Genomic DNA, 72089 nt, shown 5'->3' on the forward strand with positions numbered 1-72089 from the left:
ATCATCTGGCAGACCCTCAGCCCCGGTCTTGTGAGAAGGAGGACCCTGATTTCAGCTGTCAGTATCTGACCAATAAGAGGGCAAGAAGGAGGGCCGCTCTGTCATGGATAGCAAAATTGACCAATCAGATGTTAAAACTCCACATAGCAACCCCAATCACAGCTGCGGGAGGACTTGGTCGTGAAGATAGTAGTGGTTACCCGCACCCCCAGCCCCTACGCTATCTTGTAGACACATTTTTGTCTTGCTTGGCAAGCTAAACAGATGTTTTCCCTCAAAGCTCACTGGTCAACACCACATTGCAATCAGAAATAGCTAGCTACATGTGATTCTGTCATTTCAAACTATCTTAACTATGTTGATGGTTTGATAGCCAGCAACTTTATATTTTGGGCACATGTGGAATACAATGCCATCTTCGATGGAAGGATCTTCTAGAGAAGGTGACCTGTTTACTGTGAAACATGAGCTGAAAAATGGTAAGTTGGCTAGCTAGCTGATAGTGATTAGCTAAAGAACCGGTTAGCTAACTTTAGCTAATTCATTGTTAACGGTTAGCTAACTTACCCTGCCGCTGGGGTTTGCAAGTGCAGCCGGTCAAGTCCAAAAAAGGCAGGGAAAAGTGCTCGCTAACCTAGCTAACTAGCTAAGCTAACTTGACCGTCGTCATGCATGCTTTTGGCGGCTATTTAAAATGGCTCAGGTTTTTAAACGGTGATATTAGCAATCATTCAAACAAATCGACAAAAATGTCGATTAAGTTAGAAAACATAAAACACTACTGTAACGTTAGCTAACGTTAAAATTAGAACACTGAAGAGCGCTTGACAGGGGAGGGTTGGCTAATGGCTAGCTGTTTGTCAGGCGTTGTAAAAGCCTGTTTTCCATTTGTGGTGGCTTGTTTAACTTATGTCTTATTATGTTATGGGGGAGTTACAACAGTAGGTAATATTCCCATCCGCATCGTGTGTGTTCAATCATGGTGGTTATATTGTGCTGCAGTCAGACATTAGCTATGCCATGGCTGTCATGCGCGAGAACCTTGAGTGATAGCTGTCACCTGTCAGCGTTCGGTTTCAGTTGAACACTGTACTGTCTGTATTTAAAGTTTGTATTGTCCCACCCGGTCAATCATTTTTGGAGGATGTTGCAATGTACCCTAATCATTCATTGCAAGTGGAATGTAAAAAAAAATTCTGTACTAAGAATTTGTGACATTTGTTTACTTCATATGTTGTCATTTTGCTGACATTTCACTTTTTCCTCTAGAAGTGAGGGTGGCCCCATAGAGTACCACAGTATGAGTCATAATACCCATAAAACCTTGCGGTTAAACACGGAAATGGTTCCAATCGTTTTCCCACCATTCATTCAAAGATTTGTATAACTAACTCAAGATAGACCAGAGCCTGTCGTTTCCAATGGGAGCAAATTAATCATAGTTGGCAGAACAAGCAACTAGGTGGGCAGAGCCAAGCGCGATCCTATTGGCGCATTCTAGCATGTACAGTGCATTTGGAAAGTATTCAGACCCCCTTTTTCCACATTTTGTTACATTGCAGCCTTATTCTAAAATTGATTAAATAAATGTTTCCTCATCAATCTACACACAATACCCCATAATGACAAAGCAAAAACAGGTTTTTAGAAATGTTTGCAAATGTATAAAAAAAACTATAAAAAAAACAGATACTTTATTCACGTACGTATTCAGACCCTTTGCTATGAGACTCGAAATTGAGCTCAGGTGCATCCTGTTTTCATTGATCATCCTTGATGTTTCTACAACTTGATTGGAGTCCACCTGTGATAAATTCAATTGATTGGACATTATTTGGAAAGGCACACACCTGTCTATATAAGGTTCCACAGTTGACAGTGCATGTCAGAGCAAAAACCAAGCCATGAGGTCGAAGGAATTGTCCGTAGAGCTCCGAGGCAGGATTGTGTCAAGACACAGATCTGGGGAAGGGTACCAAAAAATGTCTGCAGCATTGAAGGTCCCCAAGAACATACTGGCCTCCATCTTTCTTAAATTGAAGAAGTTTGGAACCACCAAGACTCTTCCTAGAGCTGGCCGCCCGGCCAAACTGAGCAATCTGGGGAGAAGGGCCTTGGTCAGGGAGTTGACCAAGAACCCGATGGTCACTCTGACAGAACTCCAGAGTTCCTCTGTGGAGATGGGAGAACCTTCCAGAAGGACAACCATCACTGCAGCACTCCACCAATCAGGCCTTTATGGTAGATTGGCCAGACGGAAGCCACTCCTCAGTAAAAGGCACATGACAGCCCGCTTGGAGTTTGCCAAAAGGCACCTACAGGAGTCTCAGACCATGAGAAACAAGATTCTCTGGTCTGATGAAATCAATATTGAACTCTTTGGCCTGAATGCCAAGCGTCACGTCTGGAGGAAATATGGCACCATCCCTACGGCGAAGCATGGTGGTGGCAGCATCATGCTGTGGGGATGTTTTTCAGCGGCAGGGACTGGGAGACTAGTCAGGATTGGTGGAAAGATGAACGGAGCAAAGTACAGAGAGATCCTTGATGAAAACTTTCTCCAGAGCACTCAGGACCTTAGATTGGGGCGATGGTTCACCTTCCAACAGGACAACGACCCTAAGCACACAGCCAAGACAACGCAGGAGTGGCATTGGGACAAGTCTCTGAATGTCCTTGAGTGGCCCAGCCAGAGCCCGGACTTGAACCTGATCGAACATCTGGAGAGACCTGAAAATAGCTGTGCACCGACGCTCCCCATCCAACCTGACCAGAGCTTGAGAGGATCTGCAGAGAAGAATGGGAGAAACTCCCCAAATGCAGGTGTGCCAAGCTTGTAGCGTCATACCAAAAAAGACTTGAGGCTGTAATCGCTGCCAAAGGTGCTTCAAAAAAGTACTGCGTAAAGGGTCTGAATGCTTATGTAAATGTGGTATTTCAATTTTATATTTTTTATAAATTTGCTAAAATCTAAACACCTGTTTTTGCTTTGTGTGTAGATTGATGAGGGGGAAAAAACTATTTAATCCATTTTAGATTAAGGCTGTAATCTACCAAATTGTAGAAAAAGTCAAGGGGTCTGAATACTTTCCTAATAATCTGAGCAGTTCCTTAGCAGAGCAGCAGTCCATACTGTGTGAGAGTGAGGACATGGGCGTGTTCGGCCTCCCTCTCTTTCTCCTCTCTCTTTCTATCGTTTATCTTTTCTGTCGGTGTCTCTCTCTCTTTCTCTCTCTCTCTCTCTCCTCGGTCCATCCACACTATACAAGGCATTCGTAGCCATATTTCTTTTATATCTGTATATAAAGTGAAGTGATAGATTCCAAGCTGTGCCTTAATATAATATGCCCCTGTTCTTGATGAGAGGTCAGTTTGGTTGGTACTGATGCCATAGCCAGCAGTAAAACACAGAAACAAGTTGTCAAGCAGAAAGACAAGAATCATAAATAAAGCAGGTCTTTAAAAACAGGGGTCATGAAGACAGAGAAATAAATTGGATGGCTGAAAATAGTCTGGTTTTCGCTCAAGGCTCTGTATGTTCTGCTTTAGATAGGAAGGACTGCTGTAGGGCAGGCTATTTATTAGCCTATTTTGTTACAATGTGACCTGTCCTCGTATGTTGTTTTTAGACATGATGTTTTAATGGGTGAAGTTGCATCATGTTTGCTCTCTTCTCATACGGGGCTTTTCCATGTAAAAAGCCCCATGAGCACTAACAAGTTCATAGGAGCACATCAAATTTGGTGTAAAAGGAAAGCTAAGAGTCTATATTCTTGAACATTTAAGGCATATATGGGTGATTCCACGCCAGTGAGAGCAGAATATATTTTTTGGGTATCTCCGATTATTCTGGCAATTCTCACATGAAATTACATTGAGAGGAAGGATGGACATGCATTTTTACATTTGTATCACAAACCATATCTTTTTTTTATCATGATGAAAGTGGCCATTTTAGGCCCTTTGTGGACCTATACATGCCTCCTCTAAGACCTTGCACCTCTTTGATTGCACCTTTATGATTTTGCTTATTTTTAGACATTGTTTGGAACAATATACTCTTTGAACAAATCACATTTCCAGAGTGGGCTCTCTGGTACTTTTAATGATAAGACCAACCCATTTGAAATTGACTTAAGTCAACTCATTATTAACCAATCACATTCCTCCTTTTAGCAGAGGGAGATCCCTTTGAATCCATTTACCATTCACTGTGCTGGTGCTCATAACATTTATTAGAACTGCATAATTAGTAGAGAGCCCACTGGAAATATTATGTACCAAACAATGTCTTAAACTGAACAAAGTTCAGAACCCTTTAAGTTTTCAGGCCTTGTGGGTGGGTTTTGAGTGGTCATTGGGCTAGAAGTTTTAGCTAGACCTGGCCACCCTGACAAGCACTGTTGCTGTGCAAGGTGGCATATGGGATTCGTTTTTATTTGTGTGATTACCAGAGTATGTAACAAAATGGCAGAAATACTTTGAAAATAGCTAAGGCAGCAATGTATTTTTCTACTGGCCTTTTGAATGTAACGTAATTTATTTGAAATGTGACTGTAATTTTGTAGTTAGAATGCTTGAATTGTTGCTCACATTGCTTGAACTGTTGTTCTCAGGGCACCATTGAAAATTAGACCCTAGTCTCAATGGGTTCCCCTGGTTAAATGAAGGTTAATAAGAAAATGGGTTGAATGAGGTGTTTGCGGCAACAATGAAAATGTGTACTGTTGGGGGTACTTGAGGACTGAAGTTGGGAAACACTGTGTTAGAGCACACTATAAGGAGTATAATGAAACCAATATGTTGTCTGTATCATGTACGGATCATAAGGTCTTACAGGAGGGCACCTGTTCTGAAAGGCCTCAGAGTCTGCAACACCACTAAGCAAGGGGCACAACCAAGCAAGCGGCACCATGAAGACCAAGGAGCTCTCCAAACAGGTCAGGGACAAAGTTGTGGAGAAGTACAGATCAGGGTTGGGTTATAAAAATATATCCGAAACTTTGAACATCCCACGGAGCACCATTTTAAATCCATTATTAAAAAATGGAAACAATATGGCACCACAACAAACCTGCCAAGAGGGCTGCCCACCAAAACTCACAGCCCAGGCAAGGAAGGCATTAATCAGAGAGGCAACAAAGAGATCAAAGATAACCCTGAAGGAGCTGCAAAGCTCCACAGCGGAGATTGGTGTATCTGTCCATAGGACCACTTTAAGCCGTACACTCCACAGAGCTGGGCTTTACGGAAGAGTGGGCAGAAAAAAGCCATTGCTTAAAGAAAGAAAAAAAACGTGTCTTTGTGAGATGCAGAGTAGGTGAACCGATGATCTCCGCATGTGTGGTTCCCACCGTGAAGCATGGAGGAGGAGGTATGATGGTGTGGGGGTGCTTTGCTGATGACACTGTCTGTATTTATTTAGAATTCAAGGCACACTTAACCATCATGGCTACTACAGCATTCTGCAGCGATACGCCATCCCATCTGGTTTGCGCTTAGTGGGACTATCATTTGTTTTTCAACAGGACAATGACCCAACACACCTCCAGGCTGTGTAAGGGCTATTTGACCAAGAAGGAGAGTGATGGAGTGCTGCATCAGTAGACCTGGCCTCCACAATCACCCGACCTCAACCCAATTGAGATGGTTTGGGATGAGTTGGACCGCGGTGTGAAGGAAAAGCACCCAACAAGTGCTCAGCATATGTGGGAACTCCTTCAAGACTGTTGGGAAAGCATTCCTCATGAAGCTGGTTGAGAGAATGCCAAGAGTGTGCAAAGCTGTTATCAAGGCAAAGGGTGGCTATTTGAAGAATCTCAAATATAAAATATATTTTGATTTGTTTAACACTTTTTTTGGTTACTACATGTTTCCATATGTGTTATTTCATAGTTTTGATGTCTTCACTATTATTCTACAATGGAGAAAATAGTAAAAATAAAGAAAAACCCTTGAATGAGTAGGTGTGTCCAAACTTGATTCACACCCCTGAGTCAATACTTTGTAGAAGCACCTTTGGCGGTAGTTACAGCTTTGAGTCGTCTTGGGTATCTCTATCAGCTTTTCTCAAGCTCTTTAAAATTTAGATGGGGAGCAGTGAACAGCAATAGTCAAGTCTTTCCACAGATTTTCAATGGGATTCAAGTCTGGACTTTGGCTGGGCCACTCAAGGACTTTCACATTTTTGTTCTGAAGCCATTCCAGCGTTGCATTGGCTGTATGCTTGGGTCCTGTTGCAATGTAAATCTACTCCCCGTCTAAGGTCGTTTTCACTCTGAAGCAGGTTCTCATCATGGATTTGCATGGATTTGGCTCCATTCATTGTTCCCTCTATCCTTACTAGTCTCCTAGTCCCTGCTGCTAAAAAGCATCCCCATAGCATGTTTCATGGTAGGGATTGTGTTAGACAGGTGATGAGCTGTGCCTGGTTTTCTACAGACATAGCATTCAGGCCAGAGAGTTCAATTTTGGTCTCGTTAGACCACAGAACCATTTGCCTTTATGTTCTCTTCCACTTACTTTTTTGCAAACTCCAGGCGTGCTGTTGTGCCTTTTTGTAGGAGTGGCTTCCTTCTGGCCACTCTCTCATAAAGCCCAGACTGGCGAAGTGCTGTAGTCCTTCTGGCAATTCTCCTATTTCAGCCAGGGAACTCTGTAGTTCTGTCAGAGTGGTCATTGGGTTCTTGGTCATCTCCCTGACCAAGGTCCTTCTTGCCCGGTTGCAGAGTCTGGTAGTTCCATATGTTTTCAATTTCCCAGTGATGGAGACCACTGTGCTCTTGGAAACTTTCAACACTCTAGAAATAGTTTTATACCCTTCCCCAGATATATGCCTCATCACAATTCTATATCGGAGATCTACGGACAGTTCCTTGGACTTCATGTTATAGTTTCTGCTCTGACATGCACTGTCAAACTGTGGGACCTTTTATATAGGCAGGTGTGTTTCTTTCTAAATCATGTCCAAACAATTGAATTGGCCACAGCCTAGGTAGACTCCAATCAAGTTGGAGTGACATCTCAAGGATGATCAAAGGAAATTGGATTCACCTGAGCTCAATTTGGAATGTCATAGCAAAGGGGTGGGAATACTCATCTAGATTAAATATTTGTGTATTTCATTTTCAAAAAATGTGCTATAAATGATAAAAACATGTTTTCACTTTGTCATTATGGGGTATTGCGTGTAGATAGGTGAGAACATATCAATTTAATCAATTTTGTATTCGGGCTGTAACACAACAAAATGTGGAATAAGTCAAGGGGTATGAATACTTTCTGAATTCACTGTAGCTAGCTAGTGCTGTTAGTTCGTTGTTCTCACATCACTTGTCATGATGTGTGCGCGTGCTGGTGCAGCTCTCCACTGACTCACTCACTCACTCAGCTGCCTGCAGCGGTCTCTCAAAACACTCACACCCTCCCGCCCTCTACCTCCCTCCCCACCACTCACTCAGCAACAGCCTGGTAGTCAGCAGCAGCAGGTAACAGTGCATTGGTGGTTCAGTGGTAGAATTCTCGCCTGCTACGCGGGAGGCCCGGGATTGATTACAGGCCAATGTATAGATCTTTTGGCATCAGGTAGCCTCGAGGTTAGAGCGTTGGGCCATTAACCGAAAGGTTGCTGGTTGGAATACTGGAGCCAACAAGGTAAAAAAAAATCGGTCGCTGTGCCCTTGAGCAAGGCACTTAACCCTAATCGCTCCAAGGGCGCTGTACAGTGGTGGCCTTGCAGGTGTCTCAGGGGGCATTGGGATATACAAGAAACACATGTCCACCCCCCTAAAAAAATATTATTATTATAAAAAAAAGTATTATTATTATATATATATATTATTTTTTTATGCCATGGCGGCTGCTGTGCAATGTAAAAGTAGCCCAAAAACATGCCACACGCGACCAATACATTTTTTCCCACTGTATTGTTTTCCAGGTAGCCCAATTTGGACGGAAAACCGCGGACATGGCAACCCTGATGCCTGGGGGGCTGTGCACACTGTAACATGAAGTGCTGAATTATTCGTTTTTAGAAGCCCACAGCACAGGCATAGAAGTCGGTCGAATTTACCCAAAAATGTTTCTAAATCCCCTATGGGAAAAATCTATGCTGGAAAAACGATTGGAACCATTTCCCTGTTTGACCGCTAGGTTTTATGGGTATTATGACACCTCCACCGTGGGGCTCTATGCCGTTTTACTTTCTGCATCTACGTCATCCGCTGAGTCTACCTTTAATGTAAATCCCTGATATGATATGATCTGACCTCTGAGGCGGCCACTTTGATGTGGACAAAACTCTCCCAGTTCATAATAATATGAAGAAAGGTTGGCATAAGTGATCAGATGGCATATACCAGATACTGTACATGATGAGCCTCCAGGCCTACTTATTAAGCAGCTCGATAACCTTTAGCAATGAGGCGAGGGTCTGACTGGAAAGAACACCCAGTCAAATCTATGAATAAACAGTGAAATGAGACTGGGCCCTTGGAGTCGTTGCCCGGCTGGGCTGTCAGGCATTGGTGTTATGCAATCTGAACCTCTTACCTCAATGTTGTCAGAGTGGCAGACAGCCTGACATGCATTGCTCTGGTGCTGTCAGTCAGTCAGTCAATCAATCAGTGAGTATTGTCTTCTGAGGTGGTGACTGAGAAAGAGCGATGATGGAATTGATCTACACATTGTGTGCAATAGTAAACTGGTACTTTTTTGCAGGCTTCTCTTTTTAGGTTATCTTGTGTTGCACTTACGCAGTGAGAGAGCGAAGTGGAGGGAAGGAAAGAGGAAATCTGCCACCTCGTGGCTGAGGCAGTGCGCTCTCTCACTGTCTCTGTCTGTCTGTCTGTCTGTGAGACAGCAGGAATGTGTTCGCTACAATAGACACTCAGATCTTAGAGGAGCATGCTTGAACTGCTCTACTCTGTGTGCTTAGAGACGTGTACACAGACGTGCGTGCACGCCAGCGTAACACACACAGTGTTCCCATGCTACCCAACATCGAACGTCGTTTACAAGGCTACTGGCACACCCTCAAACTCCCAGATTACCTTCACTCTTGCTTGCGTACTTGCTATGCACTCTTCTCCTTCTCACGCATGCCATGCACGCACACACGTGTTAGCCTAGGCCTAGACTACATACTGTAGCCTTAACAGCTGCTCACTCTGCTTTCAGAGTTGTGTTCACTCCAGTGACACACATTAGCCCAACATGTGATTTGGATAACAACATTGAATAATGCAGAAGTCATCAGTTTCGGCATTGAGATGAATTTTTTGTTTCGTTTTTTTAGATCCAGGCCAATATTCTAGGCCTTGTGTGTATTGTTAAGGATTTGTGATACTTTCTTGTTTGTAAGCCATCTTTGTCTGCCATATTTGTCTTTCCGCAGCCAACCTGACCGGCCACGTCGAGAGGGTGGGCATCGAGAACTTTGAGCTGCTAAAGGTGCTGGGAACTGGAGGTGAGTGACAGTTCTAAAAGCCAATCCAATGCTGGAAAGTTGTCACTGATTTTGAGGAGGTGCATTCATTTTATCTCGCCTGGGGGGTGTGGGTGGGTGGGTGGTTTTGAAAACTCTGCCCATCCAGTGCTCCAGGTGAGCTACAAAGGCACTGAATGCTTTTGGCTGCTGACTTTTTAATGTTTTTCTTTCCTCTCTCTCTCAGCCTATGGCAAGGTGTTCCTGGTGCGCAAAGTGAGCGGTCACGATGCAGGGCAACTATACGCCATGAAGGTGTTGAAGAAGGCCACGATAATACAGAAGGCCAAGACGGCAGAACACACACGCACAGAGAGACAGGTTCTGGAACACATCAGACAATCACCGTTCCTCGTTACCCTCCACTACGCCTTCCAGACGGACACCAAGCTGCACCTCATACTAGGTCTGGATCTCTGTCTCTCTCCTCTCTCTCCTCTTCTCTTTTTGTCTCTCTCGCTCTGTCTTTACAGAGAGTTGTTATTTTACAATGAAGACATGAATATGAAGTATGTGAAGTACGAATGTCAAGTAGCAGAATGCAAGATTGTTACGAAAGAAATTCAGCATTTTCAGTGAGACTTTTCACCTGCCTTACAGTGAACTGAACTGACCCATTTGAATTCTAGAATTATACCGGCAATGTTGTAATATCACGGGAGTTAAGACAACCTGGCTTGTTCATACCGGTTTCATTATTATTATTATGATTGTTATTATGACAGATTATGTGAACGGTGGGGAGCTGTTCACACACCTGGTGCAGAGGGTTCGGTTCAAAGAGCAGGAGGTAGCTTTGTACAGTGGAGAGATAGTCCTGGCACTGGAGCATCTACACCAGGTGAGTGTGGGTACTTGTAGACCAGTGTGGGTACTTGTAGACCAACACTTCATTCAGTTTTGACAATCCTCAACTTCATTAAGGTACAATCGTTTTGGAGTTGTAGCCTAAATGCAGCTGCAAATGGTGCAGTTTCCTAGAAATCCTTCATCATACTGTGTTATCACAACTGTCATATTTTAAGGGCCGGTTTCCTGGACACAGATTAAGCATAGTCCTGGCCTAAAAAGCTATTTCACTGGAGATTCTCCATGCTTTTTAGTCCAGGACTATGCTTCATTTATGTCTGCGAAACCGTCCCTCAAATACATTCTGGAATAATCGCTGATTCTACATTGTTGTCGTAGTCGAGCCTTGTAATCGCCTGACTGTTTTCTAGCTGGGGATAGTCTACAGAGACCTGAAGCTGGAGAACATCCTCATGGACTCCAGCGGGCACATAGTGCTCACAGACTTTGGCCTCAGCAAAGAGTTTGATGAGGTATGTATTACAGATTATGTATGGAGCAACAGGCCTACCCATACATCCATATGAACATTATGACACATGGAAGACTTGTGCTTGTAGTGTTGTACTTTAAAATGGTTAGACTACTTATAGTATTAGGGTGCATTCACACCCGCGACGCATCCCTCGCAGAGTTAATGGATTAGTAGGGCTGGGCGATGTACCTTATTTGACTATATGCCGGTATTGTTGCATGGACCGGTTTGGGTTTTTACTAGGGCTGGGAATTGCCAGTGACCTCCACAATACGATATTATCATGATACTTAGGCGCCGATACGATATGTATTGCGATTCTCACGATTCTATATGTATTGCAATTCGATACTGTGATTTTATTGCGATTCGATGTTCTAAACATATTGCTCACCATATGTCCGTTGCAGAGGGACAAGAGAGAGCCATGAGAAAACGAGTTTTGGAATCAAAACGGAAAAATTTTCAAAATGGAAAGAAGTGCTAGGGGCGGAGTTAGAAAGTTGGCTGTCAGAAGTATTACAATGTAAATTTACTTTTAATCCGTCTGTCTGCATATTTCAAGACATGGCATATGAGCATGCAGTGAGCTACCCGATGGGTTGGATGATACTTTTCTCATCAATCACCTTGAAAAAAGATGGGCTTAAACTGGAAATCAACCAATCCTCCATCGTTAACACAATGGAAAGGTCAAATGCTTTATTATCTAAATGTTGAAAGTGCGTGGGCGACAAAGAGAAACAAAATGGGAGCAGTTTGAGGCCATGTGGCGGAGAGTGATGTGGGTGCTGGAGATGGGGGTGTGAGCAGGTGGGTCTTGGCAGGTGTGATGTCGTTGATGTTTGTGTACGTTTGTATGCTGTCGGTTGTATGTGTATGTTTTGTATTGTAAATAAATAAAAATTACTAAAATTAAAATAAAATAAAACATGCTGAAAGCAAATTGGCTCCCTATTTAAAAAGAAGATGGAGAACAAGCTATGAAGGAAAAATAAAGACGTTTTGGTGCAGGTACAGCCAACTAGAGAGAAAATAATATTGCGACATTGTCAAAACGATACATTGTCAAAAATAATATCCTGATATGTAACTGTATCAAATTTTTTCTCCAATGACTAGTTTTTACTTTACCTTCTATAACGGTATTTCAATGTTTGGTATGTTAAGTGTTATATGCAACTATGGCGCGTGTAATGTCACAGTTGTTGTTGCTCGACCATGGAGTCACGAGCACTTCACTTCCCGTTCACTCTGCAGTCTGCATGGTCAGACGCAACAAGATGTTGGTGACAACAATGCTGCTTTCAAAGCCTGCTATAAATACACTATTAGTTTGTGTATCTTTACAGTCAGAAAACATTAGTTAGCCACTAATGCTAATCACTAGTTAGCTAGCTAGCTAAAAGTAATCAGAGTCAGACCAAACGTAGCTACACTGTAGCTAATATACAGCCTGATACCAGTTCTGGCGTAGGCATAGATCACTGTTGTTTGTGCAATGGTATCTTCTAAATCAGAGAGGAATAGGCAAAGCATGAATATGTTAGCTAGCTAGCTACATCAAGTAAGAGAATACACATGTAATGTAACATCGTATATGGCTCCCTAGGAAACACTGACAACAGTTTTTATTTTTTTTATTTTGATTTATTTCACCTTATAATATGGGGATGAGGTAGTTGGGTGGGCAAATTTCAGAAAGGCTGTGTACAGGTGCAGTGATCGGTAAGCTGCTCTGACAACTGACGCTTAAAGTTAGTGAGGGAGATAAGTGTCTTCAGCTTCAGAGATTTTTGCAGTTCGTTCCAGTCATTGGCAGCAGAGAACTGGAAGGAATGGCGGCCAAAGGAGGTGTTGGCTTTGGGGATGACCAATGAGATTTACCTGCTGGAGCGCAGACTATGGGTGGGTGTTGCTATGGTGACCAGTGAGCTAAGATAAGGCGGGGATTTGCCTAGCAGTGATTTATAGATGACCTGGAGCCAGTGGGTTTGGCTACGAATATGTAGTGAGGGCCAGCCAACAAGAGCGTACAGGTCACAATGGTGGGTAGTATATGGGGCTTTGGAGACAAAACGGATGGCACTGTGATAGACTACATCCAATTTGCTGAGTAGAGTGTTGGAGGCTATTTTGTAAATGACATCGCAGAAGTCAAGGATCGGTAGGATAGTCAGTTTTATGAGGGCATGTTTGGCAGCATGAGTGAAGGAGGCTTTGTTGTGAAATAGGAAGCCAATTCTAGATCTAACTTTTGATTGGAGATGCTTAATGTGAGTCTGGAAGGAGAGTTTACAGTCTAACCAGACAACTTTGGTTCCTACGCTGTCACAATAATTCCTCTCTGGCTTATTTATTTGTTGTCATGTCAAACAACAATGTATTCAACGTGCTGCCCATTGTTGGAGACTATCTGACTTGAGCCCGTTTTAATTACATAATGAGCCCGTTTATAACTGCGTAATCAGCTTATTAGTCGTAATAACTTGGACCTTGTGTGTCGTTATTGCAGTGACAAGGGGAAGGAAGTACAGAACGTTTCTGTCTCTCCAGACATGTTCTTGCTTTTCTGTATATTAATATTTCTAAGGAAGTAGTTTAAAGGCAACTGTCGAGTGTCAGTTCCTGACAAGCTAGGCTAGTCTCTGTGGAACTAGGGTAAGGAGAGATGTGGAACTCAACATCAAGGTCAAGGTGAGGACAACAGTTAAAGAGAGACTGAACCTCTGGGAGGGGGGCAATAGGGGCCCACCTAACAACACTCTTAACTGAAGTCTTATCTCTCTCACTCACTCACACACACACACACACACACACATCCCCACCCATGAAGGTTTTGGGCTCAGGCTGGGCCACGACAATACCAATGAGAGGAACCGACTAGGTTCCTGCCCAGCAACAGAGAATGACTGTTTATTTTAGACATACAAGGAGATGACTCCACCTAGTCGGATGACATAAATATGTGCTTGTGTGTCTTGTATGTTGTGTTATGCAGCTGCGACATCCTGTTGGGTGTAATACATTTAGTTTGAGCTTCCTTTGGGGTCCGTCTGGATTTGTACCAGAATTTAGAACCAAACACAACTATATTCCAACTATTGAATTACAATAATCACTCTATTTCCATGATTTCAATAGTTCACCAATAAACTACTGTAGACCTAGCTTTGTTGACCATATCTATCATGTAGCCCTACGTGACACAGTGTGGAAATGATAACAAAAGTGCAGGAAATTCAGAAGTTGATAGATTATTTTGGGTTGGATTGAACATTATAAAACAATCAGAATGGAGAATGCTCCATTAAAATCACTTATATTTTGTACGTTGCCACCCTAGGGTTCTTAATATTTAGAACTTTTATTATTCAAAAACACGGTCAAATACTGTCATACCGTCCAAAATCAAAAGATATATTGTGATATGATACTTTGGCCATATCGCCCAGCCCTACAGAGGAGTATGTGCTATATTGTTATTTATTTATTTTTTTAGCCCTTTTTCGTGGTATCCAATTAGTAGTTACAGTCTTGTCCCATCGCTGCAACTCCCGAACGGACTCGGGAGAGGCGAAGGTCGAGAGCTGTACGTCCTCCGAAACACAACCCTGCCAAGCCGCACTGCTTCTTGACACAATGCCCGTTTTAACCCGGAAGCGAGCCGCACCAATGTGTCGGAGGAAACACCGTACACCTGGCGACTGAGTCAGCGTGCACTGCGCCCGGCCCGCCACAGGAGTCGCTAGTGCACGATGGGACAAGACTATTTTGTCAAAAGTTACGCAATGCCAAGCCCCTTGACAGACATTTCTTCTCTCTTCTACTTATGGATGAGTGTTTATGCTAGCACAGACACCAGACCACCCAGTATCTGCATGTTTATGTCTGTCTGGATGTTTGATTCAGTGGTTCTGATATATGTCCAGCCCACTTGAAAATATGTTTTGCAGCCAGTGCTTATGCAGTGTATGTGTCCCAAATGGCACCCTGTTCCCCATATAGTGCACTGCTTTTGACCAGGGCCCATTGGGAATATGGTACCATTTGAGACGCAACAATTCTTTATGATCGTTTTTGGCAGTCTATATACACATTCTGTACGATGGTTATGTAGTGTATACAGCCTCTGTATGACCATCATTATAAGATCACGGTTAGATGTCCCTGTTCTGTGGTGCTTGCTAGGTTTTTCTTCACAACAATTACTTATTTTCTACCTGAACTGATCAAATGTGTCCTAGTTTCAAGCTTCCTTCCTGTCCAATCCTAGTGTGTCTGAAAATGTCAGTGATTAGTAAACAAGAAATAAAGAGCGGGAAAAATCTCATCTTGCTATGGTATTTCAATGTTTTGACTGCGTGTGTTGTTCCCCAGTTGGAGAGGGCTTACTCTGTCTGTGGCACCATTGAGTACATGGCCCCAGAGATCGTAGAGGGAGGAGAGGCTGGCCATGACATGGTAATTCATCATTTAGAACCCCCAGTGGTGTTATACTACCTGTTCTACTGTTCCTGTCCCAAATGCACATGGTACACCGGTAATCATAGGTCTAGCTCACTAATAACTGGGTGTAGTATGCTGCACACCTGTAAGAGCTGCCTCCGGTGTCTTTGGTGCTGTTCCAAGCTGCCTATGTTGAATCATTTGCACAACGCATCTGCAATGTAGGCAGCCTGGAACGCCACCTTTGTCACATGGCATGTATAGCATGAGCTGTATATAATATTAATAATACAAACTTTATTCATCCATGGAATATCTACCCGTGTTCCAGGCAGTAGACTGGTGGAGCCTTGGGGTATTGATGTATGAACTTATGACAGGCGGATCACCATTCACCGTCGATGGAGACGAGAACTCTCACACAGATATCGCCAAGTAAGCATTCTCCTAGATCTATCTCCTAACACAGTGGTCACCAACCGGTCGATCGCGAGGCATTTCTAGTCGATCACCAAACATTTCTGTTTGTGTTAGGTGCACTTGATTCAGCAGCCCTAGCGCAGGGGAAGGCAAAGTGTTCCCATTTTGAACCATTTCATGTGTCTGAAGGTAGAACTCTACCCTACCCAGCAGGCCCAGAGAGCAAATAAAGTGCACCTATAGGCCTGCCGCTGGCCAATCAGATAGCTCAGATCACCATGTCTGCTTAGTTTCCTCGAGCAATAGACTGTAAAAAGAAGCCTCGAGCGCACAGCAAAGTTGATACTGTGATATTTAAAAACTTCTAAAACAATGACTAGAGAGACTCAATGAATACAGCAAAGAACTGATGTTTTTATGACTAAATTAATGTTTAAGTTGTTATACAGCACTGTCAACACTTTGTTCAACACTTTTATAAGCCATACAATTTGCGTTCTCCCTACTTTCACTCACACTACAACCACCACTGCAGCAGCAATGAATGACTATAGCAAAGTGTTTCGATAAGCTTGCGTTTTCATTATTATTGGGTTCTCTTTTTTAATATTGGGGAATATTTAACTTTCTCTGGTCATAGGAGAAACAATATTAATTGGTGCATGAGGCAGAAATAATGCAGTGTGACTTAAGTTTCGCTATCAGTTGGAAGACTGTGTCCCCTTTTCTCAGCAGAGGGAGGGAGAGTGGAGGGACGGTGAGTCAGGTGAGAGGTAGCCAAAATGCCGTAATAATATATTGGACCTATAGCCTACTGCATAAACCTCATATCTACAGAACTGTTTTTAATAGGTTCATGTTGCATAGGCTTATGTTTTTTAAGTCATGTTTTAAAAAAATTATCTGAGTGGTAGATCTCAGCTTGCATTTTGACTCAACGTAATCTTAACTCAGAAAAGGTTGGTGACCACTGTCCTAATATCTCCTAACATGTGAACCCCAGGAAGAGTAGTGCTGCATGAGCATTAGCTAATGGGGATCCTAATACACTAAACTAAACAGCCATTTGATTGCCTGGTTCTATGGAAAATAAAAATATATTTCACTTGTCCTTTTTACTAAGTAGTTGGTGCCCAGCCAGTGTGTGTGTGTCTACTCAAGTTGGGCTAATCAAGGAAAAAATATGAATTTCCAAGAAAACGGAAAATAAAGTATTCTTCTATATCTGGCCTCTCATATAAAGCTTTATCTGGATTGTTGTTCTCCATCTCTCTCTCTCTGGACTGTCTGTCAACCACTTTGGAAATGTGTTTTCATTCATGCTTTCATGTGTTATTCTCTGGGATCAAATACACTTCTTGTTAATGTATGTCAGTCAGGGGTATTCCAATCTGATCCTGGAGGCCCAGAGTACTGCTGGTTTTCTGTTCTACCTGGTGCCTCCGGTCTAAATCAGTCCCTGATTAGAGGGGGAGAATGAACATCAGCTGTGGAACTGGCTTCAAGGTTCAGAGTAGAATTTGTCTGATGTACAGTATGTTTTATCGTTTTTTACTAATAAAAACAAAATCCTATCCAACCCTGACCTCTGTCACCTGTCAGGAGGATCTTGAAGAAGGACCCTCCATTCCCCAAAGACATGGGCCCTCTGGCCAAAGACCTCATCCGGGGCCTCCTCATCAAAGACCCAAAGAAGAGACTGGGCTCAGGGCCTGACCGAGCTGACAACGTTAAGAAACATCCATTCTACCAGGTAGGAGAGCGAGGCAGCTCCTTAACTTCGTACCAGAGCTACAGTTGAAGTCGGAAGTTTACATACACCTTAGCCAAATACATTTAAACTCAGATTTTCACAATTCCTGACATTTAATCCTAGTAAAAATTCCCTTTCTTAGGTCATTTAGGATCACCACTATATTTTAAGAATTTGAAATGTCAGAATAATAGTAGAGAGAATTATTTATTTCAGCTTTTTATTTCTTTCATCACATTCCCTTCCCAGTGGGTCAGAAGTTTACATACACTCAATTAGTATTTGGTAGCATTGCCTTTAAATTGTTTAACTTGGGTAAAACGTTTCAGGTAGCCTTCCACAAGCTTCCCACAATAGGTTGGGTGAATTTTGGCCCATTCCTCCTGGCAGAGCTGGTGTAACTGAGTCAGGTTTGTAGGCCTCCTTGCTCGCACACGCTTTTTCAGTTCTGCCCACAAATTTTCTATAGGATTGAGGTCAGGGCTTTGTGATGGCCACTCCAATACCTTGACTTTGTTGTCCTTAAGCCATTTTGCCACGACTTTGGAAGCATGCTTGGGGTCATTGTCCATTTGGAAGACCCATTTGCCACCAAGCTTTAACTTCCTGACTGATGTCTTGAGATGTTGCTTCAATATATCCACGTAATTTTCCTTCCTCATGATGCCATCTATTTTGTGACGTGCACCAGTCCCTCCTGCAGCAAAGCAACCCCACAGCATGATGCTGCCACCCCCGTGCTTCACGGTTGGGATGGTGTTCTTCGGCTTGCAAGCAACCCCCTTTTTCCTCCAAACATAACGATGGTCATTATGGCCAAACAGTTCTATTTTTGTTTCATCAGACCAGAGAACATTTCTCCAAAAAGTACGATCTTTGTCCCCATGTGCAGTTGCAAACCGTAGTCTGGCTTTTTTATGGCGGTTTTGGAGCAGTGGCTTCTTCCTTGCTGAGCGGCCTTTCAGGTTATGTCGATATAGGACTCGTTTTACTGTGGATATAGATACTTTTGTACCTGTTTCCTCCAGCATCTTCACAAGGTCCTTTGCTGTTCTGGGATTGATTTGTACTTTTCGCACCAAATTACGTTCATCTCTAGGAGACAGAACGCGTCTCCTTCCTGAGCGGTATGACGGCTGCGTGGTCCCATGGTGTTTATACTTGCGTACTATTGTTTGTTTGGAAATTGCTCCCAAGGATGAACAAGACTTGTGGAGGTCTATAAAAAAAATTCCTGAGGTCTTGGCTGATTTTATTTTGATTTTCCCATGATGTCAAGCAAAGAGGCACTGAGTTTGAAGGTAGGCCTTGAAATACATCCACAGGTACACCTCCAATTTACTCAAATTATGTCAATTAGCCTATCAGAAGCTTCTAAAGCCATGACATAATTTTCTGGAATTTTCCAAGCTGTTTAAAGGCACAGTCAACTTAGTGTATGTAAACTTCTGACCCACTGGAATTGTGATACAGTGAATTATAAGTGAAATAATCTGTCTGTAAACAATTGTTGGAAAAATTACTTGTGTCATGCACAAAGTAGATGTCCTAACTGACTTGCCAAAGCTATAGTTTGTTAACAAGAAATGTGTGGAGGGGTTGAAAAACGAGTTTTAATGACCTTAACCTAAGTGTATGTAAACTTCTGACTTCAACTGTATTTCCATAGGCTGGTCGGAGATCTGTTTGTGCTGTATAGCCAACTCCTATGGTCATTGTCATGACTAATAACCTTAGTAGTTAGCTATACAGCACAAACAGATCTGGGACCAGGTTAGCATCTCCTTTCTAACACATCTTAGAAGGCCTTTTGGTTTTTTTCTGTTGCATTTAGACAAATTGATACGTCGTAGGTTCATTTGTAGGTTGTGTATTGGTAGGACTACATACCATACAGTGTATACAGTACCTTTGTAAAGTATTCCACATTTTGTTGTTACAAAGTGGGATTAAAATGGATTTGTCATTTTTTTGTCAACGATCTAAACATTATCTAATATATATATATATATATATATATATATATACATACACACACACACACACACACAGTGCCTTCGGAAAGTATTCAGACCCCTTGACTTTTTCCACATTTTGTTACGTTACAGCATTATTCTAAAATGGATGATGATACCCCATAATGACAAAGCGAAAACAGGTTGGTAATTATTTTTCAAATTTATTAAAATTAAAAAACAGATACCTTATTTACATAAGAATTCATACCCTTTGCTATGAGACACGTAATTGAGCGCAGGTGCATCCTGTTTCAATTGATCATCCTTGATGTTTCTAACCCAATCTAACATCTCTGGAGAGACCTGAAAATAGCTGTGCAGCAACGCTCCCCATCCAACCTGACAGAGCTTGAGGGGATCTGCAGAGAAGAATGGGAGAAACTCCCCAAATACAGGTGTGCCAAGCTTGTGGCGTAATACCCAAGAAGACTCGAGGCTGTAATAGCTGCCAAAGGTGCTTCAACAAAGTACTGATTAAAGGGTCTGAATACTTATGTGAATGTGATATTTCAGTAAAAAAAAAAAATTATATAAATTTGCACAAATATTTTTTTTACCTGTTTTTGCTTCATCATTATGGGGTATTTGGTGTAGATTGATTAGGGGAAAAAAACGATTTAATCAATTTTAGAATAAAGCTGTAACCTAACAAAATGTGGAAAAAGTCAAGGGGTCTGAATACTTTGAGGCACAGTTTATAACACTAATATACAAAACATTAGGAACACCTGCTCTTTCCATGACATAGACTGACCAGGTGAATCCAGGTGAAAGCTATGGTCCCTTATTGATATCATCTGTTAAATCCACTTCAATCAGTGTAGATGAAGGGCAGGAGACAGGTTAAATAATTATTTTTAAGCCTTGAGACAATTGAGACATGGATTGTGTATGTGTGCCATTCAGAGGGTGAATGAACGGGGTATGGTAGTAGGTGCCAGTCGCACTGGTTTGAGTGTGTCAAGAACTGCAACGCTGCTGGGTTTTTCACACTCAGCAGTTTCCCATGTGTATCAAAGATGGTCCACCACCCAAAGGACATCCAGCCAATGGCGGGCCAGTGGTTGAAAACAGGTCATTGATGAAAGAGGACAAAGGAGGCCAGCACGAATTGTGCAGAGCAACAGATGGACTACAGTTAGTCAACTGACAGTCCAGTACAACATTGATACCCAAAAACCCATAAAAGAATGCACAACTCGTCGTACATTGACACAAATGGGGTATGGCAGCCGACGACCTTAGAGTTCCACTTCTTTCAGCAAAAAACAAGAAACTGCGATTGCAGTGGGCTAAGGAACGAAAACACTGGAGAATTGGAAAAACGTTGCCTGGTCTGATGAATCCCGGTTCCTGCTGTTTTACGCTGAAGGGATGAGTACATGCATCCACCATGGCGCGTGTCTGATGGTGTGGGGTGTATTTCTATGGCACACATTGGGCCTCTTGATAAAAGTGGAGCAGTGTTTGAATGCCACAGGATATCGGAACATCATTGCCAATCAGGTGCGTCCTTTCATGGCAGCATTGTATCCATCTGCAAATTGTTTTTTTCAGCAGGATAATAGAGACCCACAGTGGAGGTGTCATAATACCCATAAAACCTAGCGGTCAAACAGGGAAACGATTCCAATAGTTTTTCCACCATTCATTTTTCCCATATGGGATTTTAGAAACACTCCAAATAAGTGCTGTGTTTTGTGTAGGCTTACCCTGGCGTGACGTTTTGATAACTATGTAAATCTCTCTTGGACATGGTGAGTTTTATTAATATATTCGGCTCGATTTACTCTCAGATTCTAAAATGCTAATTACCATCAAAGTAGACATTCATGCAAAACTACAAATCCCTGAAAGCTCCAGGGTGTCATATCTAGCAGACCCCTTTGCTAACAGGTGTTGTGTCAATTTAAAACTTGCACAAGACCGTTCACAGAATTCTCCATTTAAAGAAATGTGGCCAATTTATTCATTTCTACATTTACCTTTGCCTTGATTTGACAGTCTCGTCCAGATCATCATGGCATTTGTAGTTCTTTAGTTCACATTAGCAGCTAATTAGCATATCATTTATGGGGGGTAAATACAGGCGAATATATATTGATAAAGTCACCTTGTCCTAGAGATTTATACGGTTATCAAAATGTCAAGCCAGGGTAAGCTTACACGAAACACAGCCCTTATTTTAGGTGTTTCTAAAATCCCCTATGGGAAGATTGAAAATGAACAACAATTGGAACCATTTCACTGTTTAACTGCTAGGTTTTATGGGTATTATGACTCATACTGTCATACTCTATGCCCCATGCCACAAGGCTAGGGTTGTCCAGGAATGGTTACGCGAACATGACAGTGAATTCAGCTAACTGCAGTGGCCTGCCCAGTTACCAGATCTCAATCGAATTTAGCATCTGTGGGATGAGATGGAACGAGCTATTCGGAGTAGAGATCCACTACCAGCCGACTTGACACAACTGTGAGAAGCGTTGGAGTCGACATGGGCCAGCATCCCTGTGGAATGCTTTCGACACCTTGTTGAGTCCATGCCCCATGTAATAGAGACTGTTCTGAGGGCAAAGGGGGGTGCAACTCAATATTAGGAAGGTGTTCCTAATGTTTTGTACACTCAGAGTATCTTTGGTTAGATAAGTATTCAACCCCCTGAGACAATACATGTTAGAATCACCTTTGGCAGTGATTACAGCTGTGAGTCTTTCTGGCTAAGTCTAAGAGCTTTCCACACCTGGATTGTGCAACATTTGCCCATTATTCTTTTCAGAATTCTTCAAGCTCTGTCAAATTGGTTGTTGATCATTGCTAGACAAACATTTTCAGGTCTTGCCATAGATTTTCAAGCATATTTAAGTCAAAACTCTAACTCGACCACTCAGGAACATTCACTGTCTTCTGGTAATCAACTCCAGTGTAGATTTGGCCTTGTGTTTTAGGTTATTGTCCTGCTGAAGGGTGAATATATATATATATATATATATCTCCCAGTGTCTAGTGGAAAGCAGACTGAACCAGGTTTTCCTCTAGGATTTTGCCTGTGCTTAGCTCCATTCCGTTTCTTTTTTATCCTAAAAAAACTCCCTGTCCTTAACGATTACAAGCATACCCATAACACCACTATGCTTGAAAATATGGAGAGTGTTACTGTGTTATGTTTGGGGCAAATCCAATACAACACTTTTTGTATTCAGGACAAAATGTTAATTGCTTTGCCACATTTTTTACACTTACTTTAGTGTCTTGTTGCAAACAGGATGCATGTTTTGGAATATGGCTTACTTATTTTCACTCTGTGAATTAGGTTAGTATTGTGGAGTAACGACAATGTTGTTAATCCATCCTCAGTTTTCTCCTATCACAGCCATTAAACTCTGAAACTGTTTTAAAGTCACCATTGGCCTAATGGTCGAAATCCCTGACAGGTTTCCTTCCTCTCCGGCAACTGAGTTAGGAAGGACGCCTGTATCTTTGTAGTGACTGGGTGGATTGATACATCTTCCAAAGTGTAATTAATAACTTCACCATGCTCAAAGGGATATTCAATGTCTGCTTTTTTCTTTTGTTTTTACACCCATCTACAAATGGGTGCCCTTCTTTGCGAGGCATTGGAAAACCTCCCTGGTCTTTGTGGTTAAATCGGTGTTTGAAATTCACTGCTCGACTGAGGGACCTTACAGATAATTGTATGAGTGGGGTACAGAGATAAGGTAGTCATTCAAAAATCATGTTGAACACTATTATTCCATGCAAGTTATGTGACTTGTTAAGCAAATGTTTTACTCCTGAATGTATTTAGGCTTGCCATAACAAAGGGGTTGAATACTTATTGACTCAAGACATTTGATTTTCAATTAATTTTTAAAGAAAATGGAAAAACTGGAATATTTTTTTTTCTCAATTTCAATTTCTCTGCTGGAATAAAAGGTAATGGTTCCAGAGAATCACCATGTCTTGAAAAACATAATTCCACTTTGACATTATGGGGTATTGTGTGTAGGCCAGTGACCAAAAAACTCAATTTAATCCGTTTTAAATTCAGGCTGTAACACAACAAAACGTGGAAAACGTCAAGGTGTGTGAATACTTTCTGAAGACACTTTATATTTGCCTTTGTTGATAAAATGATCGTGAAGTAGAAATGGTTGCTGACTAAATCTTTTTGTTGTGCTTCATCTCCTTAATATTTTAGAAGATTAACTGGGAGGACTTAGCAGCTAAGAGGGTGCCCGCCCCGTTCAAGCCGGTGATCAGGGATGAGCTGGATGTCAGCAACTTTGCGGAGGAGTTCACAGAAATGGACCCCACCTACTCCCCTGCAGCTCTGCCTCAGAACTGTGACCGCATCTTTCAGGTGTGTGTGTGTTAGATGGACCCCACCTGCTCCCCTGCAGCTCTGCCTCAGAACTGTGACCACCTCTTTCTGTTTTTTGACAATGCATCTTTCAGATGGGGTGGGAAGTGTTTGATTATGCTTTTTAATACAGACCAAATTGTCAAATGATGTTTAATTTAGTTAAACTTCAACATTATTTTCTTTACATTCAATGTAAACTCTTTGAAGTGTGGTAGATGGTGTCACAGATGACGCAGTTTCTATGTATGTCTTTGACTCCTCAGCTATTGACATTGTTTAGAAAATCCTCAATACGAGCACGTCTGTGTGTACATTGGTATTCAAATTGACTAAAGGGCTTTTCATTCAAGGCGTATAATTATAGCCATATACAGTTCTGATGGACCTAACAGATGTGAATGACTATTTATGCTATAGCTTTGAACCATAATGTGTCCCAGAGCCCCTATTCACAAAGCATCTCGGAGCATGAGTGCAGATCGAGGATCAATTTTGGTCTTTTAGATCCTAATTATATGGACGGAGGGACCTGATCCTAGATCTGCACTGAGACGCTTTATGAATACAGCTGTATGCCAGCTTTTGGTTGAGTGTTTGATTGATGTAGGCTATTGCGCAAAATCTCAGCTGTGATTGCCATGCCTTCTGGCTCCTCGAGTCTGGCTGATCAATAGGCCCATTATAAGGCCTTCTCTCTTTTTCTCTGCTGGAATAAAAGGTTATGGTTCCAGAGAATCACCATGTCTGCCTCAATTACGCCTTAAACCTATGATTGCCAACTTCATCTTGGCTTGTTTTATTTCATGCCCGCAGCCCGACTTTCACATATACTAGAATTTGTAGGCTAGTCTTTATAATTTGAAGCCAGGCCTTAGCAATTGCGTTAGATAGAGATAACGTCTGCTATCACAACTTTTAACTCTGGGGTCTGCTCTCCCGCCTCACAAAACAAAATGAAATTGCATTAGAGCCCCGACGAGATGTAATTTCACAGCAGCGCAATCAGATGCCTGGCAATTAGGGTGTTCTCATGCATCCATCCCCATTCATCCATCCATCCTTCCGTCCATCCATGGCTCTTACTCTGCATGCATGCCACGCAGCTGTGTGTGTGTGTGTGTGTGTGTCTGTTAGCGAGCTCTGGGCCCTTCACAGCTGGAACCAGGCAGCACATCCCAATCCCATCATAGATGACAGTTCTAACAATAAGCACAGATGGACCACCAATGAATGGCAGCCATTGTCACGCTCACTCCAGTTGTTACAGGATTGACAGGTTATAATGTAATTATTGAGTGAAATAAACATTGCATGCCTTTTCAGTAAAATTAAGAAAACAACTTCATAAGTATTGCAATTCAGAGTTGAGCACAACCTAATCTACTTTGGTGTGGATGGCCTGTTTGTACATCCACCATAGTTGCTGAAAAGGACGTCCCAGGTAAGCTCTATAATGTGAAGGGTATACCAATCTCTTTCCTGTGCTTCATATGACCAGGTATATTATATTAAACCCCCTCTTGTTATGTATGTGTCCTTTGTGCAGGGCTACTCGTTCATGGCCCCCTCCATCCTGTTCAAGTGGAATGCTGTGATGGACGACACACTACAGCTGTGTGGAGGATCAGGGTCAGAGAGGCCGGGGTCTGCTGCTGTGGCCCGCAGCGCCATGATGAAGGTACACCCCTGTGTGTGTGTGTGTGTGTGTGTGTAGTACAGTTAGATGGGTAGGGTTGTATTTATTCTCTCCACCTAAACACACTTTGCCTAATAGCTTAGCTGGAGCCACTAAGAAATAGGAGTTTTCTCCCTAGAGCAGCGCTTACTTTCAGTTGTTTATGAGGTTTTTGCATCAGTATTTTCAGGTTTCAGTCCTTCCAGGAGAGAATAGTTTAGCTACTATATTTTTAGATTATATTTTCAGTTTCAGGTGTGATGAAGACTAGTTAGCGAGTGATAATGGTGTTATGAAAACAGCGTTCTTTGTAAATTTGATAAGAAAATCTTCTCTTTAGGACTCTCTGTTCTATATGAACTATGAGATGAACCTGAAGGACAATGCTCTGGGCGAAGGCAGTTTCTCTATCTGTAGGCAGTGCACCCACAAGAAGACTGGACAGAATTACGCTGTGAAAATCGTCAGCAAGAGGTATTGTACCATAGGCTAGCCTGGTCCCAGATCTGTTTGCGCTGTATGGCCAGCTCATACGCTATGGTGATTGTCATGCCAAACTGTACCAGCTGGAGCTCACTGATGTGTGTTTATTGGGAGTTGGCTAGCTAACTAGATAAGGCCATACACATTGTATTCTTTTTTTTTTTAAAGAAGAAGAAAAAAGTAGACCCCTTGTTAAAATACTACAGCAACCTAATCAAGATATTTTAGCATCTTGGGAAGGCTAAAATAGGCATAGTTCAGCCATAATCCAAGAGGAAGTTGTATGTCACTTCACTGGAAACTTGAGGACATTATATCCCATCGATGCCCCCTCGACTGAACATGCATGACACAGCCTTTCCAGCCCAAACTGCCACAATTTCATCCCAAGCTGACTTTCAATCGGCATCATTTCAATTTTTTGTTTGTTGTTTTACTTTTTATACTATTTGAGATTCTTTGAAAAGCGCTATACAAGTTCAAAAATGGATGTATAATTGCAATTTTTCAGTACAATTTTTCAATTTTTCTAATTTAAATAAAACAATCATTTTGGAGAAAGATGTAGCGAGACATCCGTTAAACATTACATTTTCATTTGTATGCTCTCACTCTGTGACATCAATTCCAGGCCAGCAGACCTCGCAGGACACTGCTCTGTGATTACAACACTTGTTGGCTGCTGGAGGATGAAGTGTGCTAACACTTCCCTTTAGTGGTGACACTGAACTTACGGCGATGACACTGTGTGACAGGTGCATATATGACAGGTGACACCTTCTGATGACACTTTGCGTCTCTCCCATGTCCCCTCTAGGATGGAGGCCCAGACACAGAAAGAGATTGCAGCTCTGAAGCTCTGCGATGGCCACCCCAACATCGTCAAGACTCATGAGATATACCATGACCAGGTACGTTTTTTTTATTTAACCTTATCTATACAGGTTAGTCTCATTTAGATCAAATCTATTTTGTAAGAAACGCCTGTTATGTTTGCTATCAGATGGTGTGTTCTGGTTAGAAATATTACATTTTAGTCATTTAGCAGACACTCACTGGATTTAATAATAATAATAATAATATGCCATTTAGCAGACACTTTTATCCAAAGCGACTTAGTCATGTGTGCATTTTTACGTATGGGTGGTCCCGGGGATCGAACCCACTACCCTGGCGTTACAAGCGCCATGCTCTACCAATTGAGCTACAGAGGACCACAATTTAACTGAAGTAGGCAAAACAACCACATATTTTCATTGAACTCTTATTTATACAGGTTATTTTCATTGGGATAAAATCTATTTTACAAGAGAGACCTGATATAACAAGCATTGGAAACAAAAGCCCATCTTCAGAAATAGCCACTTTCTGACAGAACCAGTGATTGTAAGACGAGACCAACGGCAGACAGGCAGCCTTATTAAGTCAGAAGTGGAACAGAGCAGATGAATGTGGAAGCTAGATTCCTCCTGGGACATTCTCCATCTCCCTCTGTTCTCGCCTTCATATCGTCCTATAATAAACACTACACCCCCATATTTCAGATTGTATATACTGTATTTTATTGCAGCACAACAGCTGAACCACATACGGGCACATCCACTATAGGTATAGATTAATTAAACCTACATGGAACATATTTCATGTCTGTATGTGGGCCTTTAGATCTCATGAAGGATTTGCGCTTAGTGAGAGAAAATACAAATTGCTCCAAATCGGGTCAAACAAGTCTGTGTGTGTATGTTTCTGTGGATGGCTGATATTGGCCATGTTCATTATCTGGGGCCCTTCAGGCCTTGGAGCAGCACTGTAGCACTGAGCTCTGCTGGGTTGTTACTGTACTGTACCTCAGAGAGGGCTCAATCCCAAATGGTACCATATTTCCTTTTAAAGTACATTACTTTTGACTAGAGCCCTGGTTAAAAGTATTGCACTATAAAATGAATAGGGTGTCATTTAGGATTCAGCCAGACAGAGGGCTGTTAACTAGATCAAAGCAGAGCCGCCTCGCTGCTGCTCTCCTCTCCCCTCCCCTCCCAATCTGCGTTCCAATTCTACACCTTTCTCCCAAAGTGTGCACTTGCACACTCCCCGTCAATTGGGACACAGACTACCTTGCATGGAGAATTGGGACATAGCCAATGGTGTCCAAGTGCATACTTTGGGAGAAGGGTGGAGAATTGGGATGCAGCCCTCCTCCCAGCTCCTTCCATCTCGCTTGTCTTTGTTCCCCAGTTCCAGCACTAATGAGAAAGCCTATTCTACTCTACCCGGCTGCAGTGCCAGACAGACTCGGCCACATTATTCTCTACCCACTTTATCAGGGTCCTTTCACTTCAGCCACTCTGTTCTGGTTTCATCTCGCCATCACTGTGAGAGCTGTATTGTTATTAGGATATGTATCATACAATATAGAAATGTGGATTCGGGGTTTCTACCGTTTCAATTTCCCAAACAATTTCATCTATTGTATAACAACAACCTTGGATCAGAGCAATCGATCACATTAACTCAATGAAGCATGACGTTTCCTACTTCATATGACCTCAATATTTTTTGAAGTTACGAAATACAGTATACAGGTAAAAGTCAGTAAATTAGAATATTTTGAAAAACTTGATTTATTTCAGTAATTGCATTCAAAAGGTGTAACTTGTACATTATATTTATTCATTGCACACAGACTGATGCATTCAAATGTTTATTTCATTTAATTTTGATGATTTGAAGTGGCAACAAATGAAAATCCAAAATTCCGTGTGTCACAAAATTAGAATATTACTTAAGGCTAATACAAAAAAGGGATTTTTTAGAAATGTTGGCCAACTGAAAAGTATGAAAATGAAAAATATGAGCATGTACAATACTCAATACTTGGTTGGAGCTCCTTTTGCCTCAATTACTGCATTAATGCGGCGTGGCATGGAGTCGATGAGTTTCTGGCACTGCTCAGGTGTTATGAGAGCCCAGGTTGCTCTGATAGTGGCCTTCAACTCTTCTGCGTTGTTGGGTCTGGCATTCTGCATCTTCCTTTTTCACAATACCCCACAGATTTTCTATGGGGCTAAGGTCAGGGAGTTGGCTGGCCAATTTAGAACAGAAATACCATGGTCCGTAAACCAGGCACGGGTAGATTTTGCGCTGTGTGCAGGCGCCAAGTCCTGTTGGAACCTGAAATCTCCATCTCCATAGAGCAGGTCAGCAGCAGGAAGCATGAAGTGCTCTAAAACTTGCTGGTAGACGGCTGCGTTGACCCTGGATCTCAGGAAACAGAGTGGACCGACACCAGCAGATGACATGGCACCCCAAACCATCACTGATGGTGGAAACTTTACACTAGACTTCAGGCAACGTGGATCCTGTGCCTCTCCTGTCTTCCTCCAGACTCTGGGACCTCGATTTCCAAAGATTTCCAAAGCTTTCGTCAGAAAACATGACTTTAGACCACTCAGCAGCAGTCCAGCTCTTTTTTTCCTTAGCCCAGGTGAGACGCTTTTCGCGCTGTTTCTTGGTCAACAGTGGCTTGACACGAGGTATGCGGCAGTTGAAACCCATGTCTTTCAAGCGTCTCTTGGTGGTGGATCTTGAAGCCCTGACTCCAGCAGCTGTCCACTCCTTGTGAATCTCCCCCACATTTTTGAATGGGTTTTTTTCACAATCTTGACTAGGGCGCGGTGATCCCTATCGCTTGTACACTTTTTCTGACCACAGTTTTTCCTTCCCTTTGCCTCTCTATTAATGTGTTTGGACACAGAGCTCTGAGAACAGCCAGCCTCTTCTGCAATAACCTTTTGTGTCTTTCCCTCCTTGTGCAATGTGTCGATGGTCGCCTTTTGGACAGCTGTCAAATCTGAAGTCTTCCCCATGTTTGTGTAGGCTTCAGAACTGGACTGAGAGACCATTTAAAGCCCTTTGCAGGTGTTTTGAGTTAATCAGCTGATTAGTTTGTGGCACCAGGTGTCTTCAAAATGTAACCCTTACACAATATTCTAATTTTGTGACACACGGAATTTTGGATTTTCATTTGTTGCCACTTCAAATCATCAAAATTAAATGAAATAAACATGTGAATGCATCAGTCTGTGTGCAATGAATAAATATAATGTACAAGTTACACCTTTTGAATGCAATTACTGAAATAAATCAAGTTTTTCAAAATATTCTAATTTACTGACTTTTACCTGTATATATGGATATTTACATTCGTATAGGATCTATGAATAGTTGGTAAACATGACTGTAAGGCTCTCTCTGGAGACCCTATGGATTGAATGTGTGGTGTGTGTCTAACTTTCTGTGTGTGTCTGTGTTTCTCCCCACCCCCTCTCCCCTCCAGCTGCATACGTACCTGGTGTTGGAGCTGCTGCGTGGTGGGGAGCTGCTGGAGAGGATCCGGAGGAAGCAGCACTTCAGTGAGACAGAGGCCAGTCGCATCATGAGGAGACTGGTGTCAGCCGTCAGCCACATGCACGATGTAGGAGTGGTGCACAGGGACCTCAAGCCAGAGGTACTACTCAGGAGAGAATGGCTGCCCTTTGTCATTGAAGCCACAGAAGTTCAAGGCCGACAGCGGTACTGCCTGCATTGTTAGCAGAAAACAGGATCCCCCATTATAGGGAATGGAAAAATGGCGATCTTCGTGTTCAATCTTTGTGTAAATAAAATAAAAAATCGAAGACAATTATGGTACCAATAATTGCTTCTAATACACCAAATGTATGTCCTTGAACCAGTTACTTGAAAATCGCACACTGAAGAAGTTATAAGGATAATTTAGTTGCTAATGGCAGCCTGCAGCACCACGGTCGGCCTTCAACTTGACTTACTTAATGAGGGGGCGTAACTGAGCTAGCCTGTAACGTCACTTTATTTATTTATTTATTTTATTTCACCTTTATTTAACCAGGGAAGCCAGTTGAGAACAAGTTCTCATTTACAACTGTGACCTGGCCAAGATAAAGCAAAGCAGTGCAATTAAAAACAACACAGAGTTACATATGGGGTAAAACAAACAAAGTCAAAAATACAACAGAAAATATATATACAGTGTGTGCGAATGTAGTAAATTATGGAGGTAAGGCAATAAATAGGCCATAGTGCAAAATAGTTACCATTTCGTATTAACACTGGAATGATAGATGTGCAAAAGATGATGTGCAAATAGAGATACTGGGGTGCAAATTAGCAAAATAAATAACAATATGGGGATGAGGTAATTGGGTGGGCTAATTTCAGAATGGCTGTGTACAGGTGCAGTGATCGGTAAGCTGCTCTGACAACTGATGCTTAAAGTTAGTGAGGGAGATAAGTGTCTCCAGCTTCAGAGATTTTTGCAGTTCGTTCCAGTCATTGGCAGCAGAGAACTGGAAGGAATGGCGGCCAAAGGAGGTGTTGGCTTTGGGGATGACCAGTGAGATATACCTGCTGGAGTGCATACTACGGGTGGGTGTTGCTATGGTGACCAATGAGCTAAGATAAGGCGGGGATTTGCCTAACAGTGATTTATAGATGACCTGGAGCGAGTGGGTTTGGCTACGAATATGTAGTGAGGGCCAGCCAACAAGAGCGTACAGGTCACAATGGTGAGTAGTATATGGGGCTTTGGTGACAAAATGGATGGCACTGTGATAGACTACATCCAATTTTCTGAGTAGAGTGTTGGAGGCTATTTTGTAAATGACATCGCCGAAGTCAAGGATCGGTAGGATAGTCAGTTTTACGAGGGCATGTTTGGCAGCATGAGTGAAGGAGACTTTGTTGCGAAATAGGAAGCAGATTCTAGATCTAACTTTTGATTGGAGATGCTTAATGTGAGTCTGGAAGGAGAGTTTACAGTCTAACCAGACAGCTAGGTATTTGTAGTTGTCCTCATACTCTAGGTCAGACCCGCCGAGAGTAGTGATTCTAGTCGGGTGGGCGGGTGCAAGCAGCGTTCGGTTGAAGAGCATGCATTTAGTTTTACTAGTGTTTAAGAGCAGTTGGAGGTTACGGAAGGAGTGTTGTATAGCGTTGAAGCTCGTTTGGAGGTTTGTTAACACAATGTCCAATGAAGGGCCAGATGTATACAAAATGGTGTCGTCCGCATAGAGGTGGATCCGAGCGTCACCAGCAGCAAGAGCGACATTATTGATATACACAAAGAATAGAGTCGGCCCAAGAATTGAACCCTGTGGCACCCCCATAGAGACTGCCAGAGGTCCAGACAACAGGCCCTCCAATTTTACACATTGAACTCTATCTGAGAAGTAGTTGGTGAACCAGGCGATGCAGTCATTTGAGAAACCAAGGCTATTTAGTCTGCCAATAAGAATGCGGTGGTTGACAGAGTCGAAAGCCTTGGCCAGGTCGATGAAGACGGCTGCACAGTACTGTCTTTTATCGATCGCGGTTATAATATCGTTTAGGATCTTGAGCGTGGCTGAGGTGCACCCATGACCAGCTCGGAAACCGGATTGCATAGCGGAGAAGGTACGGTGGGATTCGAAATGGTCGGTGATCTGTTTGTTAACTTGGCTTTCAAATACTTTCGAAAGGCAGGGCAGGATGGATATAGGTCTAAACTTCCTGGAGTAGCTCAAACTGCGCATATTATGTCTCCATGAGACTCCATCTTAACCAACTTAATTTGACTTCAATGCGCTATTGAGTCTTCACATAGGAGTGAATGGTGTCAAGTAATCGATGGCTTTCTCCATTTATATATGCAGTCATTGGTACTACTCAAACTCCTAGGCTGCTCCCAGACCTGTGGTCCTCTGTAGCTCAGTTGGTAGAGCATGGCGCTTGCTACACCAGGATTTAGTCGCGTTGGATGAAAGCATCTGCAAAATGGCATATTATCTTTATGGGCTGGCTATACTGCGCAAACAGATCTGGGATCAGGCTATTGAACCCCTAGGTAATAAAGAACTAGAGGGACAATCCCAATTGATCCTGATAATCTGTATGTATGACCTAGCTATATACAGTGCATTCAGAAAGTATTCTGACCTCTTGACTTTTTCCACATTTTGTTACGTTACAGCCTTATTCTTAAATTGATTAAATAGTTTTTTTCCCTCATCAATCTACACACAATACCCGATAATGACAAAGCAAAAACAGGTGTAGACATTTTTGCAAATGTATTACAAATAAAAAACAAATATCACATTCACATAAGTATTCAGACCCTTTACTCAGTACTTTGTTGAAGCACCTTTGGCAGCGATTACAGCCTCGAGTGACGCTACAAGCTTGGCATACCTGTATTTGGGGAGTTTCTCCCATTCTTCTCTGCAGATCCTCTCAAGCTCTGTCAGGTTGGATGGGGAGCATCGCTGCACAGCTATTTTCAGGTCTCTCCAGAGATGTTTGATCGGGTTCAAGTCCGGGCTCTAGCTGGGCCACTCGAGGACATTCAGAGACTTGTCCCAAAGCCACTTCTGCGTTTTCTTGGCTGTGTGCTTAGGGTCGTTGTCCTGTTGGAAGGTGAACCTTTGCCCCAGTCTGAGGTCCTGAGCGCTCTGGAGCAGGTCTTCATCATGGATCTCTGTACTTTGCTCCGTTCATCTTTCCCTTGATCCTGACTAGTCTCCCAGTCCCTGCCGCTGAGAAACATCCCCACAGCATGATGCTGCCACCACCATGCTTCACCGAAGGGATGGTGCCTTGTTTCTACTGGTCAGAGTCCTTTATGGGCCTTTTGGCAAACTCCAAGTGGGCTGTCGTGCCTTTTACTGAGGAGTGACTTCCATCTGGCCACTCTACCATAAAGGCCTGATTCGTGGAGTGCTGCAGAGATGATTGTCCTTCTGGAAGGTTCTCCCATCTCCACAGAGGGGCCATCGGGTTCTTGGTCACCTCCCTGACCAAGGCCCTTCTCCCCAGATTGCTCAGTTTGGCTGGACGGCCAGCTCAAGGAAGAGTCCAAACTTCTTCCATTTAAGAATGATGGAGGCCACTGTGTTCTAGGGGACCTTCAATGCTACAGAAATGTTTTGGTACCCTTCCCCAGTTCTGTGCCTCAACACAATCCTGTCTCGGAGCTCTACGGACAATTCCTTCGACCTCATGGCTTGGTTCTTGCTCTGACATGCACTGTCAACTGTGGGACCTTATATAGACAGGTGTGTGCCTTTCCAAATCATGTCCAATCAGTTGAATTTACCACAGGTGGACTCCAAGTTGTAGAAACATCTCAAGGATGATCAATGGAAACAGGATGCACCTGAGCTCCATTTCGAGTCTCATAGCAAAGGGTCTGAAGGTATTTCTGTTTTTTATTTTTAATACATTTGCACAAAAAAATAGCCTGTTTTTGCTTTGTCATTCTGGGGTATTGTGTGTAGATTGATGAGGACATTTTTTATTTAATCCATTTTAGAATAAGGCTGTAACGTAACAAAGTGGAAAAGGGGAAAGGATCTGAATACTTTCCGAAAGCGCTGTACATGTTAGTTGCATATGAATAGAAAATAGTGATCAAAGGCTTGAATGAAGCATGATATCTTTCTTTATGTTTATTTTCTCCATCTGGCCAAATGGAACTGAAGCTGGCACTTCAAAAGTGGTGCATCTTATCTTTCCTGTCATTAATGGACTAGAAATGGTAACGGGTGTGTCGTTATGAGATTGTAATTATGCATTCAAATAGACTCTAGAGAAATAACAGAAACATGTTTCTCTCTTGAAACCCTGTTCAGAACTTGCTATTCACAGATGAGAGTGAGAACTCGGAGATAAAGATCATAGACTTTGGTTTCGCCCGACTGAAGCCCCCAGACAACCAGCTGCTGAAGACGCCGTGTTTCACCCTGGCCTACGCCGCGCCAGAGATCCTCAAATACGACGGCTACGACGAGTCATGTGACCTCTGGAGCCTGGGGGTCATCCTGGTGAGTGGTGAGTGAAGGTGGTACAGAGAAGGTGTGAATCCTTATACCCTTAATGCATTGGAGGAGAAGAGCCAAGGTTCCTTCCCTTAGAACTTCTCCTCCAATGTGTTTTGAGAAGGATGTCAGGGAGTCAAGGAATCAAGGAACAATTGTTTAGTTTCACCCAGTGAGAGAGAGGCCTGCCCAGTTCAAAATCCAACCTTAGCCTCTATACCAAAAGCTGCACTTCTCGTAGATCTGGTATTTCATTGATTTGATACAGCTACAGAAATTCGAGCTTGATTCAGCAGTTGTATGTTGGAGTTTGTCGAGGCCATTCACAAGGGGAGCTGTTCCGGTGTTCTCGGTATCCTATGTTATGTGGTTAGGGCCTGTCTGATACCCATCTCTGTTTTATTCAGTACAGCTAACATGCTTCTGTTCTGTTGTGTCCGGTGGTGTGCTGTGCTGCTGACACACTTCAATATTCACCCCTAACCCAAGATCTACCAGCGGCACTAAGCTTTATTTATACAGCACATTTCAGACATGAATGCAACACAGTGCGCTTCACAGGAAAAAACATAAGTAAAAAACTATTAGAATAAAAACAGGAATGTTTACTACACAACAAACATAAGAGGATGCAAAACTAAAGAATAACAGTAAAAACTGAAAGACAAAAAGAAAGCACCCTAAGGATAAGCAAAGCTAAAAAGTAGCGTTTTAACATCTCTTTTAATTATGTCCACACTTTCGGCCCCCCTCAGGTTCTCTGGCAGGCTATTCCAGGGGCTGGGCGCATAGTAACTAAAGGCTGCCTCTCCATGCCTCTTGGTCCTAGGCTTTGGGATAGTTAAAAGGCCAGTGCCAGAGGATCTGAGTGACTTACTGGGTACATACCTCAAAAGCATGTCTGATATGTATTGGGGTGCTCAATCGTGGATTGATTTACAAACCAATAGAATCATCTTTAAATGTATTCTAAAACTCCAGTGCAGAGACTTTACAACCTGTGTAATGGGTGCTCTCCGTCTGGTCTTGGTCATACATTTACATTTTACATTTTAGTCATTTAGCAGACGCTCTTATCCAGAGCGACTTACAGGAGCATTTAGGGTTAAGTGCCTTGCTTAAGGGCACATCGACAGATTTTTCACCTAGTCGGCTCGGGGATTAGAACCAGCGACCTTTCGGTTACTGGCACAACGCTCTTACCCACTAAGCTACCTGCCGCCAGTACCCGTGCTGTAGCATTCTGTATGTTTTGCAGTTGACCAATGGCTTTCTTGGGTAGACCAGACAGGAGAGCGTTACAGTAGTCAAGCCTTCTTGTAATAATGAGTCTCTCTGTATCAGCCTGAGATAGAAACGGCCTCACCATGGCAATGTTCCTCAAGTGGAAAAAAACGTATTTTGGTCACATTCTTAATGTGTGTTTCGAAATGGAGTTCAGAATCTAAAATGACACCTAGGTTTTTTACCTGGTGTTTTATCTTTATTGCCTGTAAATTAAAATGTGCGGCCAGATTCTCTCTCTGTGCTTTGGCTCCAATAATAAGTACCTCGGTCTTGTCTTGATTTAGCTGGAGGACGTTGTGAGCCATCCAAGTATTTAAATCACTAAAACAGTCTAATAATCTGTGGAGATAAAATCCTCTGGTGACACAAATGTAAAGTTATGTATTGTCTGCGTAGCATTGAAAATCAATGCCGTGCTTTGTGATAACGCTGCCAAGGGGAAACGTGTATATATACTGAACAGTACCAGACCCAAAATCGAACCTTGTGGAACGCCACAAGTGATATCTATTTTCTCTTGAGTTATGTTCACCAATGTTGACAAAAAAACTCTCGACCGGCCATAGGCCTAGCCAGAGCAGAGCGGGTTAAGGCTACAGTATGAGGTTTGGGAAGCTTTTCAATGGTCATTTCAATTGTTAATTTTTATCATAACCCAAAATATGAGGTTTTCTTACTCCCTTGTTTACAAACAAGAAGAATGTAAACAAATGATGTATTGCGTCAAAAGATGGTTAAACGATCTCTTGGATGTAACGGACTGTCAGCCTTTTCATGTCAAGCACTGTCTATGAATTTGAGAAGGGTTACGTTTCCCTAGCCCCATCCCTCAGCTGATTTTGTTGTTTTTTGAATCGCAAGGCTTTTCTGTGGCCATATGAGGCTGAGGCATTGCTTCCTGCCAGCGGAAATGTCAATGGTCCTCTGAAGAGAATGAGAATTAAGAGGAGAGGTAGAGAGAGAGTGAGGGAAAGCGAGAGGGAGGGATGGATGGATGGAGAGAGAGTGTGATAGGAAAGAGAGCGAGATGAGGGGTGAGAGAGAGGAAGGAGAAGAGAGAGGAAGAGAGATTTCTCCGCTTGGCCTCTCAAGCGTGCAGCCTCAGTCCTCTCTCTCTCTCTCTCTCTCTCTCTCTCTCTGCGTTTGCCCCTGGGGGTAGAGTATAGTAGTGTGCTGGCTGTGTGTACAGAGCTGTGATGTGATGCTTCCTGACAGGCCAGGCTCTGTACAACAGAGTGCCCTGGAAGCATAGCAAGCCGAGGAGAGGACACCACAGAGCCAGAGTCAGACAGACAGACAGACATGCACTGCCAAAACGGCTGTTGTTTAATGAGGTATTAGAAACTAGGCCAACTTTAATCAGGCTTAGATCAAGTGAGAGTACACCTAGTACCTGACTTAATTAGCTCAGGCACGGTTTAAAGATGTGTAGACCTGCATGGACACCATGTATACACAATATCAACATATAGGCTACATGTAGGATTCCACAATATTAATATGTATTATATTATTACATTGGATCATATATTTATTATTATGTAGTATTATTATTATTATATTCCAGTACACCATGCTGTCGGGCCAGGTGCCGTTCCAGTGCCAGGGGAAGAGTCTGACCCACACCAGCGCTGAAGAGATCATGAAGAAGATTAAACAGGGAGACTTCTCCTTCGAGGGAGAGGCCTGGAGGAGTGTCTCACAGCAGGCCAAGGACCTCATACAAGGTGAGCCTGGGAGGTGGAGATGAGGGAGATTAAACATCAGGGGGGTTGATATGATACCAACTTCAGGCATTCTTTGCTACAAGGTGAAGGTTGACCTCCTCTAGTGTGCAGTGGGTCTTTGGTGCTGCTACTCACCAGCGGTTGTGTCTGTCTGGTCCAGGGCTCTCCAACCCTGTTCCTGGAGAGCTACCGCCCTGTAGGTTTTCGTTCCAACCCTAATCTAGCACACCTGATTCTAATAATTAACTGTTTGATAAGCTGAAACCATATGGCTGAATCAGGTTTGTTACAACTGGGGTCGGAGAGAACCTACAGCAGGGTAGCTCTCCAGGAATGGGGTTGGAGAGCCCTGGTCTGGTCTTTTCCCCCAGAGCTGCTGTATTGACATACATATACAATATTAGTGCTTGTAATATCCATCATTGGTGTGGTACCTATAGAGCTGCTGACAGTGGACCCTGACAAGCGGATCAAGATGTGTGGTCTGAGGTCCAACGCCTGGCTCCAAGACGACAGCCAGCTCTCCTCCAGCCCTCTGATGACGCCAGACATCCTGGGCTCCTCCACCACCGGGTCCGTACACACCTACGTCAAGGCTACCTTCAACGTGAGCTTTATTCATTCAATCAGGAGGGGGGGAGGGCATGGTGAGAGTGAATGAGGCAAGGAGAGAATATCCCCGTTTCACTTGTCATCAGTTCTTCCAAAGGGGATGGGGTGATGGTGAGGGCGGGTATAAATCCTTTCATGTTTTTTAGCCTCGTGAATGTGTTTATTGTAGTTTACTGTTGTTCATTTGTTGTTGTTTGTATTTGTATTTATTATGGATCCCCATTAGCTGCCAAGGCAGCGGCTACTCTTCCTGTTGTTTTTATTGTGCTCTTGGGTTCTGCTTCTCCAGGCGTTCAACAAGTGTAAGCGGGAGGGTTTCCGTCTGCAGACGGTGGACAAGGCCCCGCTGGCCAAGAGGAGGAAGATGAAGAAGACCAGCACCAGCACAGAGACCAGGAGCAGCTCCGGTGAGAGCACCCACTCTTCCTCCTCCTCCTCCCAGTCTCACCAGGACACCCAGTCCTCCTCCCAGTCCCACCAGGAGAAGACAGGGGGAGACACCAACCCTCCACCCCAGCCCTCCAACACCACCCCTGTCACTACACCCCTCGCCCTGAGCTCAGACAGCGACCCTGTCCCGGAACGCCCTTGCCCTCCAGCCTTCCACTTCTCACAGTGAGAGAGAGACAGACGGTGTATTATAGGGGATCAGCCTGAGCAAGGCTCTGCGCAGATCCGCTAATCTTAATTTGTAGGTCAGTCTTTCTGTGCAGTCACATGCAGTAGATCTCAAACATGCACTGAGAAGATGAGGTGAAGAAGGCGGGGGAAAAGACTGCGCTGTCAGAAAGACCAATGGACAGACAGCATGGAGATCCCTCTATCTCTCTCTCTCTCTCTCTCTCTTTCTCTCCTTCCATGGCAGCTCGCAGTCAATCACTCACAGTCAGTCACATGCATGGACAACAAGTGCACGCACGCCTCCAAACTGAGCATGCAGCAGGAGCAGGAACCACCTCTCAATCATTGCTAGCAATAGACACACACCAAATGAAAAGGGCTGCCCTATGGATTCAGGGCTAGACAGCGGAGAGAACCTCCTACAACCACAGCTCTGTTTCAATCATGTCTTTTGTTTGTTTGTTGGTTTGTCTGGACAATAGGTGATAGTCCTGGTTGTGTTTCTTAGTTTTTTTTATACTGGTGTATTGCATTACTTTAAAAATGGAACATTAAGCCACAAGTACTGCAGCTGATCACATTGGGAGGAACCTCTTGTTTTTAAGTGGAGCACATATTTTGCAGTATTTATATATGACAAAAATGCAGACCGAAATGATTTCTTGTTTTTATGTTAACTTATGGTTCACAACTGTTTATGATAGATGATATATATGCTCAGACCTACAACCTGAGATCTAGAACCCTTGAGATTTAGAACCCTTGAGATTTAGAACCCTTGCGTTAAAGAGGCAGTTTCACCTCATTGCAACATGTTTCAATGGTTTCAGGATGATTCATAGATATTTCAAACTGCTCTCATAATGAGATCATGATGCAATTGTTTGTTGACCTGATCAGATCATGTAATCATGTATTTATGGGGGTTTTATCCAACGCGTGTGGACTTGGACTAGTGTACATTCAACCAAATAATTTCATCATTATCAGATAGATGAAGATGCTTGTTTTACCTGAGGGCCAATAGGCTAAAACGGGCGCTATGCTAGTAAAGCCTGAGCTATGCTATGTGTTTACCACTGTAGCGATAGCACAAATGTTATTATGGCTGTACAGTAGCTTGTTCAGCCTCGATATGATGGAGGCCTAGTCAGTGTTTTGCTGTGGATTACAAATAGTAGGGTAGGATCCTCATATACATTAACTTGTCTTGAAGGAGGCAGGGGAGTTACAAGTACTGTGCCAATAATCTCTGCCTTTTCTACATTAGATGCTGTCACTTGCCCATGTGTATGCGTCAGACTAGAGATATATATATACATACACTACCGTTCAAAAGTTTGGGGTCACTTAAAAATGTCCTTGTTTTTGAAAGAAAAGCATTTTTTTTTGTCCATTAAAATAACATCAAATTGATCAGAAATACAGTGTAGACATTGTTAATGTTGTAAATGGCTATTGTAGCTGGAAACGGCTGATTTTTAAAATGGAATATCTACATAGGCGTACAGAGGCCAATTATCAGCAACCATCAGTCCTGTGTTCCAATGGCACGTTGTGTTTGCTAATCAAAGTTTATCATTTTAAAAGGCTAATTGATCATTAGAAAACCCTTTTACAATTATGTTAGCACAGCTGAAAACTGTTGTGCTGATTAAAGAAGCAATAAAACTGACCTTCTTGAGACTAGTTGAGTATCTGGAGCATCAGCAATTGTGGGTTCGATTACAGGCTCAAAATGGCCAGAAACAAATAACTTTCTTCTGAAACTCGTCAGTCTATTCTTGTTCTGAGAAATGAAGGCTGTTCCATGCGAGAAATTGCCAAGAAACTGAAGATCTCGTACAAAGCTGTGTACTACTCCCTTCACAGAACAGCGCAAACTGGCTCTAACCAGAATCGAAAGAGGAGTGGGAGGCCCCGGTGCACAACTGAGCAAGAGGACAACTACATTACAGTGTCTAGTTTGCGAAAAAGATGCCTTACAGGTCCTCATCTGGCAGCTTCATTAAATAGTACCCGCAAAACACCAGTCTCAACGTCAACAGTGAAGAGGCGACTCCGGGATGCTGACCTTCTAGGCAGAGTTGCAAAGAAAAAGCCATATTTTTTCTTTGCAACTCTGCCTAGAAGGTCAGCATCCCGGAGTCGCCTCTTCACTGTTGACGTTGAGACTGGTGTTTTGCGGGTACTATTTAATGAAGATGCCAGTTTAGGACTTGTGAGGCGTCTGTTTCTCAAACTAGACACTCTAATGTATTTGTCCTCTTGCTCAGTTGTGCACCGGGGCCTCCCACTCCTCTTTCTATTCTGGTTAGAGCCAGTTTGCTCTGTTCTGTGAAGGGAGTAGTACACAGCGCTGTACGAGATCTTCCGTTTCTTGGCAATTTCTCGCAAGGAATAGCCTTCATTTCTCAGAACAAGAATAGACTGACGAGTTTCAGAAGAAAGTTCTTTGTTTCTGGCAATTTTGATCCTGTAATCAAACCCACAATTGCTGATGCTCCAGATACTCAACTAGTCTCAAGAAGGCCCGTTTTATTGCTGCTTTAATCAGCACAACCGTTTTCAGCTGTGCTAACATAATTGCAAAAGGGTTTTCTAATGATCAATTAGCCTTTTTTTAAATGATAAACTTGGATTAGCAAACACAACGTGCCATTGGAACACAGGACTGATGGTTGCTGATAATGGGCCTCTGTACGCCTATGTAGATATTCCATTAACGATCAGCCATTTCCAGCTACAATAGCCATTTACAACATGAACAATGTCTACACTGTATTTCTGATCAATTTGATGTTATTTTAATGGACAAAAAAAAAAATGTTTCGAAAACAAGGACATTTCGAAGTGACCCCAGACTTTTGAACAGTAGTGTATATATACTGCACATACATATGCATACAGTATGTATGGCTCTGCTTCAGAATACTGCAAACAGTTGACTTGTTCCTATGTTTATAGAAACAAAATGAATCTCCTTTCATGTCTCTCTCTGTATTATAGCATTGCAGGACTGAGATGATGGTTGGTTTGGATTCTTGGCACTCACACTGTGGTTTGAGCTCTTGTGATACACATCTTGACATGTTGCTTTGCAGAGAGCACATCTTTACTTGGTTTTCTTTATCTACTTCCGTTTGAAAGCATTGAGTATTTAGAAACGGCATTCTGTGGAAACAGACACACTTTTAGGTAGCTACCTGTTAAGATCTGCATGTGATGTTACCTTTCTATGCAAGTATTCAGACATGTTTGTCCATCTGAATTGTATTTGTGAGGATACTTAATGTCTGAATATCTGTATGACGCTGTCCAGCTGTCAGAGGGTAGAACTTGTTTATTTCTAGACATTACAGCACAGGGACTATTCAGCTTACTTTTTGGTTGAGGGCTTCATTTGAACTTAGTTCATGCTGAAACGATTCATATATTATGGCTCTCTCCATTTCATGCAGTCCACTCCAAAAAGGTCTGAACCTATAGCTTGATATGTCAACAGGGAACACTGTGTACACACACACACACACACACGCACCAACCCCCCAACAACAACATGACTTTCCACTTCTCAGTTTCATGGACTTAAAGGCTGAACCATAGAAGCTAAATAGTACAAAGCTCTTCTCTTCTCCTGACTTCAGTCTGCATGAGTTCCGTCCCTGCTTATTTTCTGCCTCATTAAACCTAAAGTTGGTTGGGTCTATTAATAGACTAGAGAGCACAGCCACAGAAGAGAGAAAGCAGGGGAGGGGAGGACCGGAAAGGAGGGATGTTAAGGAGAAGGGGAGGAAGTAGAGGAAGGAGTGTGTCCTATATTGAACTCCCCTTTGGGAGCTGGGAGTCTAATCTGCTGTAGCGCTGCTCTGTTTGTTCCAGAAAGGGACATGCTCAACTCTCTCTCGCGGTTTCGTGTCGTTTTAGGTCAGACTCGCTCCAAACTGACTTGCCTTTTTATTAAGAAAAATGTCACACTTATTTGTGTGCTGCCCATTGATGGGAAAGAAACCAAACGTTTTTGTTTCTAATTTAATTTGTAATGTGCATCCTCCTCACTCATAGCTATACTGCTTTGAACTAAGCTAGACTCCACTTGGCTGATTCCAGTTGCCTGTAGCCAGGTGAGTCCTGTGCCTGCTTCGCTGTGAGGGCTGAGGCTCTGCCCATTCATGGGCTTGGTTCTCTCCCACCACTACATTCAATATTATTGGTGGTACAGACAGACACATCCCACATTGTCTTGGGCATGGTTCTCTGGAGCTTGTCTTCTTGAATAGTACTGTAGCGGTGGGTCTCTTCAATAGCCTAAATATCCAACCTTCTAACATGCAAATCAGCTTTAATATTATCGACCTTTGCACTTTTGATTGATTTTTTTTTTACCCTTGTTTTTTTGTTGTTGTTGTGGAGATTCAATTGATGGTATGTTCACAGTAGGTAATTGTCCTCCATTTGGAATGGAACAATAGTTGCTGTAATTAACGCCACTACTGCTTACTCCTTTAGTTACTGTGAGGACACACGTAGCCTAGCCATCACTGTGAAAACAAGACCTGTGTGTTTGGTCCATTGACATACAGTATATGGTTTGGTCACTTAACACCCCATCATTCAGGTGTGCAGGCCAGCCACCCCATGGATGTTCTTCGATAAGGCATTATGTTATGAACTGAAGCACATAGCAGTGTTCCTATTTATGTATTGGTACATGTAGTTTGCTATCCATGTAACATTATGGTGTGTCTATATGCGCTGGTGTTCCCTGTGAATCAGGTCCTATTGTTTTTGTCCTGTTAAAATAGATTAATCTTACATGCATCCTAAATTGGAAAATAATTTGTTTTACTGAGATGTTATTTATGTGATTTTGTTTGATCACGAGTTTCATAAGATATGACATATTTACAGTGGCTGTTCTAATTCTAAAGTCTAGAAGGGACCTTTTCTTACTAGGAATCATGAAAACGACACCTGCGCATTGATTTGAATAGCTTTAGCATCATATAATATTTATTTTTATTGTCTATCAAATGAAAATGTAATTCAGTTTTGTATTTTTAGTTCAAAGTAAAAACTGTAAATTATGTAAAAGGAAAGTTAATCAAAGGGCAATGTATGCACTCACTAACTGTAAGTCGCTCTGGATAAGAGCGTCTGCTAAATGACTGAAATGTAAATGTCTCTTCAGAGGCGCTGTAGTTTTAAGGTGACATATCCAACGGCAGCCACAAGAGGGCAGCGTTGACCAGCCCCTGGCTCTTCTGAACTGGTACTGAGGGACCTTCCTAAATCTCTTCTCTGTAGCTCATTATCCACTCACTGTGCAACATTAGCTACTATATATTTTATATTTATCCATAGAAAAAGGCTTTTAGAAAATATTTGGAAGACGACATTTTGAAACTATTATATCAAATATGTTCATTTTGTTTGGTTGTCTAGCTGGGCTAGAAATTGTATTTACATTAGAATCATAGTAGTTAGGTAGATACGTCTACATAAAAAAAAAAAGAACCAAAATAATAATCATATTTTTCTTTGGTGTGTCCTAATGCTGTAAATACTGTAAGTATGCTAAGCCATAAGATTCTAAACGGTATGACTTTTAAAAAAGATCACTCAACTGCATGTATGCAATGCAGTGAGTTGTCTTGAAATGGGAACTTTTACAGAGGGAGAATGACATTGAGTACTAAGGATATTTTTTTTGTGTGTGCACTGTTTCAAAAGATGAATTTTGACATTATGTCTAACTTCAGGAAAATAAGGTTAAAAACGATTGTGTGTGTGACCCTTGTATTGCATTGTTTTGGGTGAGAACGAGTTGAATCAATTCATTGGAACGGAGTATAAGGGAGTACGTGTTTCGTTTTGTAAATTAACCATGTCGGTATTGTTTGCTTATGGTTTGTTTAATATATCTGTTTAAATAAATAATGTTTATAAAGAAGTTAAGGGCTTTATGGTTTTCGAATCCTTTATATAGAAAATAATATAATACTGTTATTGTTTGTTTGTCACATGTTAAATAAAATGTCTAAGTTCATACAGCTAAAGTAATGCACATATAAATCCAACTGTTTCATACTTTAACTCATTTGGCAGAGATTCATATCATGATTTTTTTTATTATGGAATAGAAGGAACTGATGTCTATATGATTATTTCATTACTTCATAGTGAATTGGTTTAATAGAGATTGTTGCACATTCTCAGTAGGTCAAAGCTAAGCATGGAGGAGTCCATATTTATAAACTGTATTTTCCTGCCAATAGTTACTGTTCAGTATAAGCCCAGCAAAGAGGTCTCTGTGTCTGTTGTGGCTCTGTTAGTGGTATTCCCAGCCAGTGCTATGTGAGTTGTCATGGCTGTGTCAATAATGGTATTCCCAGGGGGAATGTATGGCAGCATCATTCTACCACCATGTCAATGAAATGCACTCACACATCTGAGGGTTGCTTCAGTTGGGTCTGACTCTGAAATGTTGCTGTGATATTAATGGGAAAGAAGCTCCTGCACACTGTGCTTGCAATGTATCACTTTTATGTGATAACATTTCAGCTTAAATGTCCTATTCAGTCAGGATCTGAATTCTGGGCTTTATTCTTGGACTCTTGGACAGTACAGTGCTTAGTTGTCAGCCCTTGTTCAATAAAGGTAAACCTAATTCAATTAAGTAATATTGGTACGATTTTTTTCCCTTTTGCAACTGATGCTCAGAGTGAGGGAGACCGAAAGAGAAGCAGATGGAACAGGGAGTCTGTGTTTTTGAAGTGGCAGGACTGTGGGAGAGGGTAGGAATTGGGAGGTATCCTGGGGGGGATAGGACTGGGGCAGCCGTATGATGGAGTGCTCTGGGGTGGTTATGGTGGTGGTGTGTGTGTGGTAGGGGGGATTTGACTGGAGAGGGGTGAAGTGAAGTGGCTTTGGCTTCTGGATAGAGACTGGAACCCTGGATGCCATTTCCTTTTGTTGCCCTCCAGTTTTGACTGGCTTGCCCTGGCCCAGCATGATGATGATGGGGCTGTTTCTATTCTCTCTAGCCTCCCCCTTTCTACTCTCACCCCACCCGGACCCCCCTGTCCCCGTCCCGTTCCCAAAGTGATGTTCTGCATTCCTGGGGGCCACCAGTGAAGCAGCTTTAGATGGAGGGCCGCTGGTTCCTGGGTGGCCCCTTGTGCACCGGCCCCTGGGGGAGGAGACGATGTCTTATTAATTGACTGGGCGTCTTGTCCTGGGGAGAGTGGAGGAATTTGGAGAGGGGGGAAGAGGGAGCGGGGAGTGGTGACTGGTAAAGATTCATTGGACACTTTCCCCGATTTATTCTTTTATGATTCACATCACTGGGGTGGGGGATAATGATGTAGAAAAATTCACTAAAACAGTGTATTGCCCAAAATGTCTGTCAGGATTTGTTTGATATCCCTTATCAAATACTATTTTAATCTTTAGTTTTCAGCTTTAATGCGAAACTTGGTTTTGCTTGAGAATGTATCTGGGATATACATTGCCTTGAGAAAGTATTCACACCCATTGACTTTTTCTACATTTTGTTGTGTTACAAATTGGGATTAAAATGGATTTAATAGTATTTTTTCTTCAATGATCTACACAAAATACTCTGTGGAAGAAAAATTCTAACCTTTTTTTAAAGATAAATGAAAAATAAAACCCTAATATATCTTGATTACATAAGTATTCAACCCCCTGAGTTAATACATGTTAGAATCACCTTTGGCAGTGATTACAGCTGTGAGTCTTTTAGGGTAAGTCTCGAAGAGCTTTGCACACCTGGATTGTACATTATTGCACATTTTGTTATTTTTTAAACTCTTCAAGCTCTGTCAAGTTGGTTGTTGATCATTGCTAGACAGCCATTTTCAAGTCTTGCCATAGTTTCTCAAGCCGATTTAAGTCAAAACTGTAACTAAGCCACTCAGGAACATTCAATGTCATCTTGGTAAGCAACTCCAGTGTATATTTGACCTTGAGTTTTAGGTTATTGTCCTGCTGAAAGGTGAATTTGTCTCCCAGTGTCTTTTGGAAAGCAGACTGAACCAGGTTCTCCTCTAGGATTTTGCCTTTGCTTAGCTCCATCCAGTTTATTTTTATCCTGAAAAACTCCTTAGTATGTGCCGATGTCAAGCATGCTCATACCATGATGCAGCCACCACCATGCTTGAAAATATGGAGAGTGGTACTCAGGGATGTGTTGTGTTGGATTTGCCCCAAACATAATGCTTTGTATTACTCCCGAGTGGCGCAGTGGTCTAAGGCACTGCATCGCAGTGCTAGCTGTGCCACTAGAGATCCTGGTTCGAGTCCAGGCTCTGTCGCAGCCGGCCGCGACCGGGAGACCCATGGGCGGCGCACAATTGGTCCAGCGTCGTCCAAGGTAGGGGAGGGTTTGGCCGGCAGGGATGTGGGTTTGTTTCCCACGGGGGGCCAGTATGAAAAAAACAAAAACATGTATGCATTCACTAACTGTAAGTCGCTCTGGATAAGAGCATCTGCTAAATGACTAAAATGTACAAATGTATTCAGGACCAAAAGTTTATTTCTTTGCCACATTTTTTGCAGTATTACTTTAGTGCCTTATTGCGAACAGGACGCATGTTTTGGAATATTTGTATTCTGTACAGACTTCCTTCTTTTTACTCTGTCAATTAGGTTAGTATTGTGGAGTAAATACAATGTTGTTGATCCATCCTCAGTTTTCTCCTATCACAGCCATTAAACTCTGAAACTGTTTTAAAATCATCATTGGCCTCATGGCAAAATCCCTGAGCGTTTTCTTTCCTCTCCAGCAATTGAGTTAAGAAGGACGCCTGTATCTTTGTAGTGACTGGGTGTATTGATACACTATCCAAAGTGTAATTAATAACTTCACCACGCTCAAAGGGATTTTCAATGTCTGCTTTTTTATTATTACCCTAACCCTACTAATAGGTGCCCTTCTTTGCAAGACATTGTAAAACCTCCCTGGTCTTTGTGGTTGAATCTGTGCTTGAAATGCATTACTTGACTGAGGGACCTTACAGATAATTGTATGTGTGGGCTACAGAGATGGGGTAATCATAAAAAAATCATGTTAAACACTACTATTGCACACAGTGACTCCATGCATCTTATTATGTGACTTGTTAAGGAAATGTTTTACTCCTGAACGTATTTTGGGTTGCCATAACAAAGGGGTTGAATACTTATTTACTAAGGACATTTCAGATTTAATTTTTGTTATTAATTTGTAAAAAAATCTAAAACTAAATTCTACTTTGGTATTGTGTGTAGATCAGTGGCACAAAATCTCAATTTAATCAATTTTACATTCAGGCTGTAACACAAAATGTGGAAAAAGTCAAGGGTAGTGAATACTTTCTGAAGGCAAAGTGTTGAATCTAACCACAGATTGAATGGACAGACCTACAGACAGCCATCCCATCCGTCCTTCTCCAATCAAGGAGTCAGACACTGTCAGGCAGGTTTGATGGAGTGGGACATGGGGGTGGGGGGTGTGTGGGACATGGGGGGGTGGGGGGTGTGTGGGACATGGGGGGTGGGGGGTGTGTGGGACATGGGGGGTGGGGGGTGTGGGACGTGGGGGGTGGGTGTGGGACATGGGGGTGGGGGTGTGTGGGGACGTGGGGGTTGTGTGGGACATGGGGGTGGGGGGTGTGTGGGACATGGGGGTGGGGGGTGTGTGGGATGTGGGGGGTGTGTGGGACATGGGGGTGGGGGGTGTGTGGGACATGGGGGTGGGGGGTGTGTGGGACATGGGGGTGGGGGGTGTGTGGGACAAGTGCAGTGACTCCCCATGTGGTCCTCCCCCAGGTGTCCTAACCCTAATCCCATTACATGTCTCCCCATTAGGCCTAATGGAGGGGACCATTGTCCCTATAGCCCTCCCTATCACCCCAGACACCTTGAGTCACTAAACTCTGCCCCTCCCCTCATGTTTGGAACGCTTCCCACACAACGGAGGGTCTCCATGCCAACGGCAAAAACCTCACACCCTCACTAGTCACTACTACCCAGAGTCATATACCGCCATGTGGTAGACAACTTTCAATGTGTTCCTCATTTCCTATGGGTGGCTGGTCGAGATGGGGTTCTAGCAGGTGAGTCTGTATCTGTATTTATATGGGTCTGCTGCCGACCGATAACTCAGACTTTGTTCTAGCTAGCTAGAGATAGACAGGACAACTTACTCAATGATATTAGATATCATTGAGGGCTCCCGAGTGGCGCAGCGGTCTAAGGCACTGCATCTCAGTGCTAGAGGCGTCACTACAGACACTGGTTAGATTCCAGGCTGTATCACAATCTGGCTGTGATTGGGAGTCCCATAAGGCGGTGCACAATTGGCCCAGCGTCGTCCGGGGTAGGATGTAATTGTAAATAAGAATGTGTTGCCTAGTTGCCTAACTGACTTTCCTAGTTAAATAAAGGTTAAATAAAAAAGAATGTAATAAAAACAGAGGACAGGAGAATGGTGTTAGAGTGAATGGTATGTGTTAATGTATGTGGCCCATCGTGTCTTGCGTGTTTCAGGTGACCTGACACCCATGCTGCATCCATCACATCACATCCATCCATCACAGTAACATCACCACTGAGACGTCATCACGCTGGAGAGGAGACTGATTGAGCTGACCTTCAGTCCTGCCCCAATGACCCCCAAGCTTCCTGTTCTTTATGTAGCCTGCACAAAACGCTACCCTACCAGAGGTATTAAAAACACACACACACACACACACACACTCACACACACACAAAGACAGAGGGGGTCTAGTGAGGGGAGGGAAGGGGCATGGGTGGGTGGGTGGGTGGGAGGGAGCTGAGGAACACTTTCAATTTACCCCAGTCTTCCCCAAATGTGAAAAAAAGGAAAAGAGTGGTGTCCCCTGTCAACCTGCCATACAGGGACTCTAAAAAGCAGCCACTGTGCTTTTTCAAGTGAGGTATCTTCTCTTCTCAAGAGAGCCAAAAAAGAGAGGAGAGAGAATGAAGGAGAGAAGAATGCTGTTGTGCTCCTGTGTGTGCTGTCTGTGTGTGGTGGAATGGCTAGAGAAGGAGAATGGCCACTCTGGCCTGGTCTGTTTACTTGTCTTCCCTGTGTGTTGGTCGGTGGCCCTGGGAGCCCCTGGGAACCCCTGGGAACCTTACGAACCCTTATGAATCCCTGTGAACTCATGTGCACATCAGGGCTGGTCTGATCAGATGAGCTGTGCTGCTGGTCTCTCTCTCTCTCACTCTCTCTCTCACTCTCTCTCTCACTCTCTCTCTCTACTCAATTTCAATGTTCCATTTAAAGGGCTTTATTGGCATGGGAAACATATGTTAACATTGCCAAAGCAAGTGAAGTAGATAATAAATATTAACAGTAAACATTACACTCAGAAGTTCCAAAAGAATAATGACATTTCAAATGTCATATTATGTATATATACAGTGTTGTAACAATGTGCAAATAGTTAAAGTACAAATGGGAAAATAAATAAACATAAATATGGGTTGTATTTACAATGGTATTTGTTCTTCACTGCTTGCCCTTTTCTTGTGGCAACAGGTCACAAATATTGCTGCTGTGATGGCACACTGTGGTTTTTCACCCAGTAGATAAGGGAGTTTATCAAAATTGGGTTTGTTTTCAAATTCTTTGTGGATCTCTGTAATCTGAGGGAAATATGTGTCTCTAATATGGTCATACATTTGGCAGGAGGTTAGGAAGTGCAGCTCAGGTTCCACCTTATTTTGTGGGCAGTGTGCACATAGCCTGTCTTCTCTTGAGAGCCAGGTCTGCCTACGGCGGCCTTTGTCAATAGCAAGGCTATGCTCACTGAGTCTGTACATAGTCAAAGCTTTCCTTAAGTTTGGGTCAGTCACAGTGGTCAGGTATTCTGTCACTGTGTACTCTCTCTCTCACTCCCTCTCTCTCTCTCTCTCTCTCTCTCTCACTCCCTCTCTCTCTCTCTCTCTACTCTGTCTCTCACTCCCTCTCTCTCTCTCTCTCTCTACTCTGTCTCTCACTCCCTCTCTCTCTCTCTCTCTACTCTCTTACTATCTCTCTCTCTTTATCTCTTGCTCTCTCTCTCTCTACCATCTACCAAACACATGCCCTTGTTGTCTGTGCTCATGTATACGTGTGTGTGTCTGAGTTTGTGCATACGTGTGTGTGTCCTTGTGTAAGAAAGAGTTTAAACTCTGGGCAAATATGTGGAGGTCTGCCACTAGTCTGAAGTGCTTGCTGGTTACCATGACAATGGTTCTATGCTCGGGTTCGGAACAATCTTTCTTTCTTTCTTTCTTTCTTTCTTTCTTTCTTTCTTTCTTTCTTTCTTTCTTTCTTTCTTTCTTTCTTTCTTTCTTTCTTTCTTTCTTTCTTTCTTTCTTTCTTTCTTTCTTTCTTTCTTTCTTTCTTTCTTTCTTTCTTTCTTTCTTTCTTTCTTTCTTTCTTTCTTTCTTTCTTTCTTTCTTTCTTTCTTTCTTTCTTTCTTTCTTATGGTATTGATGTTGATACGGTTTGGCCTTGAGGGCCATGGTGCATAGGGATGCTGTCATGTTTGAAGGATAGGTCTCCTAATAGATTGTGTCAATAGTTTCTGAGGTAATCATGTATACATACTGTATTCTGTATTAACCTATTCACATGGCCTGCAGAGCAAATGCATTTTTTCAGGATCTCTCCATTGATGCATAGTTTTCATTCTTTCAAAGCGAAAGGCCTCCAAGACCATGGCCATGCATTCAATAACACCATTCATATGAAAAAATTGACATATTTTGAACAGATGTTTGTGTGTGGATGTACTGTATCTTATACACAGCGAGCGTGTATACATACTGTATGCATTCATACACTGAGTGTACAAAACATTAAGAACACCTTCCTAATATTAAGTTGTACCCCTTAAATCTTTTGTCTTGCCCATTCACCCTCTGAAAGGCACACATACACAATCCATGTCTCAATTGTCTCAAGGCTTAATAATCATTCTTTAACCTGTCTCCTCCCCTTCATCTATACTAATTTAAGTGGATTTAACAAGTGACATCAATAAGTGATCATAGCTTTCACCTCGATTCACCTGGTCAGTCTATGTCATGGAAAGAGCAGGTGATCTTAATGTTTTAAACCTGCAGGTCTTGGGCTCTTTCTCAATTGTCTAAAGTATATGTCCTTTCCTCATAGCCTTTCTTCATCTCTAATGATTGGAAAAGACTTCACAGGTGAAAACAATATGGTGGAAGCTTGTCATTAGCCGGACTGGTCATCCTAATCAGTGCAGATGAAGGAGAGGACCGATTTCGAGACCTGGTCAGATTCATCTCACACCCGGACCCAGGCTCTGGCTTTTGCTACACCCAGACCAAGTCCTTGTTTCTGTTTTTCTATCACATTTGCAAGTCTAATTTCCTGGAGACAGCTGTCATCTTCTCCAGACCCTGATCAATCCACGACCAGGGAGACGAGAAGGGAAGAGAGGAGAGGAGGACGGGGGGGAAAGAGCAACAAAACCCTAGCAGGGTAAATTGGTTGGCCCTTTTATTCTCTGGCCTTGCCTGGGCTCCTGAGCCCTTGAGAACATGAATTTAATTTCAATGATAGCTAGGCGCTTTCAGAGGGAGGAAAGGAATGAGATTGAAATAGGGAAAGAGGTGTATATAAAGTATGAAAAATGAATGCACTCACTAACTGTAAGTCGCTCTGGATAAGAGCGTCTGCTAAATGACTAAAATGTAAATGTAAATGTATATAGGGAAATAGATACATTTTAAAAAGCAAGCAAGTTTTGTTAGGTGGCTCATTGAAACGGACTCATCCATTCAAAACTTTATTGACTTATTTATGATATTTACATGTGTATGCATGCATGATTGTAAATCACTTTGGATAAAAGCATCTGCTAAATGGCATACATTATTATTATAATACATAGGGTGCAATTTACCTTGAAATTAAGTCTACATGTTTTACTCTAGATCCTATTACAACATACATAAAAGGGAGTAGTACTGTCACGTGCCCCCTCAGATTTGTCCTGTTAAAAAATATATATATACAGTACCAGTCAAAAGTTTGGACACACCTACTCATTCAAGGGCTTTTCTTTATTTTTTACTATTTTCTACATAGTAGAATAATAGTGAAGACATCAAAACTATGAAATAACACATAAGGAATCATGTAGTAACCAAAAAAGTGTTAAACAAATCAAAACATATTTTATATTTGAGATTCTTCAAAGTAGCCACCCTTTGCCTTGATGACAGCTTTGCACACTCTTGGCATTCTCTCAACCAGCTTCACAGAGTTCAAGTAACAGACACATCTCAACATCAACTGTTCAGAGGAGACTGTGTGAATCAGGCCTTCATGGTCGAATTGCTGCAAAGAAACGACTACTAAAGGACACCAATAAGAAGAAGAGACCTGCTTGGGCCAAGAAACACGAGCAATGGACATTAGACCGGTGGAAATCTGTCCTTTGGTCTGATGAGTCCAAATTGAGATTTTTGGTTCCAACCGCCGTGTCTTTGTGAGACGCAGAGTAGGTGAGCGGATGACCTCTGCATGTGTGGTTCCCACCGTGAAGCGTGGAGGAGGAGGTGTGATGGTGCTTTGCTGGTGACACTGTCTGTGATTTATTTAGAATTCAAGGCACACTTAACCAGCATGGCTACCACAGCATTCTGCAGCGATACACCATCCCATCTGGTTTGCGCTTAGTGGGACTATCATTTGTTTTTCAACAGGACAATGACCCAACACACCTCCAGGCTGTGTAAGGGCTATTTGACCAAGAAGGAGAGTGATGGAGTGCTGCATCAGATGACCTGGCCTCCACAATCACCCTACCTCAACCCAATTGAGATGGTTTGGGATGAGTTGGACCGCAGAGTGAAGGGAAAGCAGCCAACAAGTGCTCAGCATATGTGGGAACTCCTTCAAGACTGTTGGAAAAGCATTCCTCATGAAGCTAGTTGAGAGAATGCCAAGAGTGTGCAAAGCTGTCATCAAGGCAATATTTTGATTTGTTTAACACTTTTTTGGGTACTACATGATTCCATATGTGTTATTTCATAGTTTTTATGTCTTCACTATTATTCTACAATGTAGAATAATAGTACAAATAAATAAAAACCCTTGAATGAGTAGGTGTGACCAAACTTTTGACTGGTACTGCATATACAAAAGTATGTGGACACCCCTTCAAATTAGTGGATTCGGCTATCTCAGCCATACCCGTTGCTGACAGGTGTATGAAATCGAGCACACAGCCATGCAATCTCCATAGAGAAACAATGGCAGTAGAATGGCCTTACTGAAGAGCACAGTGACTTTCAACGTGGCACCGTCATAGAATGCCACCTTTCCAACAAGTCAGTTTGTCAAATTTCTGCCCTGCTAGAGCTGCCCCGGTCAACTGTAAATGCTGTTATTGTGAAGTGGAAACGTTTAGGAGCAACAACGGCTCAGCCGTGAAGTGGTACGCCACACAAGCTCACAGAATGGGACCACCGAGTGCTGAAGCGCGTAGTGTGTAAAAATTGCCTGTCCTCAGCTGCAACACTCACTACCGAGATCCAAACTGCCTCTGGAAGCAATGTCAGCACAATAACTTTGTGGCAACAGTTTGGGGAAGGCCCTTTTCTGTTTCAGCATGACAATGCCCCTGTGCACAAAGCGAGGTCCATACAGAAATGGTTTGTCGAGATCTGTGTGGAAGAACTTGACTGGCCTGCACAGAACCCTGACCTCAAACCCATCGAACACCTTTGGGATGAATTGGAACGCCGACTGCGAGCCAGGCCTAATCGCCCAAGATCTTTGCCCGACCTCTTGTGTTCTTGTGGCTGAATGGAAGCAAGTCCCTGCAGCAATGTTCCAACATCTAGTGGAAAGCCTTCCCAGAAGAGTGGAGGCTGTTATAGCAGCAAAGGGGGGACCAACTCCATATTAATGCCCATGATTTTGGAATGAGATTTTCAACAAGCAAATGTCCACATACTTTTGGTAATGTAGTGTATATGTGCGAGCTGTTTCGAGTGGGAAGCATACCGTAAGCTTAACCTACCACTGGTGAACCATGGTGAGGAGGGCAATCAGGTCTCATGATGACTATTATCACAGAAACCAATTACTTTCTCTTCCATTAATTAACTTTCTCTCTCTTTCCCTCTCTTCTCTTTATCTCTCTTTCTTTCTCTCCTGATAATGTTTGCTCAAGCTGTAGTTGGTGAAATGAGGTGGAAAAGTGTTGTTCTCCCTGGTGTCTCCTGGGTCTGTGTATAATTGGGGTAACAATTGATCCCCGCTGTGAAAAGAGTGGCTACAATGTTTCATGTGAAGATGTCATCGCTCTGGGGTTCTCTTCTCCCTCCATTCCTCTCTCCTCCCATCCCATCCCTGTGGGTGTCAGATCCAACAGTAATCCCCTGTGCTGGGCTGGTCGGATCATTATAGACTCTGATCTGGAGTCAGTGAAAGGAGGAATTAGCCTGGAACACAATCCCTGTGACCTCTGTGACCCCAGGATAATGGTTCAGCTGCTGGAGGTCCAGCTCTGTAAAGCCCTCCATATGGCCTAGACAAAACTGTTACAATGAAACACACAAAGGAAACACGGTGGGAGGGTGCAGCTGGGAGGGTGTGGGGAGGGTTGGTGTTTGTCTGTGTATGTGTGTTTTGGTCTTGGGCAACAGTCCTGGTATCCAACCATTTTTGTATTTCCCTTCTGTGTGTTCCTGAGTATGATATGGATAGATTTAGTGATCTAGAGTATTAATTTGTGCATGTTAGCAAGCTTCCACTGATTCTCACCAGATAAGCAGAGGCCCGTCTCGTCACACTCCTATAACCCTAACCCTATAGGTGGTGTTTCTTTAGTTCTATCCCCCAGCCTTTCCCTGAGAGCCAATAGGTTTCCCAAGAGCCCCCTGGTGTGTTCTGGTGTGTTCATGTTAAGTAGCTCTTTGTGTGGTGTAGAGTTGGGAAGACCCATGGCCGCCAAACACACATTACACACACAAGCACTCTCACTTTATAACTTTCTCTTTCTATCTCTCGCTCTCTCTTTCTATCTTTCTCTCTCTCTGCGCACGCACGCACGCACACGTTTGTTTTACTATCCCCTAACCATAACCCATTCAAACTCCAATTTTCCCTAAACCTAAATCCTAAGCCAAAATGTCCTCACTTGTCAGAATTTTCCTTGTGAGGACTGTACATTCGAGAGGGTGGGCTTAAGGGCTAGCAAGACTACCATATCACTTACCAGAGGGAGAGAGCCACAGGTCTTCCTCCTAAAGCAGCCCATACATTAGCCTCTCTGTGGGAATGTGAGGGGTGGCCTAGGTGAATGGTGGAGTCCATTCATGTTCCCTTTTCCCCAGACAGCCCTACAAAAATCATACATTAGCCCCTATGCTGCCAGAGGCACCCTATAGACACTGGAAGTATTGTTACTGTAAAGCAGGGTTCCCCAACTGGCGGTCCGCCGTTTTGTTTGGCCCCCCAAGTTTTCTGAGCAATTTTTTTTAAATTGTACATAAAAGACTAAAAACACCAGCAAATCAGCTCCAAGTGATTTTAATTTTGGAATTCTGTTCCAAAGTATTCCCACGCATAATAGATATATATATATGTGATCGTATACAAATGTAAGCAAGGTTTTCAATTATGTTTTAGTCAAAAATACTGAACAAAAATATAAATGCAACATGCAACAATTTCAACGATTTTAGTGAGTTACAGTTCATATAAGTTAATCAGTCTATTTAAATAAATTCATTAGGCCCTAATCTATGGATTTCACATGAATTGGCAGGTGTGCAGCCATGGGTGGGCCTGGAAGGACATAGGCCCACCCACTGGGGAGCCAGGCCCAGCCAGTCAGAATGAGTTTTTTCCCCTCAAAAGGGCTTTATTTCAGACAGAAATACTCCTCAGTTTCATCAGCTGTCCAGGTGGCTGGTCTCAGACGATCCCACAGGTGAAGAAGCCAGATGTGGAGGTCCTGGGCTAGCGTGGTTACACGTGGTCTGCGCTTGTGAGGCCGGTTGGACGTACTGCCAAATTCTCTAAAATGACATTGGAGGCGGCTTATGGTTGAGAATTAACTTTAAATGATCTGACAATAGCTCTGGTGGACATTCCTGCAGTCAGGATTCCAATTGCACACTCCCTCAAAACTTGAGACATCTGTGGCATTGTGTTGTGTGACAAAACTGCACATTTTAGAGTGGCCTTTTATTGTCCCCATCACAAGGTGCACCTGTGTAAGGCCTTTTATTTCAGCTCATGAAACATGGGACCAACACTTTACATGTTGCGTATCTGTTTGGGCTTCTTGCGGTCAAGTTGCAGTCTACAAATTATTTGTAATTACGTTCCGGCCCCCTGACCATCCACTCAAAAAAAACTCAAAAAAACGGCCTGCTGTAAAACAAAGGTGGCTCATCTTATATAATAAATGTTAAAGCAGAGGTGCATTCCATATTTACCTCCGGTCATACTCACTTTCCGTCCCTTTCTCTCATACCCCCTCTTTTCTCCCTCTCCAATTAACAGTGCTCCAGCTGTGTGCCCGTCTGGATCAGAGGCCCTGTCTGTATTAGGCTAATCTATTTGTGGAGCGATTAAATCATTCCCAGGTTTTTTCCTTCCTTCTATCCCTCCATCCCCCACCCCTCCTCCCAACCAGTGTCTTTCTGATCTTGATACACAATGAATGGAAATTAAAGTAGGTCCGTCTGCCAATAACATATAATAGTGAGGTTCTGAATGTAGGCTACCCAGGAGTCTACCCTGCTACACTGAACAAAAATATAAACTGAACAAAAATATAAACGTAACATGTAAAGTTGAGCTGAAATAAAAGATCCCAGACATTTTTCATACGCACAAAAAGCTTATTTCGCTCAAATTCTGTGCACAAATTTGTTTACATCCCTGTTAGTGAGCATTTCTCATTTTCCATGATAATCCATCCACCTGACAGCTGTTGTATATCCTGAAGCTGATTAAACAGTATGATCATTACACAGGTGCACCTTGTGCTGGGGACAACAGGTCATTAATATGTGCAGTTGTCACAAAACAATGCCACAGATGTCTCAAGTTCTGAGGGAGCGTGCAGTTAGCATGCTGACTGCAGGAATGTCCACCAGAGCTGTTGCCAGAGAATTGAATGTTCATTTCTCTACCATAAGCCGCCACCAACGTTTTAGAGAATTTGGCAGTATGTCCAACCAGCCTTACATCTGCAGACCATGTGTAAGGCTTCACGTGGGCGAGCGGTTTGCTGAAGTCAACGTTGTGAACAGAGCGCCCCATGGCGGTGGTGGGGTTATGGTATGTGTTACGGACAACGAACAGAATTGCATTTTATCGATGGCAATTTCAATGCACAGAAATATCCTGACGAGATCCTGAGGCCCATTTTTTTTAAAGGTCTGTGACCAACAGATTTATCTGTATTCCCAGTCATGTTAAATCCATAGATTAGGGCCTAATGAATTTGTCAATTGACTGATTTCCTCATATGAACTGTAACTCAGTAAAATCTTTGAAATTGTTGCATGTTGAGTTTGTATTTTTGTTCAGTATACATGTTGGACAGGAATATGTATGGGAATGTCACACCCTGGCCGAGAGGGGCTGTGACTAAACACAGTTCAGTACCATAGAGCTGACTACAACACCCGAGGTTTACACCAACAGCATAGGGAGCCCTGAATAACACTAATATAGTATCTGAAGATTATGCCTTTGTTAAATGTTTTTCATGAAGAAATGGAATGTTGGTTGTGTTAGTAGCAAGAGGGAATGTTTTGGGTGTAACGCCACATCCAGCAGACCGGAAGTGTCTTGGAGACTGGGGATTGGTCAGAAGAGGTCAGTTTCATTGTTTATAAATAAGGGGGTTAGGCGAGGAAGACGGCAGAACGGCCATAGCAATCTGGGGAGCCGTTCTCCGGACATCGCGGGTCTGTACCTATGCTGTAAACTCGCGATTTTAATAAAAGCCTCTCACACGATGCAGCATAACGGACTCTGTGTTGACAGCAATAATTGCCACCATTCATCATATACGACACTACCATTGCCTACACAGGCTCTTTCAGTTTGAGGTTGAGTGGAAGAACACGAAATGAGGATCAGAGACATGTCACAATTCAGTTTGTTTTTATTCTCCCAAGTTCAGTTTCCATACCCACTTTGGCATTAGCACAAATGGAGGATAGCACAAATACAAACAATTAAATCAAACAAAAACTGGTTACAGTGGCGGGAAAGCATTTCAACGTTATCTTTAACTTAAATAATTATTTAATCAAGGTCATACGTCTCTTCGTAAAAACCAACGCTTCCAAAGGCGCTCTGCCACAGCTTCAACCGCCGTCGCTTCACCTGGGCGCCGCATCTCAAACAAAGGAAACAAGGGTTATAAACGGAGCCAATCACATTGCTCCATTAATCAATCAGGAACGCTTGATTAGGGCAAAAGCATGCACAGTAATTAAGGGCCTTCGTCACACCTGTGACATATGGATTGCAACGTCACAGGATTTTGATGTTCCTTTTGGCTATCATGATCTGTCTAGATGCATCTTCTTGAGAAATATGTTTTATTCATATTTATTTGGGCATTATTTATTTTTCTGCATCTGACCTGGAGACGGTTGTTTCACTGTTCTACCAGCAGATGGCGTACTTGCATTGAAATGGTTGCACCCAAGCTCAGACTCTTTTTCCCAGTGGTGTAAAAGTACTACTTAAGTAGTTTTTTGGAGTATCTGTACTTTACTGTTTATATTTTTGACAACTTTTATATTTTTGACAACTAAAGAAAATAATTCACTTTTTACTCCTTACATTTACCCTGACACCCAAAAGTACTCGTTACATTTTGAATGCTTAGCAGAAAATTGTCTAATTCACGCACTTATCAAGAGAACATCCCTGGTCGTCCTACTGCCTCTGATCTGGCAGGCTCACTAAACACAAATGCTTCGTTTGTAAATTATGTCTGACTGTTGAAGTCTTCCCCTTGCTATCCATAAATTTAAAAAACAAGAAAGTCGTGCAGTCTGGGTTGCTTAACATAAAGAATTTGAAATTATTTATATTTTTACTTTTAATTTTGATACTTAAGTATGTTTTAGAGATTACATTTACTTGTGATACTTCAGTATATTTAAAACCAAATACTTTTAGACTTTTACTGAAGTTGTATTTTACTGGGTGACTTTCACTTTTACTTGAGTCATTTTCTTTTAAGGTACCTTTACTTTTACTCACATATGACAATTGGTTACTTTTTCCACCACTGTTTATTCCCTCTTTCTCCCTCCCCTCACTGTCTTAGTCTCTATCTCTCTCTGTCGGTAGACTCTCTCATTCATCATTGTCTCATGTCTCCAGCCTGGTTGTCTCTCTGATTGTCTCCATCACCCGTGAGCAGAGACCTTTATTCTGATAACATTGTCTGCAGCAGCAGCAGCCTGTCTGAGGAAGGTTGAAGGCCAGTAGTTCCAAACATGTTGCACTATGCATCTACCTCTGTATATGTACAGTGGGGGGAAAAAGTATTTAGTCAGCCACCAATTGTGCAAGTTCTCCCACTTAAAAAGATGAGAGAGGCCTGTAATTTTCATCATAGGTACACGTCAACTATGACAGACAAATTGAGCATTTTTTCCCCAGAAAATCACATTGTAGGATTTTTAATGAATTTATTTGCAAATTATGGTGGAAAATAAGTATTTGGTCACCTACAAACAAGCAAGATTTCTGGCTCTCACAGACCTGTAACTTCTTCTTTAAGAGGCTCCTCTGTCCTCCGCTCGTTACCTGTATTAATGGCACCTGTTTGAACTTGTTATCAGTATAAAAGACACCTGTCCACAACCTCAAACAGTCACACTCCAAACTCCACTATGGCCAAGACCAAAGAGCTGTCAAAAGGACACCAGAAACAAAATTGTAGACCTGCACCAGGCTGGGAAGACTGAATCTGCAATAGGTAAGCAGCTTGGTTTGAAGAAATCAACTGTGGGAGCAATTATTAGGAAATGGAAGACATACAAGACCACTGATAATCTCCCTCGATCTGGGGCTCCACGCAAGATCTCACCCCGTGGGTCAAAATGATCACAAGAACCACACGGGGGGACCTAGTGAATGACCTGCAGAGAGCTGGGACCAAAGTAACAAAGCCTACCATCAGTAACACACTTCGCCGCCAGGGACTCAAATCCTGCAGTGCCAGACGTGTCCCCCCTGCTTAAGCCAGTACATGTCCAGGCCCGTCTGAAGTTTGCTAGAGTGCATTTGGATGATCCAGAAGAGGATTGGGAGAATGTCATATGGTCAGATGAAACCAAAATAGAACTTTTTGGTAAAAACTCAACTCGTCGTGTTTGGAGGACAAAGAATGCTGAGTTGCATCCAAAGAACACCATACCTACTGTGAAGCATGGGGGTGGAAACATCATGCTTTGGGGCTGTTTTTCTGCAAAGGGACCAGGATGACTGATCCGTGTAAAGGAAAGAATGAATGGGGCCATGTATCGTGAGATTTTGAGTGAAAACCTCCTTCCATTAGCAAGGGCATTGAAGATGAAACGTGGCTGGGTCTTTCAGCATGACAATGATCCCAAACACACCGCCCAGGCAACGAAGGAGTGGCTTCGTAAGAACCATTTCAAGGTCCTGGAGTGGCCTAGCCAGTCTCCAGATCTCAACCCCATAGAAAATCTTTGGAGGGAGTTGAAAGTCTGTGTTGCCCAGCGACAGCCTCAAAACATCACTGCTCTAGAGGAGATCTGCATGGAGGAATGGGCCAAAATACCAGCAACAGTGTGTGAAAACCTTGTGAAGACTTACAGAAAACGTTTGACCTGTGTCATTGCCAACAAAGGGTTTATAACAAAGTATTGAGAAACTTTTGTTATTGACCAAATACTTATTTTCCACCATAATTTGCAAATAAATTCATTAAAAATCCTACAATGTGATTTTCTGGAGAAAAAAAATCTCATTTTGTCTGTCATAGTTGACGTGTACCTATGATGAAAATTACAGGCCTCTCTCATCTTTTTAAGTGGGAGAACTTGCACAATTGGTGGCTGACTAAATACTTTTTTCCCCACTGTATGTAATTCAGTATCTTCAGTGTCTTCTCTGCATTATACAGGCCTCTTTTTGTATGTTTTGTTATGTAGCAGCAGCAGCCTAAACGACCTTGTTCCCTATGTAGAGTGAACGGCTGTGGGTAGTACAAAGGGTGAAGAGTCTACTGCTCAGATGGTTGGAGTGCCACCTATAGAGTTCTGTCATTCGAACAAACCAAGGCCAAGACCTCTGCAAATCCATTCCCTGCATCCACAGCTTTCTATCACATTTTTTACTCCCTCACTCCCTTATTTCCATCCCTCTCTTTCTTTTTTACTCCCCCTCTCCCCCGCCTACCCTCTCTCTTTTCTGCCTGTCTCTCTTGATGACCTGTGGTTAAGAAAAGTAGTGGTGGTTAAAAGGTTCGGCAAGGTGCTCTGCATGGGCATCCATCTGAGCTGAATGTCTTTTCTCATGTTTGTTTGAGGGGTACACTTGACCTCCCGGTTTCTCTCGAGGAGAGAGGGAGAGAGAGAGAGAGAGAGAGAGAGAGAGAGAGAGAGAGAGAGAGAGAGACGCAGGAGGAGACTGATAAAGAGCTGCTCAAGGCTGTCACTCAGAGGTGAGCAGAGTAGAGTAGAGCGGAGTGGAGCGGAGGAGAGCAGACATGGTTAGCGGTCCTCAGGGAATAGCCTGTCTGTTTCTGGAGGCTCTCTCCACTCTACACTCAAACATAGTTGTACAGTACAACACAGGCATGGAAAGGATATGTAAAGAGGACAACAGAAACAGTATCAACACTTGGTATCTGTTATTGTGAAGTCAATGTCTAAAGAATATATATTATTAATAACCTCTTGGTTAAGGTTTTTGTCGCATCCACCCATTTGATCAGAGAAGGATAAACCATTTTACTGACATGGTACAGCTTTCTCTAAATACAAACTATTTTCTATGGGTTTTCAATCTTCTGCCAATAGCTGCTCTATGTCCATATCAAGGCATTGGGGATTTTGTATAGCTGTCTTTGCAAACTGACACTGTCCACTTACATGCAGGCTTACTCCTCACTCACCTAAGTCTTCTTTCTCCTTGATGCGTTAGAGAGGGTGACAGCATTGTCCCTGGCCTTTGGTCCTGGGCTTTGTTCACACAACATTGATCTACCGGTTCCCTTATCCTCCATCACCCTGTCTCCTTCTACCTCCATCTCTCCTTTGTCTCCTTCCATCTCTTATATTAGTCACCTGAGGAGAAAGACGGGCTACGTTCCAAATGTCACCCTATTCCCTACATAGTGGAAACTAGTGGACTATATAGGGAATGAGGTGCCATTTGGGACACTCCCACTGTAATGCCATGTTCACTTTTCAGTTTGTCGGTTCACTTTTCAGTTCAGTTTATTAAAACGGGTGTCAAAGTTAGTTACCACCAAAGTGTCTCTGCATTGAGTCCACCGGACCAATTTATGAATTGTGATAAGGGAAAAATACAGTTGAAGTCGGAAGTTTACATACACTTAGGTTGGAGTCATTAACCGTTAACGTTAGGTAGCAAGTGGCTACTGTGCTTGAAATTTAGCTAGCTTGTTGCTACCTGGATAGCTACTAGTAAACAATAGCTGGAACGACCGAGCGAACAGACGCGAACTGGCTGAGTCAATTCAGTGGCTAGCTTTGCACTTGGCTAGCTAACAGTAGCTGCTAGGGGTAAGTCATAACCTACATTTGTGTTTTGTTTTTTACATATTGATAGCCCGAGTCGTTCAAGGAATTCAGGACATGGGTGACTAGTTAACGTTAGTTTGGCTCTCTCTGTGTGTTCGTGCCGTGAAAGGAGGGGTTCTTCTTTGTCTGAAAGCAATGGCTAGCTAGTTTGCTAACTATTCTAGCTAACTAACTGGCTGAATAAGTTGACGACGGACTCGCTCAAGCTGTCGGGACTAACCCACAACGTTAGACACGGACACGAATGATCTGCTTGCGTGTTGATACACTGGTGGTTTGTTGTGGCCGAGTATTGGTGCTATACCGTGTTGTTGGAGTCCGGCATGCTAGCTGGCTGTGGCGTCATATGACGAGGTGCCCGGACGATTTTCACAGAATAATACTGCGCCTAGTTAGCTAGCGGAATAAACTAAGTTAGTCTATTCCTAGAAAACATTGAACCGCTGTAGTTTACAACAATTATAGTTTCTGAGGTGGAAGTTGGGAGAGTTATATTTGGGAGTTGTGGTGAGGGAGGCCCCGCTCTCTCCTTTCCCAGATGTTTAGTTCATTTCAGTCCGTTCTCCTCTGCATTATTGTAGCCATCTGCTGCAGCCTGTCAACAATGCCTCTGCCTATCCCTGTTCTCTCCTCTCCGCACAGGCTACACAAACGCCTCACACCGCGTGGCTGCTGCCTCTCTAACCTGGTGGTCCCTGCACGCACCTCCCACGTGGAGTTCCAGGTCTCAGGCAGCCTCTGGAACTGCCGTTCTGCTGCCAACAAGGCAGAGTTCATCTCAGCCTATGCTACCCTCCAGTCCCTCGACTTCTTGGCGCTGACGGAAACATAGATTACCACTGAAAACACTGCTACTCCTGCTGCTCTCTCCTCGTCTGACCATGTGTTCTCGCATACCCCGAGAGCATCTGGTCAGCGGGGTGGTGGCACAGGAATCCTCATCTCTCCCAAGTGGACATTCTCAATTTTTCCCCTGACCCATCTGTCTATCTCCTCATTTGAATTCCATGCTGTCACAGTCACTAGCCCATTTAAGCTTAATATCCTTGTCATCTATCGCCCTCCAGGTTCCCTTGGAGAGTTCATCAATGAGCTTGATGCCTTGATAAGTTCCTTTCCTGAGGATGGCTCACCCCTCACAGTTCTGTGGGATATCAACCTCCCTACGTCTACATTTGACTCATTTCTCTCTGCCTCCTTCTTTCCACTCCTCTCCTCTTTTGACCTCACCCTCTCACCGTCCCACCCTACTCACAAGGCAGGCAATACGCTTGACCTCATCTTTACTAGATGCTGTTGTTCTACTAATCTCACTGCAACTCCCCTCCAAGTCTCCGACCACTACTTTGTATCCTTTTCTCTCTCCCTCTCCTCCAACACTACTCACTCTGCCCCTACACAGATGGTAATGCGCCGTCGCAACCTTCGCTCTCTCTCTCCCGCTACTCTCTCCTCTTCCATCCTATCATCTCTTCCCTCTGCTCAATCCTTCTCCCTCCAATCTCCTGATTCTGCCTCCTCAACCCTCCTCTCCTCCCTTTCTGCATCATTTGACTCTCTATGTCCCCTATCCTCCCGGCCGGATCGGTCCTCCCCTCCAGCTCCGTGGCTTGATGACTCATTGCGAGCTCACAGAACAGAGCTCCGGGCAGCTGAGCGGAAATGGAAGAAAACTAGACTCCCTGCGGACCTGGCATCTTTTCACTCCCTCCTCTCTACATTTTCTTCATCTGTTTCTGCTGCTAAGGCCACTTTCTACCACTCTAAATTCCAAGCATCTGCCTCTAACCCTAGGAAGCTCTTTGCCACATTCTCCTCCCTGCTGAATCCCCCCCTCCTCCCTCTCTGTGGATGACTTCATCAACCATTTTGAAAAGAAGGTTGACGACATCCGATCCTCGTTTGTTAAGTCAAATGACACTGCTGGTCCTGCTCACACTGCCCTACCCTATGCTTTGACTTCTTTCTCCCCTCTCTCTCCAGATAAAATCTTGCGACTTGTGACGGCAGGCTGCCCAACAACCTGCCCGCTTGACCCTATCCCCTCCTCTCTTCTCCAGACCATCTCCGGTGACCTTCTCCCTTACCTCACCTCGCTGATCAACTCATCCTTGACCGCTGGCTATGTCCCTTCCGTCTTCAAGAGAGCGAGAGTTGCACCCCTTCTCAAAAAACCAACACTCGATCCCTCTGATGTCAACAACTACAGACCAGTATCCCTTCTTTCCTTTCTCTCCAAAACTATTGAGCGTGCCGTCTTTAGCCAACTCTCTTGCTATCTCTCTCAGAATGACCTTCTTGATCCAAACCAGTCAGGTTTCAAGACTGGTCATTCAACTGAGACTGCTCTTCTCTGTGTCACGGAGGCTCTCCGCACTGCTAAAGCTAACTCTCTCTCCTCTGCTCTTGTCCTTCTAGACCTGTCTGCTGCCTTTGATACTGTGAACCATCAGATCCTCCTCTCCACCCTCTCCGAGCTGGGCATCTCCGGCGCGGCTCACTCTTGGATTGCGTCCTACCTGACCGGTCGCTCCTACCAAGTGGCGTGGCGAGAAGCTGTCTCCGCACCACGTGCTCTCACCACTGGTGTCCCCCAGGGCTCAGTTCTAGGCCCTCTCCTATTCTCGCTATACACCAAGTCACTTGGCTCTGTCATATCCTCACATGGCCTCTCCTATCATTGCTACGCTGACGACATACAACTAATCTTCTCCTTTCCCCCTTCTGATAACCAGGTGGCGAATCGCATCTCTGCATGTCTGGCAGACATATCAGTATGGATGATGGATCACCACCTCAAGCTGAACCTTGGCAAGGCGGAGCTGCTTTTCCTCCCGGGGAAGGACTGCCTGTTCCATGATCTCGCCATCATGGTTGACAACTCCGTTGTGTCCTCCTCCCAGAGTGCGAAGAGCCTTGGCATGACCCTGGACAACACCCTATCGTTCTCCGCTAACATCAAGGCGGTGACCCGATCCTGTAGGTTCATGCTCTACAACATTCGGAGAGTACGACCCTGCCTTACACAGGAAGCGGCACAGGTCCTAATCCAGGCACTTGTCATCTCCCGTCTGGATTACTGCAACTCGCTGTTGGCTGGGCTCCCTGCCTGTGCCATTAAACCCCTACAACTCATCCAGAATGCCGCAGCCCATCTGGTGTTCAACCTTCCCAAGTTCTCTCATGTCACCCCGCTCCTCCGCACACTCCACTGGCTTCCAGTTGAAGCTCGCATCTGCTACAAGACCATGGTGCTTGCCTACGGAGCTGTGAGGGGAACGGCACCTCCGTACCTTCAGGCTCTGATCAGTCCCTACACCCAAACCAGGGCATTGCGTTCATCCACCTCTGGCCTGCTGGCTCCCTACCTCTGCGGAAGCATAGTTCCCGCTCAGCCCAGTCAAAACTGTTCGCTGCTCTGGCACCCCAATGGTGGAACAAGCTCCCTCACGACGCCAGGACAGCGGAGTCACTCACCACCTTCCGGAGACATTTGAAACCCCCACCTCTTTAAGGAATATCTGGGATAGGATAAAGTAATCCTTCTACCCCCCCTTAACCCCCCCCCACAAAAAAACGAAGAAAAAAGAAGAAAAAAAACGAAGAAAAAAAACATTGTGAAGTGGTTATCCCACTGGCTATAAGGTGAATGCACCTATTTGTGAGTCGCTCTGGATAAGAGCGTCTGCTAAATGACGTAAATGTAAATGTAAATGTAATTAAAACGTGTTTTTCAACAACTCCACAAATTCCTTTTTAACAAACTATAAGGCAAGTCAGTTAGGACATCTACTTTGTGCATGACACAAGTCATTTTTCCAACAATTGTTTACAGACAGATTATTTCACTTATAATTCACTGTATCACAATTCCAGTGGGTCAGAAGTTTACATACACTAAGTTGACTGTGCATTTAAACACCTTAGAAAATTCCAGAAAATTATGTCATGGCTTTAGAAGCTTCTGATAGGCTAATTGACATAATTTGAGTAAATTGGAGGTGTACCTGTGGATGTATTTCAAGGCCTACCTTCAAACTCAGTGCCTCTTTGCTTGACATCATGGGAAAATCAAAAGAAATCAGCCAAGACCTCAGAAAGAATATCGTAGACCTCCACAAGTCTGGTTCATCCTTGGGAGCAATTTCCAAACACCTGAATGTACCACGTTCATCTGTACAAACAATAGTATGCAAGTATAAACACCATGGGACCACGCAGCCGTCATACCGCTCAGGAAGGAGACGCGTTCTGTCTCCTAGAGATGAACTTACTTTGGTGCGAAAAGTGCAAATCAATCCCAGAACAACAGCAAAGGACCTTGTGAAGATGCTGGAGGAAACAGGTACATTTACATTTACGTCATTTAGCAGACGCTCTTATCCAGAGCGACTTACAGTTAGTGAGCGCATACATTTTTATTTATTTTTCATACTGGAATCGAACCCACAACCCTGGCGTTGCAAATGCCATGCTCTACCAACTGAGCTACATCCCTGCCGGCCATTCCCTCCCCTACCCTGGGCCAATTGTGCGCCGCCCCATTGGTCTCCCGGTCGCGGCCGGCTACGACAGAGCCTGGATTCAAACCAGGATCTCTAGTGGCACATCTAGCACTGCGATGCAGTGCCTTAGACCATTGCGCCACTCGGGTGGTATTTATTTTAAGAATGTGAAATGTCAGAATAATAGTAGAGAGACTGATTTATTTCAGCTTTTATTTCAAAACATATATATCCACAGTAAAACAAGTCCTATATCGACATAACCTGAAAGGCCGCTCAGCAAGGAAGAAGCCACTGCTCCAAAACCGCCATAGAAAAAAAGCCAGACTACGGTTTGCAACTGCACATGGAGACAAAGATCGTACTTTTTGGAGAAATGTTCTCTGGTCTGATGAAACAAAAATAGAACTGTTTGGCCATAATGACCATTGTTATGTTTGGAGGAAAAAGGGGGCTGCTTCCAAGCCGAAGAACACCATCCCAACCGTGAAGCACGGGGGTGGCAGCATCATGCTGTGGGGGTGCTTTGCTGCAGGAGGGACTGATGCACTTCACTAAATAGATGGCATCATGAGGAAGGAAAATTATGTGGATATATTGAAGCAACATCTCAAGACATCAGTCAGGAAGTTAAAGCTTGGTCGCAAATGGGTCTTCCAAATGGACAATGACCCCAAGCATACTTCCCAAGTTGTGTCAAAATGGCTTAAGGACAACAAAGTCAAAGTATTGGAGTGGCCATCACAAATCCTTGACCTCAATCCTATAGAAAATGTGTGGGCAGAACTGAAAAAGCGTGTGCGAGCAAGGAGGCCTACAAACCTGACTCAGTTACACCAGCTCTGTCAGGAGGAATGGGCCAAAATTCACCAAACATATTGTGGGAAGCTTGTGGAACGCTACCCGAAACGTTTGACCCAAGTTAAACAATTTAAAGGCAATGCTACTTATACTAATTGAGTGTATGTAAACTTCTGACCCACTGGGAATGTGATGAAAGAAATAAAAGCTTAAATAAATCATTCTCTCTACTATTATTCTGACATTTCACATTCTTAAAATAAAGTGGTGATCCTAACTGACCTAAAACAGGGAATTTTTACCAGGATTAAGTGTCAGGAATTGTGAAAAACTGAGTTGAAATGTATTTGGCTAAGGTGTATGTAAACTTCCGACTTCAACCATATATTTAGAAAATAACTGTGCCTTTGAAAATATACATTAAGAAGAAGACCGTAGGCCTTATCGTCGTGACTATCAGTTCTTTGAAACTTCTAAATTATCCTTCCAACTTGCTATTGTATTCCATTCTGTAGTGTTCAGCAACTTTTGAGATGATGATAACTCTGATTGTGTTTTGTATCTTCAAAGCTTTGTTAAGCAGGGTGTAGGGATACGTCCCATATGGCACCCTATTTCCAATAAAGCGCGCTACTTTTGACCAGCCCTGGTAAAAAATAGTGCACTTTAAAGGGAATAGTGTACCATTTGGGACACAACCTAGGTGTTTAGGAAGAGAAAAAGACAATACAATTAAATGATTAACGCTCAGCGGGGCAACCCACAATTAAAACCATTATAGAAATTAAACTGACATCATGTCACAGTGGAGAACTGATGATACCCGCCTTGGCTCGACGGCGTGTTTTTTAAAAGCAATTTTCATAATTCCAATAATTGAAATTACAGCATATTCATCCGTTTAAGCGGGTGAGGAGGGCTAAGAGTGGGCTACTAATGAAATGCAATCATTAGCATCCAAACAAAGTAATTGGTGAGTTATTTTTCCTGGGAGATAGGTAATAAAACACAATCATCCTCCGTTACACAGACACACAATCATCCCTGTCACCATCAGAATGCAAAAGCAAGAATTTAAAGATGAGACCAGCACTGATCCTGTACGCAGTGTGTGTGTGTGTGTGTGTGTTATTATTCTGAAAACAGCACTGATTGCCTTGATTAAAGACCTTACTGTACCCTCTGATTATTGATACTTTTAGTATGGGGGGTGGTGGTGGGAGCTACGAAGGGTGGATAGTGGGTGGACATGAACACTGACAATGTGAAATTCTTAAGATATTCAAGACATTTTGAGGAATCCTCACACAGGGTGCATCTTTGTTTAACAGTATGTATGTGCGAAGTAAGAAGTGAGTTACGTGTGTGAGACCATTACCAACCTGTTCCACTGGGAAGAGAGAGAGATAGGTGGAGAGGTAGAAGGATCTTCTAAGAGGGGGGAGGAGAAGTGAGAGGTTGAAGAGGTTGGATGGAGAGAAAGGGAGGAAAAGATGGGCTTGCCCCCCCCCTCTCTCTCCCCCTCCCTCTTTCTCTCTCCCTCTTCTCCCCCTTCCTCTTGGCGTGCCTCTCCTCTCTTTCCCCGTTCCTCCGTGTCACCTCAGGTCTAGCGTGACTAGAGAGCTTCATTAGGCCCTCCCAGAGGAGAGTCAAGAACATAATACAAGAGCCCACAGCACTGCCTGCCACCCACACAGAAAGAAGAGCGAAAATGCACTGAAACCTTTTCTACCTTTCCTCTCCTATCTCTCCTTCTCTCATCCCCTCATTAACACCATCCCCTGCTCCTTCTCTTCTTCCACAACTCCTTCACTTCCAACTTCAATCTTCCCCTCTTACTTCTTCTTCCTTCCCCTCCTCTTTGCCTGGTCCTGCTCTCCTCCTCTCCTCCTCTACTCTCCTCCTTGAGGTGTACGGTTAGGCTTTCTCTCTGCCGAGTGGGAAGGGAAAGGAGGCCATTTTACTGGTGGGAGATGACACACAACAAGCCTTCCTCTCCTCCTCCTCCTCCTCCTCCTCTCCTCTTCTCAATTCAAAGGGCTTTATTGGCATGGGAAACATATGTTTACATTGCCAAAGCAAACGAAATAGATAATAAACTAAGTGAAATAAAAAAAAATAGAAAATTAACTTCTCCCTACCACCTCTAGTTTGACTAATGAGGCCAGTGCTACCAACAAAAGGACCAGGAAAGAAAAGGGGGGGAATTCTGAATAGCTTTGGCCCTGGAGCTTCTTCTCATGTAATTATGTAACCCTGGTCTGTGAATATAGCTAAGGTTTTCCATCTGAAAAGATCTACATGTTTTCAGGTTTCAGTCATCGTCCATCTGTGCTATTTCTTTCTGCCAGTTTCTCCCTCTCTCTTTATCTCCCTCTCTCTTTCTCATTCCTTAGCAAATGGGAAAACTGTCCTTTGTTGGATTCTGTTTAAAATAATAATAATCACTTTTCTTTTGTACACACCTTGTCTGACCCTGTGGCAGGCATTACGTGTGTCTTCTGCCTGATACAGAGAGTTGTGTTCAGTGTACTGATGGCCACAGGCCATTATAAGTCTGGCTTTCACATACACAGCCTCCAAGCTTTGCAGCACAGAGCTATTGGGGGCTGAGATGTGTGGAGAATAGCATGGAATACAGCCGTCTGGTCTGTGATTGAGGTTTAGGACAGGGAGCTGTGTGTTGAGTACAAAGTCATGTTCTGAAATTGAGAGGAAGGTCATAGGAGTCAAATGAACAGAACTGGATTCAAAGCTCTATAACCCAAGGCCCTGGGAACATTAGGGAGCTTAGTTACAACAGAATTATAATATATATTATTTTTCACTTTAGTTACCATCA

At 43.2% G+C, this 72089-nt stretch overlaps 1 protein-coding gene across 3 annotated transcripts; it reads left to right on the plus strand.

Annotated features, from left to right (window-relative positions):
* The first annotated feature begins 226 nt into the window (after positions 1-226).
* Positions 227-40462, plus strand: rps6ka5 (ribosomal protein S6 kinase, polypeptide 5). Of its 3 annotated transcripts, XM_041848141.2 has the most exons (17): positions 227-479; positions 9395-9466; positions 9672-9890; positions 10210-10325; positions 10705-10806; positions 15189-15272; positions 15589-15692; positions 17280-17430; positions 23650-23811; positions 25361-25492; positions 25830-25963; positions 26790-26883; positions 30309-30479; positions 34657-34848; positions 37697-37856; positions 38297-38463; positions 38758-40462. In XM_041848141.2, exons 1-17 carry the CDS (start codon positions 398-400, stop codon positions 39085-39087), a joined length of 2472 nt encoding a protein of 823 aa, XP_041704075.1. In that variant the 5' UTR covers positions 227-397; the 3' UTR covers positions 39088-40462. The 3 variants fall into 3 exon arrangements, with proteins under 3 accessions (XP_041704075.1, XP_041704077.1, XP_041704078.1); XM_041848143.2 differs by lacking the exons at positions 38297-38463; positions 38758-40462 and having other exon boundaries at positions 34657-34855; positions 37697-37850; XM_041848144.2 differs by lacking the exons at positions 227-479; positions 9395-9466; positions 9672-9890; ... (1 more) ...; positions 15189-15272; positions 15589-15692 and having other exon boundaries at positions 10732-10806.
* The last annotated feature ends 31627 nt before the right edge of the window (positions 40463-72089 follow it).

The sequence above is a fragment of the Coregonus clupeaformis genome, chromosome 25, assembly GCF_020615455.1.
Source record: "Coregonus clupeaformis isolate EN_2021a chromosome 25, ASM2061545v1, whole genome shotgun sequence".
Taxonomy (NCBI): Eukaryota; Metazoa; Chordata; class Actinopteri; order Salmoniformes; family Salmonidae; genus Coregonus; species Coregonus clupeaformis.

What these genes read in the sequence shown, in the direction of transcription:
- rps6ka5 (XM_041848141.2), top strand. Translation starts at nt 398, where the DNA reads ATGTGGAATACAATGCCATCTTCGATGGAAGGATCTTCTAGAGAAGGT. An exon ending in AAAGGTGCTGGGAACTGGAG is followed by an intron (nt 9,467 to 9,671) that starts GTGAGTGACAGT and finishes TCTCTCTCTCAG; the next exon opens with CCTATGGCAAGGTGTTCCTG. An exon ending in GAGAGGCTGGCCATGACATG is followed by an intron (nt 15,273 to 15,588) that starts GTAATTCATCAT and finishes CCCGTGTTCCAG; the next exon opens with GCAGTAGACTGGTGGAGCCT.